General features: G+C 39.0%; 3 protein-coding genes and 1 long non-coding RNA gene across 5 annotated transcripts in view; 2 read left to right on the forward strand and 2 right to left on the reverse strand.

Moving 5' to 3' along the window:
• The first annotated feature begins 6,545 nt into the window (after positions 1-6,545).
• LOC144022300 (DEP domain-containing protein 1B-like) lies at positions 6,546-18,199 on the forward strand. 2 transcript variants are annotated; one of them, XM_077527000.1, is made up of 11 exons: positions 6,546-6,673; positions 9,169-9,434; positions 10,037-10,181; positions 11,904-12,031; positions 12,108-12,238; positions 12,323-12,370; positions 12,553-12,693; positions 12,771-12,937; positions 14,546-14,722; positions 15,422-15,607; positions 15,855-18,199. In XM_077527000.1, exons 1-11 carry the CDS (start codon positions 6,626-6,628, stop codon positions 16,017-16,019), a joined length of 1,602 nt encoding a protein of 533 aa, XP_077383126.1. In that variant the 5' UTR covers positions 6,546-6,625; the 3' UTR covers positions 16,020-18,199. The 2 variants fall into 2 exon arrangements, with proteins under 2 accessions (XP_077383126.1, XP_077383128.1); XM_077527002.1 differs by having other exon boundaries at positions 15,425-15,607.
• Positions 18,200-25,050: 6,851 nt separating this feature from the next.
• Positions 25,051-32,031, reverse strand: galr1a (galanin receptor 1a). Its single transcript, XM_077527732.1, has 3 exons — positions 31,114-32,031; positions 30,953-31,018; positions 25,051-26,082 (listed from the first exon to the last, which is right to left on the reverse strand). The coding sequence occupies exons 1-3, from the start codon at positions 31,771-31,773 to the stop codon at positions 25,762-25,764; spliced, it is 1,047 nt and encodes a 348-aa protein (XP_077383858.1). The 5' UTR covers positions 31,774-32,031; the 3' UTR covers positions 25,051-25,761.
• A 4,212-nt stretch (positions 32,032-36,243) lies between these two features.
• On the reverse strand, positions 36,244-49,367 carry LOC144022706 (uncharacterized). Its single transcript, XR_013284391.1, has 3 exons — positions 49,215-49,367; positions 37,804-37,885; positions 36,244-37,268 (listed from the first exon to the last, which is right to left on the reverse strand). It is a non-coding gene; the product is annotated as an uncharacterized LOC144022706 (long non-coding RNA).
• Positions 49,368-50,106: 739 nt separating this feature from the next.
• LOC144022400 (myelin basic protein-like) overlaps positions 50,107-72,089 on the forward strand; it is a 58,285-nt gene continuing 36,302 nt past the window's right edge. The window contains exons 1-2 of the mRNA XM_077527152.1: positions 50,107-50,344; positions 71,682-71,740. Coding sequence (XP_077383278.1) covers positions 71,696-71,740 — 45 coding nt within the window. The 5' untranslated portion in view covers positions 50,107-50,344; positions 71,682-71,695. The remainder of the gene's footprint in view (positions 50,345-71,681; positions 71,741-72,089) is intronic.

Below are 72,089 nucleotides of genomic sequence, written 5' to 3' on the forward strand. Positions count from 1 at the left end.
AAGTACATTTTATGCAGCCCTATTTTGCAATATACGTTGATATGTCTAATAGTTATTGTTTTCATAATCATTTTAGTGACGGAAGGTACCTCTCGTTGCTCACAATAACAGCAGGTAAAGTATGGGTAATAGTAATAGTAGTAGTAAGAGTAGTACCAAAATAACATTTACATACATACATTGACAAGGCGGCTCATGTACAAAATTAATCGACAAAGAAGATACAGGATATTTTTTGCGATAGTTAGTTTTAGTTAGTTAAATATAGTTTCAGTTAATTATCGTTTTTCTTTTAACACTTGTTTTTGTTACCTCATTAACATTTTTCTTTAGCTTTAGTTATTCCGTTAACTATCATAACACGCACACCAGTCCTCCCCAAACAGAACGCTCCGCCACTGCTGCTCACTAAAGTGCATTCTATCTATGTTCATGTTAAGATAAGATTTAGTAAGATTCAGTATTACTCTTATAAAGCACAATTTAAACTTAAAGAATTGATGTTTGCTCTTATTTCCATTCAAATATTTTTGACAGAGCTTCCTTGATGGCCTTTCGACATGGAAGCCTCATATCTCCTTATCTGTCAGGATCGAAGCATGCAGACTCTTGAATTACCTGCCTATACAATGTCATTTATTTGTCCCCCAAGATAGTGTAACCCAACCTTGAAATCAGAGCCACCTAAACTGAATAAATGAAACCCTAATCACAAATGCTGCTCTCCTTTGGATGGGCGTCAAAGAGGAAGGATGAGCCATCCTGATTTGATTTTCTTTCCAAACCACATGATGCATTCAGACAATTAAAATTTCAGCAAGTCTTTCGCTGATAGCCTGTGAGTGAGTGCCGCTGGGCCGAGACGTGGTTTTAGATTTCTTGCGGTTCCGCTGACACTCTGAGGGCAGGTTATTTATTTTGGCTTGCTTCCATGTCAGAGAAAACAGTGTTTCAACTAAGCATTTTTCTGGTGTCAGAGAGCAAGGTCAAATGCTTAAAGGACCAGTGAAGAGACCCAGGAACCCCTTTTGGCACCTGCGCAACATCGAATCAGGGCCAATACACAAACGAGGAAACGGGGGGAAAAGTAAGGACATTTATGTTTAATAACAATGCTTCATGACAATTCTATAGTTCAAAAGCGAGAAGTATGTGGGTTGTGGCCGTGAAAATTTTGATTTTTTTAACAATTATTAGGATTTTTGCTTGAATCTTGTTTCATGTTTGGAGAAGTATTAACCAACACGTGCACTCAGTAATGTTTTACTGACTTAGACTTGACTTTATTGATCCCTTTGGGATGGCTCCCTCTGGAAAATTTACATTTCCAGCAGCAATAAGAACAGATAATAAAATAAAAAATAATTCAATCAATCAATAACTAAAGTTATTACACCAGAGATTGAATTACTAATAATAATAATAATAATAATAATAATACTAATAATAATAATAATAATAATAATAATAATAATAATAATAATAATTACTGCCCAGAGCCAGCTGAGATAGGCGCCAGCACCCCCCGCGACCCTTGTGAGGAATAAGCGGTCAAGAAAATGGATGGATGGATAATAATAATAATAATAATAATAATAATAATAATAATAATAATAATAATAATAATAATAATAATAATTCAATCAATCAATAAATAAGATTATTAGACCGGAGATTGAATTAAATAAATTAAAATGAGTTCAAGAGTATAGTGTTCCAGCCACCGCACATTACACTGAGATTTTCATTTGACTGATTTTGACTTGTGACGTAAGCTCGGAATTTTCCATTTCAATTCTACCGCGCTATTTTCGTTTGTTTCTTACTATTTTTCTTCCTTCTAGGTCAAACCATGCAAAAAATGTCTATTTTTAAGACTACGTTAAAATTTTTCTTTTTATCTTACAGGTACTGTACAACTGATTTGTTTTGGCCTGTCCAGGACATTTCTGAGCGGAGAGTCAACGTTTTCCCTCCAGCCAAGCCGCAGCGGCATATGCAAATTTCGCTGTGCGAACCCCCGCTTCTGATTGGTGGACTGGTTCCGTCTAGGCTACTGTGTGCCGTCTTAGGGGTTTGATTTCCCTTGTCTGTATATGCAAATTTGGCCCTGCCAACCCCAACTCCTGATTGATGGACTTGTTTCACACTTGTTCCTGATTGGCTGCTGTCCTCAACTACCTGTCAGTTTTGAATGTTGTGTTTACAAACAGCAATGTAAATTGGTCAGACAGTAACTTTAAAATGGCTTACCTTAACCAGAACCTTGCGTAGCATTGTAGCCAAAGGTACAATCCTGGTGGATTAAAATGTGCCTTGGATTGTGCGAATCGACAGTTAGTTGCCTTCTACATCTGTACTCCCAGCGGAAGTTGCTTCTTTAAAAGAAGAAGAAGATGAAGAAGAAGAAACGGAAGTCATGGTAACTAACTTTCGAGCATGCTCTGCTCATATTAATTTAGGAATTCAACCTATGATCAGCAGTTCCGTAAAATTTAAAAATTTATTTATTAAGTTTGACAAGTGTTGAGAAGGGTGGAAACAATGTGAGGGGTTCTTATAGTTTTGTTTTGTTTTTGTTTTGTTTTTTAAACGATTGCTTAAAGCCACAATGTGTAAAATGTGACCACTACATGCCACTATATACCAAATCCATGCTTTTCAAAGTCGCAAAAGCACAAACAGTACGGTGGCTCAGACAGACCACATTCCACAAGCTTAACACCAATTCTTATTTTGCGCAAGCAAACAAGCATCTTGTCAAGCGACGGCAACTTGGCAGCCGGTGTGAAGCCCGGCAAGCGACACCAAAAGACAGAGTGAGCCGGATTTAACCGGAGCAGCTAACAAGAGCAGCTAGTGGGAGTTAGTCGGAGCGATAGACTGAAGTGACTAAAGAGCGGCTAGCAGGAGAAGCTAGTATGAAAAAAAAAAAAAAAAAAAACTAGTAAAAGCTTGCGAGAGCAAAGCAGAAGGTGACAAGCAAGAGGAGCCTGAATCACAGGACTCAGTGATGACCACCTGCAGGCCCCACCTATGGAGGATAAGCGGGGGTCGACCCATTGGTTATGACAATTGATACAAGCACCACCAGGGCTAACTATGTTTGCAAAGTTGTCTTTCGGGCATCCGTAGCAGGAAGATGGCGGCTAAACAACTCTTGCAAAGTGAGACTACAGCCATGTAAAATAATTAGTGATCACTAGAGCTACGATTATATAACAAATTATAAAAATTACATTTATGCGATACAACATATTTGTTGTAAGTGTACATGCATATGTGTGTGTCTGCATGTCAATGACTGCTCAAAAAGGCTTGTATGCATTCACTTGTGGAAGTTTTCACTGCCAAATGTGAAGTGGCTGTCTACAAATAAAAGAAAATAAAGTCAAATGTGATTAAAATGAAGTCATCAAGTATAATCTGCTGCACAGCAACATTGCAGTGGGGCTACTGCTGTCTTGGCCAATGGACAACCAGATAGGGAAGTGCAGCAGTCCATGACACCCTTTTACCCACAGGGGTCCATCCAGAATAAGAGTGACAACAACGATGAGGTCATCAAAATGGGCCTTGGCATGATGTGTTTGAGAGCAATGCCCAGCTGGGGGAGAATTGCCGATTTAGTGAGCAGTGAAGCCTGACAACTCCACTACAGGCACTGCATAATTCCCAGCACACAGAGAAAGGACATGAGTTGGAAAAAGTAAATGTATGGTTCCACCATAAATAATCAAACACAAATGACATTCTATACCTTCTGGCTTACTTTGCAGGGCGATTTTGTTTTTCTTATTACACTCCATTGGTTTTGTTTCTCATTGAATTTTAATCTTAGAGAAACAAAGCCCGCTCTTCAAAAGGAAGTCAACAAGAAATAACTAAATAAGCACTCCTTAAGGGTTAAAGACTCTTTAAGGAGTTTTTGCTAGCACTGTAAAAACAAAACAAACAAAAAAAACTTTATTTCTGGCAAAGTAAAAGTAATTTACTACACATACTATCTGACTGACTAGACTAGAATAAGAATATTCTACAAATGTGTTTTTAAGGTTTAGTGTATTTGTAGGTGTGTGCTGGTGTTGTGGGATTTTTTTATTTTTTTTTTAAACACTTGTTGGTTTTTGGTTAATTATGTAGTGCAGCAGAGAGTTTACAGTATTGGCATAGTGTAAGTTAAAACTGTATGACCTAACAGTTACATAATATGAAAATGATCTTTAAAAAAAAAAAAACATCCCTCACTGACCCAATTTTATGCCTCCAATTTAATTTTTGATTACTGTATGATTTTAGACTGTCATAAAATCTGAGGGTTTTCTTTTAAGCTTGCAAACTGTTCCTTTCACTCAGCAAGTCAGCAGTTCAATGAAGCCCTAAATTAAAACATGTTTCACAATCTATCTACGCACATATGCAGTTTCACTTTTTTTTTTTTTTACATTTTGCAAAAATTTTAGTCTTAAAATGTCATGAATTCTCCTTTTTAAATTCTATTTTTTTTTGTAATGTGCACCCTTATTTCAATAGATAATATAGAATAATATTTAGTAAACATTGATGAGACACTGATATATATATATATATATATATATATATATATATATATATATATATATATATATATATATATATATATATATATATATTTTTTTTTTTTTTTTTTTTCCATTTGAAAATGGACCTAAATGTAATTCCAATAGCAATGTGAGTTTGCCAGCTCAGTTATGGAACAACTTTTAGTTACAATACTGCCATCCAGTGGGTGTCTCTAGACACTACAATTTATTGAACTATCTGGAAAAACATGGTTGCTTCAAAATGAATCGTTTTTACACTTTAGGAGTGTACAGTGCGACTGTCTCAATTGTAATAAATGGGACAGTATATACTGAGATTTTAAAAAACACAAATTCTTGATTATTTACCTCTACAAGTGATTCTGAAGCTTCAACTGATGAACACAAAGTAAAATAGCTCAGGCGCGCGCGCGCTTGCATATTCGTTTGCCATTTAACCACTGAATCCCAACTTAATTTGAATGGGTTACTAATTGTACTTTTGCTGAAAAGCACATCATAGTCCAAAATATCTAGTTTGATCTTAATGCAAAATAGAGTGCACATATGTAGCGCATTATCAACACCATATATTGTCCAGTTAAAGCACTTTTACCCTTTTACGGGGCCTCATATTCACTTTTTCAATTTGTTCTTTCTTATTATTATTATTATTTTTTTTTTTTCAAATCATCTGCTGTCTGCGTTTTGTTATGTAACATTCACCAGCTGAGCCTTGATTGGTCGTTACCGGAGCCATGAGCAACTGTGATGTTCATTTTGAATTGATGACAAGTGACAAAATGGCCGCTTCTGAAATCGATAAAAATGGGTGCATTTTGTTGCTAAATTCATATTCCACTAACACAATATTAATTACAATACATGTGTTCAGACTAATGGGACTGCATAGTACACATTTAAACGATTTGTGGGGGGTTGCCTTTCTCTTTCTAATGGCATTGTTTCATGCAACTGGTAAGGATGTGTGACCAAGCGGCAGTAATGCAAGACGTTTTGACCTGGAGCAAGTAAACGCTCCGCCATTTAAGGTTTCAATTATTGTGAATAAAATATTTTCCTTCCATCACTCTTGGTTTTATTGAACAGAAATAATTGTAGTGACTGTTACGTTGCCAATTCTTTATGGAAATGACAAGCAGGGACAATTGTAAATTTGTCCTCCTTTTCTGAGAAAACTGGTAAAATACAATTTGATTTGAAGACATCAATGGCACACTTTTTTGTTTTTGTTTTTTGTTTTTACAAAATATTGTATTTGTTCTCATATATGTATTTTGCTGTATTTGGGAGAATCTACAATGTACATAGTCATGAAAATAAAGCAAATCTATTGAGAAGATGTGTCTAAACTTATCTGCTTTTGATATGTTAATTGATCATCAGGGTTGAGGAACTATTGAAAACAGCCATTTTGCCCAAAGAGCTATTTGGTGTGGGGTGTGGAAGTCACTTTTATTACAGCAGAAAAGCTGCTGTTACATTTTGTCTCGGGACAACTACAATTTACTCAAGACTAAAGTCATTACAAGCCAAAATTGACCTATTGTTGGTCGCTGAATATTATATTTAGATTTTAACCTTTGGGTTTTATCTCTACTCCTGCCCTTTGTATTCGTTTGCTTGCCGACTTCCGTGCAGGAAGCGCTTTAGTTTCAGTTCCCTCTCCGTGACGGTGTGACACTGAATCATTTTCCGCCCTAGTGTAGTGTGTATTATAATTTTTTTTAATTGTGTTTCCATACGTCATTTAGGATAGAATGCAAGCTACCATGCGACCCTGAAGTTCCTGAACAATATAAGGCTACGTACTACGTAAATACTTCTGGTTGCTTGTTGTCACAGCAACGTCGACAACGCGTCTGATGGTCACGTGCTCAGCTTTCTATCCAATCACGTTCTTCATGCTACGTGACGTAAGAGATTCAAAGTATGCAACAACGTTCCTGTCCGTAGTTTCAGGATCTGGTCGGTCTTGCTCAGTATAAAGTTATTTAACTTTCAATGTTTTTGGGCTACTGAAGATTATATATTTAACGGGGATGGAGGGAAGAGTTATCGGACCAGGGCCGTACAGGGCGACAAAGCTGGTGAGTATGTTAAGAAATCTAAACAAAAGAGATAGATTGTCTGTTTAGTTGAGTTTTAATAACTTTGGAGTAGCACGTAATTGTTTATAATATGGATTTAACCACGAGATACCGCAGTTTCTACGTAAATGTAATTTATAGATACTTTTTAGTCGCGTTAGTAGTAGGGAGCTGCTATTCGTTTTGATTGTGCTGGCCGATGAAAAGGGGCTGTAATGTGCTGTTTTCCCAAACCCAAATGTAACTAAAACTCGCTTTAATAATTACCATTTTGCCTCTCATTAGTGAGACAAACGTGTTTCCTTACAATTCCATCAGGCTGATAAATAAGGGGAAGCCTGCAAAGTTTGTTGTTTGGCAGTGGATGTTTTGCCGTGACCGGCAACTGTCCTGCTCACGCTATTTGGCCGTGAATTGACTGATTGGTCAATCACCGGAGCCAGTGATGCACTGAGCATGGTTCCTGTCTCGCATCACCCCCTTCTGTGTGTTTTCACAAAGTTTTAATTTCATTTTTTCCACCGATAGGCTGCTATCGGCATTACCAGCCTGAACCTAACCAGGGCTGGTCTGGCTATCTGGCGTACAGGGCAGATGCCCGGTGGGCTGGCGTCTTTTGCGGCTGATGCTTGGCGATTTTCTTATTTTGTGGGAGCACCCCATTAATCCATTTACAACATAGACTGTAAACTGAACCAATCAACATCAGTGGCAGAGTTACATTGTAGCCAGGAGTCATGTGGCCCAGCGGTGCATTAGTCAAAATGCCAGGGCCGATTTTTATTTTTTTTGTAATTTATTTTTTTTAAATTTCAGTCCAGCCCCGACCCTTACCATAACCATCAGAGCAACCGTTATCGGCATTACCTGCCTAACCATTACCCCCCTTTTTTTTCCTTTGCGAATTAGCAAAATGTCAACCCAAAAGGATATGAAAAGAGCATTCATTTTCATTAGAAGGTACTGACAGTCATCAACATTAACAAATTCAGCAACATCTTTAAAAAAAAAAAATCACATGTACTGTGACTGCTTTAATGATAAATAACAATTTTATGTTACAACATAAGTGTTTGTGCGTTTTAACTGCATCACAGTGTGTGTGTTGTCCTGTACCAACTTGTACATGCATGCAGGCTTGACATATTAGGTGGCTTTAGTACTAAGGCGCAGGCCACGTTGCTCCCGGTCCCTGTATAACCGGTATCAGAATTTTGTCCGTATTGCTGGCAGTAAGTCAGATTTGGTTCTAGTAAGCGTTGGACTCCGCCAACTTAGGCTGCCGTTTGTCACCAATTCTGTTCATAACATTTATGGAAAATATTTCTAGGTGCTGCCGTGGCAGTTTGGTGGCCTCAGTATTATTGTATCTCTGCTTTTTGGAGACAAGATGAGTCTTTTGGCTTCTTCAATCCGCAATCTCCAACTCTGTTGGAGATGCAGTTGGGATGAAAATCAGGACCTCTAAATCCTCGTAGGGATGTCACAATATCCAAACATCACGATACGATATTGTCACGATATGAAGGTCACGATACGATAATTATCACGATATTGTGGGGGCGTTGGCGATATTCAAAAAATATCACAATATTGTAAAAATAGAGCACATACTAAAAAAAAAAAAAAAAAAACACACACAATATTGTGCTTTTGTACATAACTGCAATGCATATAAACCACCTACAATCTCTAATAACAATATTGAGGCACTTACTAGGTAATGCAAGTACACATTGATCGCTTCACGAGCAAATTAGGTTCCCCTTCATCTGACAATTAGCATCAATTTTAAACATAGAAGGCCAAAACATCCCTAATTGCACTAATAAACTAGCCACTAGAGGGGGCTAGAACTGCACAAATGGAAATCAACCTGACTTTTTTTAACAGATGTGTTCCTTTTAAATATTGTGAACATGACGACGACAATATTGTGGCAGTTTTAATATCACGATATCACGATATTGCCCTTATCGTGACATCCCTAGTTCCTCGGTCAGAGAAGGGTGATGTGCCCTTTCCAGGTCGGGGATGAGATCCTACACCAAATGGAAGAGTTCAAGTATCTTGGGTTCTTGATCACAAGTGTGATTGGGTGGATGGAGCGAGAGTTCGACATGCGGATCGGTGCAGCATCTGCTGTGTGACTGTGATTTTGGCTTCTCACGATCTTCAAAACATTAGAATTGAAGAAAAGCGATTATTGTGTAGAATTTGCAAGTTTCCGATATTGTGAAAGTACCCTGAATGCACCATGTTGTGGGGCAGCATAGAATCTTTTATTGAATGTAAAGAGAATTTTTAACTTGAGTTCCTCTTTAATGGTAACAAGAATGGGATCTACCACACCTGAAAGACTTTCAAACTTTAGTCAGGTTCAGGTTTAGCAAGTAAGTTGGTTCATTTGCAAAATATAAAAGGTTGTGTCGTTGGGCCTTTTTGTATTTCAAATGAATAATGTCCTCTTTTGTGTGGCGCTTCCTGTTTTACAGTGGAATGAAACTATTCAACTGTTCCGTGGAGGCATGCCATTAAGAAGACACTGGATGCACTTCCGCTACTATGATTGCACTTTCTCAGGAGGCGAGGCTGCGGATTATCTTCATCAGCTTCTACGGCACAACTGCAACTTTGGGCCGGAGGTGACTCGCTACCAGACCTTACAGCTGCTCAGGAAGTTCCTCAAGGCCCATGTTATCGAAGACATTAAGGGACGCCATGGGACCGAAGACTTTGAAGATAACAGTCATTTGTACAGGTAGATTTAGTTTTTTAACTCTTTCACTCCCAGCCATTTTCACAGAAACAATCCCGTTCGCTCCCGGCTGTTTTACTGGATTTTGACTGATGTTGCAAGGCACACAGAATATTGTGTTCTATTGCTATAAAAGCATGGAACCTATCAAAAGAAAGATTAAAGTCTCTTCTTTAATCAGGAAAAAAAGTATGTTTCTATCTGTTTCCGTTTTGCAGCAATTAGCATTAGAAGAGAGCTAAGTTTCATCAGTTTTCACAAATCTATTCAAAATTGTAAGTAATTTAGCTTTTTTTCTACATGGCTCTGGTTGATCTCCTTTGCTCTGCTGCCACCTGCTGGCCGTTGTGTAATAACTACCATTTCTGCAACCGTTCTTTGCAGTTGAGAGGCTGCATCAAAGCCTTCTGTATGCTCTAGCATAAAAACAAAAAAACGTATAATTACGTCTTTGGGACGGTTAAAACATTGAAAAAAAACCCAACTTATTTACACGTTATTGGGAGCAAATAAGTTAATATAAGTGTGTGAGCATGGACTGCTTAGTGGAGAGATGCTGGTTGATACCACTTCACTGAGCTCTGTGATGTCTCTTTTTGTTTTAGATTCCCCAGTTTGTCTCCCCTTAAGTCTTTTCCATCGAGATCTCTGTCGAGAAACAGCACTGACCTGCCAAGACTCATCCGCTGGGATGACTATGAAGAATTACCACAACAGGAGAACGCGGCACCTGTGAGGTCGACTGGCATGGTGAGACACTCACAGTTGTGCATGCTCAATTTTGAATTTGTGTGATGTCCTGGAGTTCTTCCAATTTGGTTTGAAAACACTGCATTATAACACACAAAATGAGCTTAATTAAAAATTTGCCATAGCAGCTGGCTCCGAGAACTACTGTATTCAAACAGGTCCTGCTGGACCTAACTGCGATCTTTTATACTGGACTGTACTTGACCACAATATCTCAGAGCCTCGGTTATAGCACCTTGTGGTCATCAACTGGTAGTCTTTTGGATTGGTTTACTACATGGGTTGTCAACCTTTTTGAATCTGAGAGCTACTACTTCATTCTGATTAATGTTACTGTTAATATTATTGTAAATATAAAGGGCTGCTTAATACAAAGGTTTACCAGTCACTGTAGATACAGTAGTAACTGACTTCTCTTGCACCAAATTGTGTTTATTCCCGTGTTTAACCTTAAGATGGCGCCACACACACGGTCTTTGTCCGCCCGTAGGCATTATTGTGACCCGTTTTGGGCTTTTGATGGTTCTGACCAAGTCATTTCAAAATAAGATAATGCCCAGGGGTTATGCTTTCAACAAAAATGCACTAAAATGTCAAAATAATGGCTAGGACATGTAGACAGCATGATTAGACGCCAGTTTATGCGGTTTATCAGGGAAAAAAAAGTTGATTTGGTGTTGGGGCGATGGAGTCGTTCATGAGATGATGTTCTGATTCTTTTGTGACGTCGTCATTTTTCTCTTTGGGTATTTTTTGTTGGCTGACTGTTCCATGTTTTCTCCCTTTGTCCTAAAGCTTTAGGCTGACAGATGTCAATTACTTTTTTTTTCATCTGTTCTTGAACTGGATTGTGTCTTTTTGTTGGAGCTTTTTCTTTATAGATCTTTGGGCTGTCTTCCTTGTGTCTGACAGGTTCGATTGAAATGATTTCTTGATTAAAGAGGTCTGGAGCTAATCAGGCTTGGGTGTAGTCAGAGAAAATAACCTCAGCTTTCCAAAAAATGAATGTATTTTTTTCCACACAAGGCCAGTAGCTTTGAATATTTTTTTTACCTTTATAAAATTCCATCACAATTTAATAACTCCATTAATTTAATGGTTACTTGGGTTCTCTTTTTTTTTTTTTTTTTTTTTTCTGAAGGGGCACAATGGACGACGAAGGAGCACATCTGCCTCACAATTCTGAGGCCATGGGTTCACTTACCTCAAATATGTCCAGTCAGACCTTTGGTTCAGTTGTGGTGGTTTTTGTGAAAAGTGCTCCATAATTAAATTAAAACTCTTTCACTACCAGCCATTTTAGAAAATTTAAAAATTTTCAGTACCCACTCGATATTACGTTCAATAATTATATATAAGCCGAATCTACCAAATGACTAGAATAGAATAAAATACTTTTGCCCAGTCCCGTTCTTTTATAATTGACAGTAGAAAAATGTAGATTTGCCAGAATACAGCCATTTCTCCCATGGACTCTGAAACTGTGTTTATATCGTATAAAATGGGGCAATGATGTCATCTACCGGTGGTTGGGCATCAGTAAAGTTGTTTCCAAGTTTGACATTTACAGTGGAGCATAATCAGATTCTTCCCATCTATCCTCACTCTGAAAAATTATAATTGACAAGTATACTTGTCACCGGGAGTGAATGAGTTAATATCTACAGATATTTATTTTTTAAATGTTTTCATATTTTGCACCATATCTGTCCTTTTTATCAGACTTCAGATTGTTGGACCAAAAGGCACAGTGTAGCGATTGGGGATGTGCATGAATGCAAACTAATCCGCAGAAAAGATATTACTCCCAAGCAAGTGGACCACATCTGGAAGTCAATGACAGCTGCACAGTATGTACCAAATCTCTCCTATGTTGGTTACCGCCATCTTCCATGTTCTTGATGTATGATATAATTTGACTTTCAGTTTACAGCGAGTGCTCGGTTTAACGACATTGGATGGTGTGTTAAATCCAGCACACGTGAAAGGCAAATACATAGTTCACAACGTCTTCAACATCAATAAGTCGGGCATAGTTGTGTTGGATAACAATGATGGTAAGGTGACGTCAAATACTTACTTTAACTGGTTTGTCACTGATGAAATATCTGACTGGTATCACTCTGATTCTTTCCTCCCAGATGACATGCCCTACTGGGTGGTATCAGCAATGAAATGTTTGGCCAACTGTAAGTACACTATTGTATGCAAAGTTTTAAACAAAATGGCGCTACATTGACACCTGTTTTTTCCTTTTTTAAACTATATCACATACATTTGCGTGAGTGATGAAACTATATTTCACTGTATTTCGCATTGGGCTATTCAGTGTGTAGAGAACTAAAATAAATGTAATTGTCTTCTTTTTAAGGGCCTAATGGCAATGACAGCAAACAACCAGTGTACCCAGGATTTGAGAGAGATATCCTGAAAACAGTAGCCGACTACTATCAGCGACTCAAAGAACCCCTGCTGACTTTCCATCTTTATGAAGTCTTTGTCAACATTCTCAGTGAGCTTTTCTCAACCTGAGTCATTTTTATTATGTGTACCTTCATGATTGAAAACGTTAGTACATTTCATCTGCAGGTCTGCTGCAGGTGCAAGACTTGGCCACTGAGGCTCTCCAAGTCAGCACTCTTTTGCTGCCACCGCCCAATCGCAGGCATCTTCAGCTACTGCTGAGACTTATGGCACGCGTCTCCAGCAACTCCCACCTGCTATCACTCAATGACACAATTGCCACCCGCACACTGGTATGGATTCCTAACAGTTATTTGCTTCACGTGTTTGAATCATCAGTATGTACTAGAGTTGTGCCGATAACGATACCAGTACTGGGAGGGGCACCGATACTGCATAATAATGCTGGCTTCATTATTGGTGGGAAGCCAAACAGTGGTATCGGAACAACACTAGTATATACATTAGAGATGCACCAAAAAGAAAATTATTGGCCGAAACCAAACATGAGGAAACAAATGCAGAAAAACGCAACACTGAAGGAAATGATAATACATTTTACACTCTGTCAGATTCATCAAAGGCTATGTTCATACTGCAGCATCGATTCCAATTTTTTTGACCATTGTGTTTTGTATCTACTGTAATTTTTTACATGTGAACAGTTGAATTCCGATTTTTTTTTTCCTTCATTTTATTTATTTAATTTTTGAAATCCGATCCAGTCCTCATGTACCAGCTGGATCGCAAATGGCACTGCTATTAATGCAAAATCATTATATAGTAGTATATTTAGATTCAAAGACTGTTCTAATATTTTCTTTGATCCTACAATACAATTCTTCTGTAAAATACAAACTGTTGAAAAAAGCAATCAAAACTGACTCAGCTTGACAGGTGTATTTCATATACTTTATTGTTCTCATAGAAACAGTTCTCTCCCTTTAAACTTCACGCTGACAGGTTTAGTTACCCGCCCACACGCACCACACTCCAGCAGCTTTCATTTGCGAGGCCCCATGGAGGTAACTTGAGGATATTTTTCTCTGCAATGAGACACCAAAGACATACAACAAATATGGTATTTGAATTGGTTTTGCAAAGTGCGCAGATTACTTTCTCCAACAAGCGCCAAGCGAGTAAAAGTTAAAATAAAACTATCGATGGTCCATGTTTGTCCATCTTCATGCCAGTCACTCTCTAATTTTGGTTGCACACGTAAACAGATCGAGGTTATAGGCCACCACAGGAAGTAAATAAATTGGTGTTGACTGGTTTTTATTATTTTTTTTATGCTGTAAATAATTTAAATTAATTTAATTTACGCTTTAACTTTGACAGCCCTATGTTATGTATGTGCACACCTACTGTATAGTGAATCCTCACAATTTGCTGGGGGTTATGTTGTATATACTTTAAAACCTGAATATATCACAAACTATGATCCCAAAATACTTCATTATAATTACCCTTAAAAATAAAGTGCTTAGAGATTATGTTCCATGTTAACGGCACATTTAAAAAAATAAAAATAAAATTCTACTTTCCTATTAGCCAATGTATTCAATTTTTGAATGTGGCGGATGTGACGTTATGTGCGCATTGTGTATGTGAAGAAGTGTGTGTGCGCGGAGTGGAACCGTCACTTGCCTTCGGTACCGGTTGGTGTGGGTTCACTTCTCCGCCTGGGAGACCATGTGTGGCTTACATGAAGTAAGCTTGTGTGAGTGTGTAAGTGGGTGATTTTAAAAAAAAAAAAAAACTGTGCAGTTTCATTTTTCATCAACAGGTGGCAGTAGTGATTCAAAATTAATTTCTGCTCCAGTGCCATCATAGATGCAATGCGAGCACTCAGTGCAGCTGGCAACTGTAGTTTATTTCCTGTGCTCGCCCCTGTTTAGATGGTGCAAATGTTCTCCCCCTGTGTTTTGGTCTCCTCGGATGAGATGGACTTGGACGAGCTGCTTGCCTCAAAACTGGTCACTTTCATGATGGAGCACCACAACACCATCTTCCAAGTGCCTGACAAGCTGCGGCGCCAAGTTGAGGAGCACCTTTCCCACTTCCGAAGAGTTCAGGTCTGTGCCAACGAGAAGTATCAGAAAAAGAATGGCTCCTATGTGTTGCATATCTGCAGTTGGTCTCTAATTGTTAGCATGTGGCCTATTTTCCCAGCACAGGTGAGCACAAAAGTAAAGAATGAGTTATTGTTATGGACTGGCATGATCTATCTGACTCTCCCATAGCAAGCACGCTAACAAGCTTACACACCTCTGAGCATGGTATTGACTTGGCGGATATGATTTCATGCTAATCATAAGCAGGAGGCTCTGCTTATCTGAGACTGCACAAAGACATTTCACACTGAGCAGACCCAGTGACATGCTTTTCTTTCTCATGTATCTGCTTTCGTAATGGGATTGCTCAAACACTGTCGTGAAGCACACTTTATTTTACCATAACCTTGATGTTATTTCAATTATAGGGTCGCTGCTACGTGAAAAATGTCCATTTTTGTGTGTTTGTTTTTTAGATGAAACTGAATGCAGAGTTGCAGACATCTCCAAAATGTAAAAAATAAAATAATAATAATAATAATAATAATAATAATAATAATAATAATAATAATAATAATAACAAGACATAAGTGTTTGTCACATAGCAGCGACGATATATATTTTTTATTTTATTTTATTTTTTAATGACATGCTCGCATGCAATTTCTGAGCTGGAGTGCTAAAGGCAAACGTTTCTTTGGTGATTTTGTTTTCCCCCAGCAGATTAAATATGCAGGTTCTGATACAGACTTCAGCACATCTCCAGCATTTTATAAACAGATTAGCAGGGTGGGGTCAGAGGAGCCAAAAGTGATTGGCACTCAGACACCTCTGCAGGAGCTACTGGAAGGCTTGATCTCTGACAAAGAACTTCCCGCCAAGGACAAAAGGAAAAGACTAAAACAGGTATGCCTTCATGTGAACAAGCATATAATATCAACGCCTTCTTAAAATAATCGCCTTAGTCATTTTTTCATGTTTTTCAGGAAACACAAAATTTGAACCATTTGCATCATGACGAGATTTAAAAAAAAAAAAAAAAAAAAAAAAAGACTTAGGCAATTATTTTTAAGAGGGCGACGATATGCCAGTTTAGATAATGCAACATCCTTCCTTTTGACTTTGCTAAGTAATACACATATTTTTGTTTCAGTTCCAAAAGTCTTATCCCGAAATCTACCGCAATCGATTCCCCTCTGAGGAAAGTAGAGCCGCTGTCATACCAGAGAAGAACCCTCGCGTCAAAGCTCACCTCATGTTTTTCAACATCAAGAAACCATCTAACCCTTTTCAGAGGAGCTGGAGTTTTAGAGCATAAACTACCAACACGGACTCTGAGTTAGTTAAGCTTGGAACGTATGTCAAATTCCTGACACATCAGAATGTTTGATAAACAAAATAGTTACAAACTTTCAGAGAAAGGTTGACAAAAAGGTTGGAAAGATGGACACTGCAAAAAAAAAAGTGTTTGTTGATATGTCAATTAAATTAATTATGGGCCAGTAAGATTAACAAATAAGCAAAAGAATCAAAGATGTTACGCTAGCTCGACTAGCAGCTTGTTGCATACTTGAAAAATTACATCAGTATTAAGTCATAATGTCCCAAGATACTGTTCAAACAACTCTTTTACTGCCAAACGTTATCCAAAAATACAACCCCATCAGTGCCAGCCGATTTCGAGCATTTTCACTCATTTTTCAAGACAAACAGAATATTGTGTGCTATGACTACGTAAACATGGTGGATACCGTACGAAAGATTGGATTCCATTCTCTCATTAGAAAAAAATGTATGATTCTACCTTGTTCCGTTCTTTAGTAATCACCATTTGAAAATGAATAATTTGAGTGACACCAAGCTATAATAGAAAAAAAAAAAAGAGAAAAAGAAGCTTTATGTGAAAAGATATATTTTCTGCATAACAGTAATATTTTTTCATTAGTGACACTCTGTGAATTAGATTTAATGTGACAAACGCTTTCCTCATCCACGTCATCCTCGAAAACGTATTTCCTAAGATCCGCCATATTGTCATGTCATTTCAATTGTGTTGATCCACGGGATCCAATTGAAAAGACAATGCTGCCATCTGCTGGCCAAAGTTAGTGGGTGTTTTTTTTTTTTTTTTTTTTTCAATTTTTCACCTTATTCATGACACCAGAGCTGCCCATTGAGGGAAAAAGAAAAAAAAAAAAAGTTGACGATGACGTCATTTAACGTTGATAGCCGTAATCATTGGGATTTCCATTAACGTTAATTAATGTTGACGGCAGGAAAATAGTTCAAAATTAAATACAAAAAAAAAAAAAAGCCAGATGAAACCACTAACAATACTGAAAATTGCAAATAAGAAATTGTTTACAGTTGACTAGCACTAAAAACCACTGCTGTTTGTTGCAATGAATTCAAATGGTTTCAATACTTGTTAAGATGTACTGTAATGCAAATTAAAATTGTACTCATTCACTCAAGTGAAATATGTGCATTTCAAAAAATATGGAAGTGTTACTGGGTCTAAACATCGCATGTCAAAATCAAAATGTTTATGATAAATAACTGCTGCATTCAGTAAGTGAACTATATTTGTACTATACACATTTTTGTACAAAATTGGTTGGCTTTTTTTGTTTCTTCTTTTATTTTTTGTCATTTTATGTAATGCAGTTAGTTTTATGAGTATCAGCATTTTCCTGGTAAGGTTGTCTCTAAGCTGATAAATGTAAATAGTACAAATAATGACAGTTTCACTTTTTATAAATTATAGTTAAATATCAGCAATTGACACCCTTTCTGCTTAGACAAACTTGAGATCTTATTTAATGTGCACACTAAAAACGTGTTTTTTACGGGCCACACTGTATTTTTAACACTGCTGTATTGTCACTATTGTCCTAAGAGATGTTTTATTTTTATAGATGCTAATATTGTTGAGCAATCAGTAGACTCAAATCAATGTAATAATAATACTGGAGCAACTGTTACACTTGAACTTGACTATGCTGGAAAGTGACACATTCAATTTTTATTTGATGTTGATTCATTCTATAAATCTTAAATGTATTTTGGTTTTGTCCTCTTCTGATATCCCAGATTTGAGATTGAGGCATTATTTCCCACTGGAACATAAATGCAGAATGATGATCTAATTTCTTTAAAAATATAATGGTACTGCAAGATAAACATAAATACTGTCATAAATGCTGTGTATATATTTGTACCTTGTTTGGATTATATTAAGAAGAGAGAATATTAAGAATAGAAAATATTTTTCTGTCAAACATACTGAAGGCATTGCGTCGAAGTGTTTAACCCCTCCTCAAGGTTTCTTATCTCCCCCCCGCCCCCTTATGTTTTTTTGTTTTTGTTGTTTGTTAGTTTCTCCTTGCCCTCTTGTTGTTAGATCAGGGGATGTTGTTAATATTTGCCAACTGTGGATGTTTGATGCCCTTTGAGACTCTTTTGTGATTAAGAGCTAAATAAATAAACTTGACTTGACTTGTATTGGTTTGCCTTCTATGTATGAGCTCTGGCACGAAAATGTTAACAGTGGACACTTCCTTCACATTAAGTTCCAAGCAAAACCCCCCCTTTTTTATTTATTTTTTTATTTTTTGTGTTTTTATTTATTATTATTATTATTTTTTTTTTTTAATTAATTAATTTATGTATTTTTGTACTTGTTTGTTCCTAGGTATGTTGCTTTTGTAAAAACATTACATTTACCTCACTTGCTAGAAAAGCTATATATTCCTAAACAATATTTTATTGATAGACCAGTAGGGAATTCATTCAGATTGTTGTATGCAAATTTAATAGTAATGATGATATTAATTCATTCAATTTATAGGCACCTTTTGAAGACACTCAACGTCACTTTACAATGTAATAAATTAGAAAAGAAAATGTGATTATAATGCTGTAATTAGGTTGTGTGTTTTTCTGCGTGACACAAGGTTATTATAGTTAACTAAAACTAACGAAAAAACTAAAATAAAAATAAAAAAAATTAGTTAACTAAATAAAATAACCCCGCGGCCCTTGTGAGGAATAGGAGGTCAAGTAAATTGATGGATAGATAAATAAAACAAACAGAAAATGCTTTAAAAAAAAAGAAAAAAAAAAAAAAAGAACTACATTTTATGTTTACAAAACTAACTAAAACCAGTGATTGGCTGGCAACAGGTCCATGGTGTACCCCGCCCTACTGCCCAAAGACAGCTGAGATAGGCTCCAGCACCCCCGCGATCCTTTGTGAGGAATAAGCGGTCAAGGAAATGAATGGGTGGATGGAAACTAACGAAAACTATAATTATAGCAAAAATGTCCTTTGTTTTAGTCTCTGATAATTAATTTAATGCATGAGCCTTTGGGACGATTTTAAATTTGATTTTTAAGCAGATTAATTTTGATATTAACCGGAATAAGGTTTTTTTTTTTTTTTTTTTTTTTAATCACTCATTCACACACAAGCTCACTTCATGTAAGCCACATGGGTCTCCCAGGCGGAGGAGCGAACCCATGCCAACCGGCACCAAAGGCAAGTGACGGTCCCACTCCTCCACCCGGAGCCCAACCGGAATAAGGATGTTTGAAGTGAGTCACACAGACGTGATGTCATCTAGCAGCAGCCAATAGAAAAGCACCTTCAGACGACGTCGCGCCCATGTTTTTTTTAAATATTGCGCACAAGTAATTACACGTTTAAAAAAATAAAAAAAACTAATTCTGAAACTAACTAAAACTAAGCATTTATTAAATGACTTAAAATAATAAAAACTAACAGAGCCTTAAAACTAACTACATTAAATAAATAAATAATAAAAAAATAAAAAATAAAAATAAAAAACTCAAAATAAAAAAAATAAAAAAATAAAAAAATAAAATGAAATGAAATGAAAAATTCCAACACTATAATAGCCCTGGTGTGAAGAGCCAGTCCGGGCCCTCCAGACAGGCCGCAGGAAAGTTGATTGGAGATGGAAGAAGAGGCTTCATGACTCAGCTTTGTCAGATTGGAAGAAGACTTTATTTCTGGCTGTGAAGGTTTCTCTAAAAAGGGTGGGGGTGGGGAGATGGCGAGATGCCCTGCTCTCTGATTTGTAGGGGCTTTTATATTTTTCCAGAGGAATGCCCCCGAAGAAATGACCACCTACTGATTAAGGGGTCCTTCGGGACAGTGGGGGTTTGGTTAGCACAGTTTGAAGAATAGTCTCTCCAGCGTGTCCTGGGTCGTCCCCGGGGCCTCCCGCCGGTGGGACATGCCCGGAACACCTCTCCAGCGAGGCGTCCAGGAGGCATCCGAACCAGATGCCCGAGCCACTTAAATTGGCTCCTATCAACGCGGAGGAGTAGCGGCTTGACCCTGAGTCCCTCCCGGTTGACCGAGCTACTTACCTTATCTCTAAGGGAGAGCCCGGACACCCTGCGAGGAAACTCATTTCGGCGGCTTGTATCCGGGATCTCGTTTTTTTCGGTCACGACCCACAGCTCGTGACCATAGGTTAGGGTGGGAATGTAGATCGACTGGTAAATCGAGAGCTTCGCCTTTTGGCTCAGCTCTTTCTTCACCACGACGGACCGATACAGGAGTCCGCATTACTGAAGACGCTACAATCGATCTCCCGCTCCATCCTGCCCTCACTCGTGAACAAGACCCCACGATACTTGAACTCCTCAGGATCTCATCCCCAACCCGGAAAGGGACGCATTATGCAACTTTAAACGAGTTAAACGCCATTATTTCCAACACTGTTTATGAATAACCTACTTTTGGAGGAAGTAGTCTTTCCTTTTTATATTTTCTGTAGGTTAAGTGGACATTTGACCTGAATCCCAATAGTATTTGTAATGTGTCTGTCTGTGTTGAGTACTTCTTTAATACAGCAATCCAACATGTGAGTTGCCATCTGTTTTTCTGTTTTTGGTACAATTTTTCACACAATTAAATCTAATAGACCTCGCATAATATTTCTTGGGATCAAGTCAAGACCTCATATTTCTATGATTTCAGCAAATGCCCTCCGCTGGTGTGTGATCAACAAAACAAACTCTTGGTGGAACCCCACTGATGGGAACCTTCTCTGTTATTTTCCTTCAACTCATTGTGGGAGTAAAGGAAGTCTAAATCATCAGATGGTGCTTTCACTGGGAATGAAGACAACGCTCCTTTTATGGAGATAAAGATACAATGGAATGAGCAAACAAAATTTCGATTCAAAGTAAACATAAGGGAATTTTAAACATGAAAACCACAGATTGAAATTGTAATAACAAAATATGTATTTGTGGAAATGCCACAGAGTTTAATACATACACTGCATAAAGACGCAATTAATCGTGGATATTACTTTACTACAACAACATCAGATTTATACCACTGCAGAGAATTGCGCTTCTCTCTCTCGCAACACAGACAGCAGCAAAAGACAAGAATGTCTTCTTTTTTTTCCTCATCGATACTGACAGTAGCAAAGAACATTACACAAATTGCATATACATTAACTCTTAAGACACATACAGCTATAGTAAAACTAAATCAAACATAAACTCTACCACAGCACCTTTATTTTGTGTCCTAAAATCAGCAGTATGCTTTTGTATATTCTCAGCAAGGGCCAACATATTTTCTCTATTTACATTTGGTAGTGTTTACAGAATAGGGGCATTTACAATCACAAAAAAAGCCAAATGTGTACATGAACTTTTCATGTCTTTCAAGATAAGAATATATTAACATACAATCAATTTTGCAATCATGATTGAGGAAAAAGAGCCACACAGAAGGCTTCTGAGCAGTTATCTGAGGCTTTACATTTCCAAGAGCTTCTTAACTCAGTGGTTCAAACTAACATGAGGCTTTCATACAGATTATACGAACATATTCATCAGTCTTTACTATTTACAGTAGCCCCTATTGAACCCCTTCGGACCCATAGATGATTGCAGTGGACATGACATATTCGCTTGTCTAAACCATCAAGTAAAACATTAGATAACCCCCCCCCCCCCCCCCCCCCCCCCCCCAATGTTCTTATGTAGGAAAAGAGTCCAAATCAATAAAAAAATAAAAATATAAAAAATTGCAAAGCAGAAAAAAATGGGTATGAATGGGTTAAAAGTCAAACATTTTCTACAGAACAGATGCAGTCAGAAAAAGACAAAATGAAGCGTGCTCCAATTTTCTATACATTTTTTTATATACATATCTATAAATCACTACACACTCAAACCTTGCTGTAAACATCTCACAAGACTTAAGCAGGAAATAGCACATAACGTTAAGCAATACAGTATACCGCATTCCAGTGCTCATTCTGATGGAATATGCATGCTACAGCAGCAAATTTTTCTGTGGCAGCCGCCCATACACAAATATTTTGTTTTCATGAAATTCAAACAATTCTAAAAAGACATCTCATATACCAAAAAAAATTAGCCGAATCTCAAATCTTACAGAACACTATTCTGGATGATAGTGGTAGAGCATTCCTTTAAAAAAAAAAAAAAAAAACTATTCTATAGCTGAATTTAATAGATAAGTCCCTCAGGATTCTGAAATATGAAGCACTAGTGCTACTAGTCACTGAGGTGAGAATATTTTTCCTTATTTGTTTGTCAATGTCAGGTGTTCAGCGTATGACAATACAAGTATATGGAGAATGACAATTTTATCTATCCGCCTATGTATTTTCCATACAGTTTGTCCCCAACCTGACCTGGTTGCCAGTAGGGATGTAACGATATCCAAACATCACGATACGATATTATCACGATATGAAGGTTACAATACGATAATTATCACGATATTGGAGGGAGGTTGGCGATACAAAAAAAAAAAAGGTCAATAATGGTGCCATCTGCTGGCCTTAGTGGGTGTTTTTGATTCCACAACCCATTGACCTGGCAGCGCTCCATTAGACATTGCACTGCCCATTGATTAAGAAAAACAAAAAACAAACAAACAAACAAACAAACAAACAAAACATAGTTGACGTCAATTAACGTTTATGGCGGCATACATCGTGATTTTACTAAACATTATTAAATGTTTTTGGCGGTTAAAGAGTTAAATCGAGGCACTTATTTGCTCGTTTCAAAAGCATATTCCGTTCCCCTTCATCTGATCATTAGTGTGGATTTTTAAACATAGAAGGGCCAAAACATGCCTCGTGAAAATTAAACTGCACTAAAAACAAAACAAAAAAAGCCACGAGAGGGTGCTACAACTGCACAAATGGAAATCAACCTGACTTTTTTTTTTTTTTAACAGATGTGCTGCTTTTAATATCGTGACATGACGACGACGATATATTTTGGCAGTTTTAATATCGCGATATCGCCATTATCGTTACATCCCTAGCCAATCGCATATCTCGACAAACATCATTCACAATCACATTAACACCAATGGGTAAATTAGGTGTGTGGGTCAGCAATAGCATGCCTACCTGGGCGTCCCAGTTGACCACATGATCTACCCAAGGGACTGTTCTAAAAATAGCTCAGCAGTCATGGATCACTGTGATTTCCTTGGAATGTTGTAGAAATGATAAGTATGTGTAGCCACAGTTAAACCCTTCAATCATTTTCTTTGATATTCTAAAATATATACATTATTTTCTCAGCTAAGTGTTTCATTTTGACATTATCTGTAACCTTCAGAAGTGTGTATCAAACTGATGGCCTTTTGCATTAATTAGTACCCAAGAAGCAGCTCTCAGTTTGAAGAAGGTTGTTGCCCCCTGATTTTGAGTCTTCAATAAAACTAACTTGCATGTTTTTAGAATATCCTCCTGACTACCAGCAATTCAAATTTGTCCTCTGAAGTGGACATTTTTAAACCTGATTATCTCCCACCCAGTGCATACGATTGAATTAACTAATTTTGTGCTCTATAGAGGACATTCAGAGCTTTCCAATGATACCAAATGTGTAGGGCTTTGCTCCCTTTGATTGCATCACAAAAGAAAATGGCTTCCCTCAGTGCAAGCACTTTTAGGGAAGAGGAAAAGTAAGTGTTTAACACTTTTTATTGAACAAATTTAGACTCTAAATGTTGTTAGCATGTGTTCTATAAGACTCTTAAGAACACATTAAAGTATTTTTTTTTAATTATTTTAACTCTATTTGAGCCTAGCATTTAAGTTTAAAAAAATGTCCTCTGTAGTGGACACAACTTAAAAATAAAACTTTTTTTAATTATTATTATTTCTTTGCAGTATTCCAGTTACTTCACAAAGATTGGGGAATATCAAAATAAACATGATTGGACAATATTTTTTTTTTCCTGGTAGTCAGGAGGATATGGGAAAACCCTTGAACCTTAGAACTGTGAGGCATATGTTCACCACAAGTCCACCGTGCTGCTTTTATGATTTTTAATGTTACCAAAAAACAAAAAAACAAAAAAACAAAAAAAAAAACAAAAAAAACGAACGTTTTGAACGGGGGAAAAAGGACATTTGCCACTGGACAGTTTAGTCACCTGATCTAAAGCTAATAGAGCATGATTTTCACTTACTGAAGTGAAGAAGCAAGACCCACAAACAAGCAGCAAGTGATGGTGGCTCCAGTACATCCAAAATTTGTACCAAAAGGTTAAAGGGATCGTTCAGATTTTTTAACATGTATCTCAATTTCATCCTCACCTCCAGTGTGTACGATCAGCACTGACTTACCCCTGACAGCGTTCTGTGACACGAGTTCTGGTCCGGTGTTGGACGAGAGGAAAATAGTCCAGCAAGCTGGCTGGGGTCTCGGAAACAAAGCGTTTTTCTTCTAAAAACTATCTGTGTTCAAAAGCGTGATACATTTCCATCACAATACTCCTTTTCCGAAAAAAGTCAGACGCCATTACCGCCAGACACTACTTTTCTGTTAGTTCGTATCACTGCGCGTCGCCCTGTAGAGCGCTAATTGACACACTGCAGCCAGCTGATCCTTCCTCTAGAAGTTGTTTGTCTTTTCGAAGGCGGAAGGATCAGCTAGCTGGCTGGCAGTGCAGAGCGTCGATTAGCAGTCTACAGGGCGACGCGCAGTGATACGAACAAACAGAAAAGTAGTGTCTGGCGGTAATGGCGTCTGACTTTTTTCGGAAAAGGAGTATTGTGATGGAAATGTATCACGCTTTTGAACACAAATAGTTTTTAGAAGAAAAATGCTTTATTTCCGAGACCCCAGCCAGCTTGCTGGACTATTTTCCTCTCGTCCAACACCGGACCAGAACTCGTGTCACAGAACGCTGTCAGGGGTACGTAAGTGCTGATCGCACATACTGGAGGTGAGGATGAAATTGAGATTCATGTTAAAAAATCCAAACGATCCCTTTAAAGCGGCATTGTGGAGTTTAAAATGTTAATGTTAAAGGGTTTTTTTTACATCACGCATGCTCCACCAGATGAGTACAAAGAGACCTGACTTTTTAACTGCGACTGAGCCTATCAGCTTGTTTCTTCTCTTCAGTGTGCAATGTGCAATGTTCAGGGCGAATGCTCCACAGGTTTTGGAGGCTGACGTCATTCATGCTCGTCGCCCCGACGACATTTAGGTCAGCGTAGGACAAAATTGGAATTGAAAATGGAAAAACAAGAGGACGGCTTCTAGCACAGCCCAAAGTCCAACTCAGATTCCAAGAAAACTGAAAAAAAATTAAGCGTTAATCAAGCGCACGTACTCGCATGCGCACCATGCAGGAGCTTGACACAGAGGCTGCAGTTACGCTTTAGGCCAGAGGTGGTAGTCACGAGTAAAACATTGACAAACTCCACAATGCACATTTACATAACCTCAATACGCAATTAGTTCTTAATAGAGAAAAACATTGTTCATGTTGCTTAGCTATGGTAACATTTTGATTTGTAAGGGTGCATACATCAAGTTAAGCAAAAATAGATTACATTTAAATGCATTATGTATTAAATTGACAAGATATGTGCAAATAAATTAAACCTTACAGCGCTTATGTGGAACAGTCGTGGCAACAGCCACAGAATATATTCAATTTTGGCCTGTCACTGTATCCTTCAATTCACGTTTCATTGTGTGCACACCTTCTCAAATCAAACATTGGTGCAGTTCGTTGAAGGCGGTGCATCTGCCTTGCTGCGGATCTCCTTGATCTCATTAAACGGCACATCTTCTGTGCCGATCTGGCATTTGAACACCTGCTTATAAGCCTTCCTGAAGTTTTCTGATAGGAAGGCATAAATGACTGGGTTGACAGATGAGTTGCTGTACGCCAGGCAGTGGGCGGCAATCCGCAGCAAAAAGGAAGCCTGGTTCAGCGGGAAGGTCCCGAACTCTACCCAGAGGTGAATCACGTGATGAGGGAGCCATGACAGACAGAACACCACCACCACAACCAGCACTGTCTGAGCTGTCTGAGAGCCGCCACATGAGGAGAAAAGAACACACAGTATTGTTAGTGCATCGTACGGTTTAAAGCTAACAGAGGAGTGAGGCAAATTTGCTTGCTAAATTGAGATTTTCATTTAATGTTTTCTCTCTTCATCAAAATTGTGTATTTAGCATTTGTGTAGTGGAGAATCGCTTCAGATCAGTTTCAATCAATTTGTATCTGACTGAGGCACTTGAATACTAAGAACTATAGAATGATATTGTTACGGTACGTGGAGAATGGATGGACCCAAAGGCGGAGAAACCAGGCAGGGAGAAAGGCAGGAAGAACAATGTTAAGAACTTTATTGCCATGAAACAGGTAAGGTAAGTGAATTAAGATGGGACGGAACATGAGCGGATTGGTTGCCATGACTGGACTGAACGTGGACAGACTGGGCATGATGTGGACAGACTTGGGTTGACGCGGGGAATTGACCTTTCGCAAACTCCGCCCCCCAAACGAGCATTGACCAATCACACATTTAGCAACCGTTGCTATGTAAGCATCGTCCGTCACGCTTTACTCAGCTCTCGATGACGTCCATAGTCTGATTGATTTTATTTGATGGCTTACAAGACTGCTAACCACCATAAAACTTTACGGAATAAGAGTGACAACCATTAACAAGCTCCGGACCTCCAAAATGATGAGGCGGTGTGCCTTCGGAGTATGTAAATCGGACTGTGCTAAGGTAAGACTAGGCTAACTCTATCGGGCTAACTAGCTAGCTGTAGTGTAGTTTGCTTTCGGGGTAATAACAAAACGATATCAAAGAAAAGAACATGTGCTACAGCTGTCCCGCTATAAATGCTTGATCCGGGGTCCACAGTGAAATAAAGGCATATCGGTGACCCAAGTCGGGCGTGCCATCCATCCCATAAAATCGACTTTGTTGACATATTCTGTAATTGGGATGGCACCCTCAGCAAAAAATATGTTATTCAAAGTTCAGAAATGTCATCCCAGGCTTGGTAAAATTCAGAGGGAATGTCAAAGGTGTATAAGAGGAGAAGAGTAAGGTTACATGTGTTGCCTTGCAGTCGGCTCCCAATTACCTTTTATCTGAAAAGGTTTGGCTAAAGTTAAGAACTGGTTAAAACGAGGTTAAAATATGAAAGTGGGCAGAGTAAACCATCAATGTCACAGAGAATAACATCATACTGGGCCCATCAAAGATATTTGTGGTTGCAGTATTTCAAAGCAAAGTGTCTAATGACAATTGAACAGTAAAGAGATGAATGCATTTTTTAGTCAGGCAGCTGGATTGTGTCAGCAATTGAAAAAACAAACATATAATAATAATAATTACATGCATTCTCATCTGAAGCAGCCACTAGTCTTATTTCAGAACTAATTAGTCTCCATTGTGGCAAACAGAACATGGTTAAAGAGCTGGAAAAAGGTGGCACTTTTCCTTCGGTTTTGTTCAAGAGAAGATATGAATGGCTGCCAAATCACATCCAAAAAGGAATTCAAATGAATCAATAGTTTATGCTACGTCTTTGGTCTGAAACAGTACACACTAAGTGGACAAAAGTAGTAGTACACCAGGCAATTATGTCTCCAAAAATGAATAGGGAAGGAAATATAACATGTATTTGGTTCAAGTTCATGCCATGGGGTTAAGGTCAAGCCTTTAAATTCTTTTCCAAATTCCGTCCAAACATGCTCCATGAACGTTTGTGCACTTGGGGCAGACTGCCTTAACCTAGTTAGAAGCATACAATAGAATTTACTAACATTTATAACCCTACCCCAGATTAAGTACATAGTTAAGAGGTGTGTCCAAAAACAGATTTCCAGATTGTGTTGAGACACTGAGTCAATATTGTCCTAAGGTTCTTCTCAAGCCTCATCACACAAACACATCAGCTATGGTTCCCACACTTTTGAGAAGTTGCATGCAGTGCTTTGTTTAGGTAGCCTCCATAAAATTTTCACAGCTTGACCATCCCTAACAAATAACCACAGACACGTCTCATCTCTTCTCACCTGTTATTGTCTGACTACAATTTGTCGTAAGCAACTTGAGTGGGCAAATGCTCGCATTTGATGGCGTTTGACATTTTGGAGAGGTGTTCTATTCACGGATGAATTCCGAGATGGCAGACAGCATGTATGGCGCTGTTTGGGTGGTCTTCAAAGCAGCACATACCGTCCAGTTGTTAATTATTATTATTATTATTATTATTTAAAAAATAATAATTGTTAAAAAATAGTGACGACCCCGGCTCGACCACCCTGTCTCTGGCCTTATACTAACTCCCTACGAGCTGTATATGTCTCATCCGTAGGTATACCGTATAGTTTATAAACAGTAGACTGCTCGCAAGATGGGAGTAACAAGATGGCCGCCCTGTGACTTCAACGACTTGCACTGGCGTGTACGTGCTATCGGCTAACCAGTCATATACACAGGTCACTGGGTTATACACTCAACAAAAATATAAACGCAACATTTCTGTTTTTGTTCCCATTTTTTTACGAGATGAACTCAGAACTACTGACTGGTTTTCTGGGTTCCCAGACTCCCCAAAAATAAAACAAAACAGCACCTTTCAGAGTTGCCTTTTATTGTGGGCAGTAAGATTCACCTGTGCACTAATCGTGTTGAATTAGCATCTTGATATGGCACACCTGTGAAGTGGGATGGGTTATCTCGGCAAAGAGAAGTGCTCACTATCACAGATTTAGACTGCTTCGTGAAAAATATTTGAGAGATATGTTGATATTGTGTATGTGGTAAAAGTTTTAGACGTTTGAGTTCATCTTATACAAAATGGGAGCAAAAACAAAAGTGTTGCGTTTATATTTTTGTTCAGTGTAGTTTGGTCAGGCATTTGTAATGAGCAGTGAACACAGGTGCATTTGATTGATGGCATTTTGAATGCTGACAAACTGTGAGAAGATCCTGTTGTATGACACTAAATTGAGTCTCATAGGGGTAGAAAATGATCTTTGCAGCATTCACTGCTTCTGTTCTGTTTACAGAATTTTTAAGAATGTGGCCACACACTCAATTTTATCATTTTCTCTGTGCAACTCATCTGAATGCCAAGAATTCATTTAAAAACATTATTGCTTGCCAAGCAAAAGAAGGGAATACCAATTAGCCAGTGACCTTAACAAATCTTTACAAAAAAAAAAAACATTTTTTTTCATAACTAGTATAGATTAAAATAATTGTCATATTACAAAACAAGATTAAAGAAATGTTTCTTTTGTGTTTGATTAGACTTTTGAGAGCACTTGATATTCCACTAAGCGCGTTTGTATGCTCCATGAATTCGCTAAGCAAACAGCCTTTCGTAACAACAGTGGGAGTCACCTTGCGCTATCCTGCTGTTACTACCAAGTCAACAAAAGCATATTTAAGAGTTATCTGAGTGTAAGGTTTGGCGCATGCAAACATCATTAAAACAACAAAACTATTGGTCATATTCAAAAGTCTTACTACTTTTGAGAATGAAATTGTCAATTATTTACTTATAACATCACTTACACCATTTTAGCTTAAATATATTTCACAGTTCACAATATAAGGAGCCTTGGAGTTTGAAATCTACTGATTTCTTCTCTTCTTAATTGCTACCACTACCACAGGCACAATTGGGGTTTGTTGATGCCCAAACTCTGAATATGTAAGCCAGGGGTCTCGAACAGTCCGCGGGCACCAGGTTGTCTCAAAGGACCACATTATTAGCCAGGCCCTCTTCTAAAAATAGTTCACCAATGATGGGGCATTGTGATTTTCTCAGGATGTTGTAGAAGTGATCACTGGAAAATGTCACCATTACAGACAATTAAGGATAGAATGAAAGTGTTGCATGTGGTTGCATGTGTTTGCTTTGAAATGTGGTTGTTGCTCACACCTCTGTTTTTTTTTTATCGCAAAGTAGCTATCAGATTGTGCTGCTGAACTGACCAAAGGACACAAGCAGACAACACACAGACACACTATATCTCTGTGTCATTTCATGGAATACTTATTTTCTTGTGTGGTATGTGTAAATTGGATTCTGATTTAATACAGCTTGCCATATGAAAATGACAAATATTATCATTTTATTTGACCTCCTTCTCAGGGGGCGGACATTTTGTCACTTGCTGTTGACTGACATCACAGTTGTTCAGGGCTTTACAAACATCACGACCAAACTCGGAAAAAAAGGTGAGATGGATGAAAATGGGTGGATTTTGCTGCTTAATTTATATCCCACAATCGCAATATTAATCAGAAAGCCGTTTTTAGACTAGAGTTTAGGGTTGACATTCCTTTTAACTCATTTACTCCTAAAAACGTATAAATACGTTCTATTTGAAATATTATCATGCTCCCAAAGACGTATTTATACTTTTATTTTTATTTATGCTAGAACATACAGAAGGCTTTGATGCAGCCTCTGAACCGAGAAGAATGGTAATGGCAATGGTGGTTATAACAAAAACGGGCAGCAGGTGGCAGCAGATTATAAGAGATCAACCAGGGCCATGTTGCAAAAAACTCTTTTCTATTCTCATGCTAATTGCTGCCAAGCAGAAACAGATAGAAATATCTGTACATATACAGACAGACCGCCCCAATGAAAGAAGAGACTCTAATCTTTCTTTTGGTATGTTCCATGTTTTTATAGCAATAGAACACAATATTCTGTGGACCTTGCAAAATCAGTCAAAATCCAGTAAAACAGCCAGGAGCAAAGGGAGTTGCTTCAGTCAAAATGGCTGGGAGTGAATGAGTTCAATGTGCATGAGTATATAATCTTATTATTTTAAATAAAATATACTGTATGCTTGACAATAAAATGTTGATCTAGTGAGAGGGAATTGTAAATGCCTCTTAAACATACCTTTCTCTTTGATGCCTCAGACTTTTTGGACATATTTCTCAGCTTTTTGTGCAAATGTTTTAAAACCTGCAAACAATGATATACAGGTAAACAGAGGTAAGATGAATTGTTCAGTAATGCCCATAATGCGCAAATGGTCAATCAATCATCAAATTGCTTACCTTTGAATAGCAAAAAGAGATGAGCAGTAGGGGCAAAACGTAGCCAAAAACAAATGTACAAACCACATAGACCTTTTTCTGGTTTTGGTCTGGCCACACTTCCCAGCAAAATGTTAGATTTTCTCCCCCGTGAAAGATATTCTGGTAATACATAATTGGCGCTGCCATGGCCAGAGAGAGAATCCAAATGACCACCACGCCGATGAAGGCATGTTTGGCCACCCTGATGGCGGAGGACTTTCTGGAGTGTACGATGGCCACGTATCTGTCCACTGACATGGCTGAGAGAGTGAAGATGCTGACCAGCATGGACACCGTGAAGAAATAGTGGATGAATTTACAAATGAATGCGCCCAGGACCCAAGTGGGCATCATGTAGATGGTAGACTGGAAGGGAACGCAAAAGAGCAGGTAGGACAGGTCCGCGATGCTCAGGTTGAGGATGAAGATGTTGGTGGTGCTGCGCGGTTTCCCCGGCTTGCTCCGAGCCAGGACGGTGATGACCAGAGTGTTACCCAGCACACCGAGCACGAAGATGAGGCAAAAAACCACCAGCGTGATGAGATTATCTGTGCCGATCCCGAATAAAAGTTTCTCTTCCTCTGTTCGGTTAAGGCTCCACGGCTCTTCCATGAGCCACGGCGACTCTGTAAGATTCATGATTTACTTCTGGACTTGCAAGGTTGTCAGACGAAGCGATGTGATGTGAGCTCTTTCTGCGCCTCTGCTCCTCCGTGCTTCGTTTCGTGCGTCACCGCACGAACACACAGGAGTCGTGACAATTGATTAGCTTTTAGGAATCCCGCGGTGTACTCCTTTAGTTGCATCACAATATGCATTACATTTAAACATTTGGAGCGTTAATCAGCCGTTTAAATGTGAGTCTCCAAGCGCACACTTGATGTTTGCGCACCAAACGCGCGCACGCACTCTGGTTTTTCTTTTTAGCGCCTGCACTTTTCCCACCCTCAGATTATTTCATGGGCTGGTCTTTGCAATAACGTCATCAATTAGGCATTTCGGAGTTCTTTACGTGTTGACGTGTTCATTTAGAAATGTAAGGAAAAAAAAAAAAGAAAGAAAAGAAAAAAACGATATTGTCTTATTTAATTCTGTCTGTTAAAATGAACCATCTGACTGGATTAATAATAATAATAATAATAATCATAATCATAATAATAATAATGGATTTAATTTATAGTGCACCTTACATGCATCCGCATCTCAAAGGGCTACAAGGAAAGAAGTAATTTAAAATAATAATAATAATAATAATAATAATAATAATAATAATCATAATCATAATAATAATAATGGATTTAATTTATAGTGCACCTTACATGCATCCGCATCTCAAAGGGCTACAAGGAAAGAAGTAATTTAAAATAATAATAATAATAATAATAATAATAATAATAATAATAATAATAATAAAATCAGTAAAATAAGACACAAAGGCATGTAGGTCATTGTGATTATGGAAAAGCTTGACTGAAAAGATGGGTTTTGAGTCCTTTCTTAAATGCTTCAACGGATTGTGATAATCTTAAGTGAACTGGTAGAGCATTCCAAACTTCTGGGGCGACAGAGCAAAAAGCTCGGTCTCCCATACTATGTAATTTAGTTCTTGCCGGCTTGAGAAGACAGGTATTTGTGGATTAGAGTTCGTTATTTTCAATTAATAAAAGATTAGTCATTTAACAAAGTATTAATTGTAAAATTAAACATTTTTACTATTAATTTCTCAATAAATGTAAATGATTTTTCACTCTTTTTTTTAATTTTAAAGTTGCATTTTACAGTTTACTGTATTCCCTTAATAATTTGTGAAATTAAGTTTCATTTGCGAACGTATATTTTAACTATAAATATATTGCTAATGTTTTTGTTTAGAATGTATGATATAGAACATAAATATTGTGTTTTCTGTTGTCCAAGTTAAAGCCTTATCTCACTGATTAGTCACAAAAAATATCACAATCATGTATTAACGCAGATTAATCACACATTAATTTTGAGCACAGATGATTCTTCAGCGGATGTTTACGTTAAAGGTAGAACAGGTTGTGTTTGAGTAACAAACATGTATTAAAATAAAGCAATCAATAATAAATGTTTGCGTATGACAATTAAAATATTTGCTCTAATCAAAATATTGGGGTAATCTTTAAACATTAAATAAACATTAAATATAGAAGCAATCAACAACAGGTGCTCTTCAAATTTGGCTGTCAAAAATGTTGATAGTGGGCGGCACGGTGGGTGACTGGTTAGCACGTCGCCTCCCAGTTCTGAGGACTCGGGTTCGAGTCCAGGCTCCGGCCTTCCTGGGTGGAGTTTGCATGTTCTCCCCATGCCTGCGTGGGTCTTCTCCGGGTACTCCGGTCTCCTCCCACATTCCAAAGACATGCATGGCAGGTTAATTGGGCGCTCCGAATTGTCCCTAGGTGTGCTTGTGAGTGTGGATGGTTGTTCGTCTCTGTGTGCCCTGCAATTGGCTGGCAACCAGTCCAGGGTGTCCCCCGCCTACTGCCCAGAGCCAGCTGAGATAGGCGCCAGCACCCCCGGCGTCCCTTGTGAGGAATAAGCGGTCAAGAAAATGGATGGATGGATGGATGGAAAATGGTGATAGTGATTAATCATGACTAATCAAAATTCTAGGATGTGATTAATCTGATTAAAAAATGTAATTGTTTGCCAGCTCGAGTGTTTTCACAGTTAGTGATTTCATGTTATTTACCATTTGAGTCTATTTTTGTAAATTAAATATTTTAAAAATACAAGGGGGAAAATGTCAAATCCATACATCCATCCAAAATTTTGTTATACTACAAATGTTTTTATTACGGTGTACGCTGGGAAAAAGTTGCTTTGGAACGATGACAAGTAATGGTTGTATAGCATTTCCACTGCAGCCACTGGTTGCCATGACAGAAATGTGTTTTTCTACTCTTCAATTTTCAGTCTTTTTACAGGGTAGGGTTTCATTGGACTATTGTGTATAAGGAAACGAAACAGGAGCATATCCTTTGTGCTCTCCCAACAGTGATTGCACAGGAGCTGAAGAGAGAAGGCGAAATAATTCAATATTTTTCTGCTTGGTGTAAATCTTGACACAACTCCTTCTTTCTGTATCCCCCAGCAAACAGGAATGATCTTGTAAAGAGCAGGCAGAATAAGAACAACAGACATCCATCTGGTGGAACATGATTACATTAAATACTAATTGGTCACCAAATTATTATTTAAAGGTCAGACACTGAACAAAAACGATGCAAGGGAAGCTGATATTTAATTACAAATTCTTTTGTATAAAAGTGCATTAAGTCAGGACCCCTGCCCCCTTTTTTTTTCTTCCCCTGTGTGTGTTTGTGTGAGTACTGCTTGGCAAGGTGGAGGACACTCAGCTGGAGCAGGAACCAGGTGCAGGCAATCACAATCACCAGCCTACAAAAGCCAGCCATGGACTGCACCTCGGCGCGAGATCGTCGTTTCCTGTCTCACAGTCAGTTGCATCTAGCCTGACTGGAACGTCTTTTTTTCTTTTTCTTTTTTCAAAAATGTTCTGATCTGCCTTTTGATACCTGTCTTGATTTCCAGCACCAGCGAAGTCTGCACTCTCGTCCTTCCAAATCCTCGTAACTGTGGACCGTGTGTTCCCTGCCTAGTTCAGGGTTTATCAATCTATTAATCTTCTTCAGTTTATCCATGGATGGGTTAGAGGGGAAACAGCTGATGCCCAGATGTCCCCATATTCGTCCAGCATTTCCAGCAAACAGGGTTTGGGCCGATGTGGCGTGAACACAGCTGACTAGCTTCAACACCATTAGAAGCAACTCCTCTCTTTCCCTTTAAATCCGGCTTATTTTGAAAAGTTCATCTGATGCTGAATGCTAACATGCGTTTAATCATTTCAGTGAAATTCTAATCCTTTTCCTGATATGATAGTCAGTTGGTATGGAACCATTGAATGTACTAAAATGTGGTCTAAACGGGGTTTGAACCAAGGCACCCCGTGCTAACCACTGAGCTAAATTGACTTGTTCAAAATCATGGCTAATGGAGTATTCATATTCATATTATTATTATTATTATTATTATATTTTTTTTGTACAAACCGGAATGCTGTCAACACAAGCTGAATGCTAATATCTGAATGCATGTGGAATGTTTATGAAGTAAATTGAAAGATAAATTATGTGAAAATTACTCATTATTAATTGTAGTTGAAAGATAAATGAAAAAAGAAAAGTTGAGCTGCAATCAGTCTAAGGCAGGATTCAGATTCAGGCTAGTCAGTTGGTATGGAACCAGTGAATGTACTAAAATGTGGCCCAAGCGGGGTTTGAACCAAGGTACTCTGTGATGGCAGGCAATTGCTCTAAGCACTGAGCTAAGTAAATTGCTGCAGCTCATGGTGTATTTATATTTAAAAGTTTTGTACAAAGCTGAAAGCTATAAATGCCAAATGGGGACACATGTTTAATCATTTCAGTGCAACTGATATGATAGTGAGTTGATATACACATATTAGTGTTGTTCCGATACCGATACTGGTATCAGCAGAAGTGCCGATACTGCATTAAAACAGAGGTATCGGTGACTACTCACAAGTAACATGCCGATACCAATTATTCCAACGCTAATATAGGATTTTGGATGCAGCATCTTGTGTTTTGCTCATGCATGACATTCACTGGTATGTGACATGCTCACTGCCTGCCGATATAAGATATCCTATACCAATGGCAGGACAGCTTTTTCATGTTGAGGAAAAAAAAACTTAAGTATCGGTATGGTATCGGTATCGGCCGATACTGCAAAGCTGGGTATCGGTATCGGGAGCCAAAAAACGGTATCGGAACAACACTAACACATATAGCCTATCACTTAGCATAATACCCATGGATATGTTTTCAATGTACAAGCGGAGGTGGGATTCAAACCCACTACCTCCTGGTTACTGGACAATGCACTTTACCAACTGCACCACTGAGCAGTATCAGAGAGCTGGTAATGATAAATTGTATATATGGAAGTGGCCGTGGAAAGTGGGACTGTGTCAGTCCCATTGAAAATGAATGGGGAAAAGTTGATATTTAATGTGAAATTGTGCGAATACTCTAAGTAATGTGGAATCAGACGATATATACCCAGTATGGCGTGAATTTTTGAAACAAGTTGAAATTTGAACAGTGTATCGGATGTTATGTGGGAGTTTTTGCACTGTAAACAAGTGAGAATAAAATGCTATAATAATCGTATTGAAATAAGGCGAGAAACATGCTTCCAGCATTCCCACAATAATGTTTTCCATGAAGTGATTTCTACAGTTATTCAGATAGTTTGATCCACGCCATTGTCATAATTATTAATGAAATACAAAGCCATCAATTACAGACATCCACAGAGCTCAGCAGATGTCTGCATGCTCCTCAATCAAATTGTGGTGCACTTGTTGCCGGGATAGAGAGGCATTTCTTGGCCAGGTTAGCAAGGTGGGAAAAGTTGTATTCATGACTGTTTCACCACTCAAGTGGATCAGTGTCAGGGTTTGCTCCTGGCAATAGCAGAAAGATTGATAGTTCAGTCTCTATGGTATCTGCCTCTGACTAATCAGAGGTTTGTGCATGATTCCTCTTTAAGAAGGTTGCTAAAGTCTTTTTCATCTTGGGGTCAGGTTGTTCGTCTCCCACCTGCTCAACTGGACCAGACTTTGGTAAGCTTTTGTCAGTGGAGACAGACATTAATTCACAACTCTTCTTTTGACTTGTTCCACCTTGCTCGGGTCAATGCAGGTTGTCTGGAATCTTGGGTCCACCACAGAGGTCATGTTCAAGAGTTCATCCTTTACAGGGTCACCGTATTTTCCTTTGAGGTATCCCAAGACCTCAATTTCTTGCCAAGAAGGCACAAGATGGCGACTTTTCACATCTGACCCCAGAAGACAAGTTATAGGCTTATCCTGTTGGAGGAATCGCTCAATCATTCCCCAGCTCGTTGGGGACTCAGTTATTAGGTGATGAGGAGGCAAGCCGAGCTCTGACTTGCGCTTCACCCAACTCTTTTCTTTTTTACCAGCTGTAGGAAAAAGCAGCGACAACCTTCTTGCAAATCCCGATGGCACGATCGATGTGGGGATCCTTAACAGCATTCTCCATATGGTGAGAGGAATAAAACACACAAATTACTGTTGGGATAGTAATACATTTAAAACATATTAGTGTACATGCCCATTCCCCCCCCGCCCCCCCCCCCCTTTTTCATCCATTTCAAAACTTTAACTCTGACCCAAATATCTACAGGTACAGACGAACACTTATGTGTACAGAAACAGTGCATTTTGTTAATTAGCTATGTGTATCGCTGGTGTTAAGTCCTTGCATCTCCAAAATCATCACTTTTCAGGGGACTCCAAAAACGGCACGTTTGCTCAACAATATAAATTGCATCGCCAAAGAGAGCAAGCCATTTTCACCTCTTTAGATTGTTCAACAGTTCATAAAACTGGACTGAGTCGACCAATAGTATAGATTGAAAAATTAAAAAAAAAATCAAATTCCAAAATGTAAATTAAGTGTTGGCCTGATGCCAGTGATATGTACATTTTGTAACGTAATAATAATTATAATAATCCTCAAATAGTCATAATATTTAGACTTTACCTTAGATTTCGATCACATTTCTTACCTCTCACAGGAATTGTAAATCATGCCGACCTTGGTAACTGAGACTCTCTTTTCAAAAATGCGTTGAATCCATTTTGATTATTCTGGGAAGAAAAAAAAGAACACATTCACACACCCACACCTGCAAATTTGCCATCCGTCCTTTTTCCTATATTCTGTTCAACATCACGGGGGTAGCTGGAGTTTATCAATTTTGGGTAAAAGACGCAATACACAAGGGGCTGATCACCATTAAAGCATATTCAGCATACTGTAGACAAACAACCACTCACATATTCATCTCGACACTGAGTGGTAAGTGAATACATCCTGTTTGTATTTCCTCGTTAGGAAAATGAACCACAACAGCAGCCGGTGATACATTGAATATTTTACAAGCAATAGTCAATAATCCCAAAAATCCCAAATAGTCAGTCTGAACATGTTCAACAGACGTTATTATACACACTGAAAGGTATGACAAGGGCAATTATTTTTATATTTGGCTTTTATGTTGTTTTGAAAAAAAAAAGAAAAAAAAAAGAGCTCTTTATGGTGATCTTAGCATCTTTTCGAAATGTTATCCATCCATACAACTATCCTTCCATTTTCAATGCCATTTATCTTGTTCAGGGTCACTGATAACTATCCTTTAACTCTCCCATTTCCAAAATATAACAACATAGCCTCATTTGATGGAAAGTGGCTGTGGCTTTGTTCTGCCTTCTAGATGTTATCGTTATCTCCTTTCCATGTGATGAAACTGAACAAGAGGAAACAAAAAAAGTGTTTAATACCCATAAGCTTACCAGGTCATTTACGAATTGTGTACAGATAAGGTAACTGCTTGTAAAATGTCCTGAGATGAACTGTGCAGTACATAAAGTAGGGTTAGGTTATGTTTATTATTCCGCATAAGCTTTAGGGGACAAATCTAAAAGAAAAGAAAGATTACATTTCAGAATTATAGTAATCTTACGAGAATGTATAACATGTTTCTTTTTTTTACTCTTTCTCTTATACAGTTGGCTGAGGTTTAATTTTTTCAATAATGATTCTGGTGAGTGAGGTCCTGGATATTTTCCGTTTTATTTATTTATTTTTTTAATCAGATTTTGTTTGTTGACCTTAATGTTTGGTCTTATGTTGGGACCTGAGCCGTTTGGGACTTAAATTGATGTTATTTTGAGTGTATTTCAGCAGTCTTACCTAATGTAAATAGTCTGGTGAGTTTATTTCATTCTAAGACATTTTTAGCTAACCGATTCTGACTTCTATAGGACATATTCACACGAACCAATTGAAGATTCCAATGAGAGAGAGAGAGAAAAAGAAAGATAAAATCCATCCATCCATCCATTTTTAACCGCTTATTCCTCACAAGGGTCACGGGGGTGCTGGAGCCTATCCCAGACGGCTTCGGGCCGTAGGCGGGGTACACCCTGAGCTGGTTGCCAACCAATTGCAGGACACACCATACTGAGGACGCAAGTTCGAGTCCAGGCTTCAGCCTTCCTGGGTGGAGTTTGCATGCGCTTCATGTGCCTGCTTAGGTCTTCTCCGGGTACTCCCACCTTCCAAAGACATGCTTGGCAGGTTAATTGAACACTCCTAATTTTCCCCATTGTGAGTGCAATAAATGCTTAATCAGATTTAAATAACACGATTATGTCAACTGGTCCCAAATAACTATTTCATTTAAGTTGGATTAATGTTGGTTGACCAAAATTTAGCTAATGTTCTTAACTTAATACTGCATTATACAGTTGTGTTCAACTTACACAATGGTGTTATGTTGAATTTACACAATGCTGTTATGTTGAATTTACTCAACATTATCATGTTGTATAATTTACCTGATATTGTTGAATAAAAATGATCATTCCTCATGATGTTTCATTTATTTAACACCATTATTTAGAATTTTTTGACACTATTTTTCTTGAGTTACTAAAATGGTAGCACTTTTCCAACTATTAAAGCAAACTCAAGGCATCTTAAGGTTTACTTCACACATACTTCTCAATCGCTTACTGATGGAGGAGCATCAAGAGCAACTCGCTGCTCAGTACCTGAGCTCAGGGACACGTCATCATGGTCCCTCCAGAATCCGGTATCGAACCCACAACCACCAGTTTGGGAGACGAGCACAATACCATTGATCCATGCTGTCTTACTGCAAGCGTCTGTGTTAAATATACTTAACACAAATGTGTTTAGAGAGCAAATGTGTGCCAAACACTGGCCTAAAATACTTGATGTGTTTATCTGTTTGTGCTTGTCCGACTTAGTCCATCTGCAGCAAGTGGCCATATACATATATAATGGACTAGGAATTTTTATGCAAAAACAAAGCTGTTTTTACATTCAATTAACATGCAAAAACAACATGTACATGCAAAAAGAAACCCAGTATACTAGGAGGCGTGCTAACCAGTCAGCCACCGTGCCGCAAAAAAAAAAAAGATATAATGAACATTAAAAATATTTTCTCGATCATGTCTCCCTATTTTCTTTCACTCACTACTGTTTGATGGGAAGGATGAGCATCTCATCCTGGCTGTAGTGGAACCACTCTTCAAATTGGCACAGGGTCATACCTGGCGGCTCATGCAGTTTGCAGGTGCATCTCCCATTAACACAGTTTGTTTTTGTACAAGAGCAATGTAGCAGCTGTAGTATTTCCTCTGGAGTGATTCTGTCCACTTCTAAGGTATCATCTGCCACCTTCTAACCATGATTTTGTCTGTGGACTGCAGCCTGGTAGTCAGCAAGCTGGATGGGCTTGTGCTAGGGATCTTTTATTTGGAGGCAGGTCTTTCTTTCTCAGAACACTTTCCTGACTTGAACAACGAAACTATTGCTTTGTTAACATCCATATACTCAAGATTATATAGGTCACACCTGAACGCTTCCACTGTTTTGAAGACCTCTGGTGATGTATCTGAGAAACGGTTTTTTGTAAGCTTTGGTTTTCCCCACTGATGGATAGCACTTACAGTGTCACATCCAGAGAATGGATGCAAACCAAAAAGGGCATTCGTCGGCCATGAAGCCGATTGATGTCAATAATGTGTGTATTTCAGCCCATGACTATGTCAAAGTACAATTTTGCTTCTGAACCCGAGAGCCAGCACAAATGTTGTACATCAGTGTCTGGTCTCTTGATTACCAGGTCTTTCTGCATTTGTGCTGTAACCTACTATTGAAGAAGAAAAACAAACTGCATACCTAACTACCTAATTATACCTACATACGTAATTACATATGTTCTGTGCTGGAATCTTAATCATCACCTGATCGTATTAGATGCTTGCCAACACATTTGGCTAGTCTAATTTTTATGGCTAGTTTTGAACAGAAGTCAAGGAAAAAAATGATAGCAATCTTTAGCATCACAAATTGTCATGGAAGGCTGATCTGGCCCACGGAGCTTGAGTTTGACACCAGCCAAATGTTTGATAAATGATATTCTTCCTTGAACAAATTGACCACCAGCAGTCCTAGAAATGTACATCTGACTGATTGTAATGCATTCACCATTGAACAATTCACAACTAAGAATTGGTCATGTACTGTAAATGATGTGCTGCCTGTAACCACCTCTTTACTATCTGACTTTTAGATAACAGAAAATCCCTTTGTCTTTTAATATGAATGAGGACTTTCAATCAGTCTAATTACATCTAAGGCAAACATGGATGAGCGGAAAATGTTTTGAGGGTTTTTTTTCCCCCTAGCTAGTAATCAACTAAATTATCCACTAGTCATACATTTAAACATGAAAACAGTAAGGTGTCTCTTTTTCGCCTCGTTTTATAATTCCCCATCTGCCCATCAATATAGTTGTAGAAAATTTGCTCCTCGTGAGGATAACAGTGATAGCTATTTGAAAATATGATGGCTAGTTACTCGTGACAAAAATTCACACTGTTGATGACAAGCAACTCTTTTGTTGTGATGTGTGATGGATAAGCCATTACCTCAACCATCGTCTGGCTATTACCAAGGGAACAAGTTCACATATCTCTGTTGAAATCTGTCCAGGCTCTAAGTTAATGAGGTTTTTTTATTTTTTTTTTTTTTTTTATTTTTTTTTTTTTTTTTTTTACTGACAATGACAAGTCATTCTCTCTGCAAGGGGCTGAGCTCTCCAAAAAATTGTTGGATTGTGTCAGCATTGTTTTCCTTTCACAAAGTCCCATTAGGAGTGACAAATGCAACCAGGACCTTAGAGTCAGGAGCACTTGGACCCCGTTTATCATGTCTGGCGCCAGGGTTAAGTTTGAGTTCATGACCTGTTAAGTTGGGTTCAAGTGTCTGTTATATACTGATGTAACAAGTGTCTGTTTTGAACTGATGTAACTAGCATCTAGTTTCAACTGGTTTTAGGCTATGTGATGTTATGTGAAGTCAAGGGCTTTGTGATGTCAAGAATCTTTAAAGTCCCTTTACCTGGTCAAACAGCCAATCAGATAATTCCATGTCAGTCCAGTTACCCATATGTCTAGCCACAACCCATCAGATCGATTCCTTGTCTATATAAGCCTCCTGAGAAGTGTCGGATTATTACTTGTTACCACCGTCTTTCTGTGCAACTCTCTTTGTTTCTCGTCTAGTCAAGTTTGTTCCATGCCTCTCGATGTGAATAAATAGTTAAAATCTTATTTGTGTCTGCGCTTTGGGATCCAACCTTCAGCACATGACACATGTAACTTTACAGTTTACTGTAACTGCCTACGATGCCATTTCACTTGTCACCATGCAGCATCAGTGTAGTAAACTAAGAATTTGTTCTTGTTTTGGCTACAGATTATAGTTTGGTCACAACAAATATTTTATGTTTGGCATGTTAATTTATCAAGTTTTTATTAACATTTGATCACAAAACAGTTTTGTCTTAGTATTTCTGCCCTTGCCAGAACACTCTTCCGTGTAGAAATGATAGTGTTTACTGTATCAGGTGCAGGGGGTTTATTTCCATGGCACCCTGCATTTCTAGATAGCCTCCCACTCCAGGGGTCCATTTCACAGAGCAGGTTTAGTGAGAACCCTGAGTCAATAAATCCTAAAATGTGGGAAACTGTGTTTTACATTTCAGAAAGGGAGATAACTGAACCAGAGAAAAAGAGGTAACTCTACCCCATTTCATAAAAAGATAGCTCTCGGTCAGTTAGCGCAGTAACTGAGTCGATGAACCTAACCTGGTCAGTAGCAGGTTTATCACAATGAACCTTGAGGTTTTCTCTGTCCCCGCCTCCTTTCTGCCACACACATTTGATTTCCTCAGTCAGTCAGTCCGCTGTAGTGAGTTTTTGCGTAAATACGCCTATAGTCTATAGCGTAAAGTCCACTTTTGTCACAAACATAGCATGTCCTTTTGATAATGACGCTACTGATGAAGGTGCCGCATTATTGCGCGGGGAATTAAATATTCCTTATAAGATTGTTATCAGACCGCACATAGATATGCTGGCATTTCAGGACAGATATCTTTTTGAGTGTTCCCATTTCACATCACAGTCCATCATCTACATACACAACTTAATCCGTCCATACATTTGCAACACTACTAGCCGTAGTTATATGCGCTCACATCGCAGCAAATATGTTTTGTGTTCCGTTTATTTCCTTTACCCCTTTGAATGTTTTGATATTTCATCTTAAGCCAAGTGCGCTTCACACCTGCAGGATTGCACCTAAATAAATTAATGAGCTATCATTCAACAGGTTTCCCCTGTAATATTATTGTGATTGCAAAGGACTACATTTAAATTTACGCATTGACCCGAGCAGCAATGTTCTACCTCACCGCCTTCCTATGAGGAGCTGCTGTGGTGTTACACTGTTTTTTTTGTTTGTTTTTAGACATTTTCAAATTCGCCACATGATTGCATTAAGATTTTCAGTTGAAAATCAGGGGTAAAAAAAAAAAGGGAAAAAAAAGTCATCAATAGAGTCATTGTCAAAAGGACATTCCATGTTCGTGACAAAAGTGGACTTTACACTCTATTGCAGGGGTGTCAAACATACGGCCCGCGGGCCGAATCAGGTCCGCAAAGGGGTTTAATCGGGGTTTAATCCAGCCCGCGAGACAACTTTGTAAAGTTAAAAAAAAAAAAAAAAAAAAAAAAAAAAAAAAAAAAAAAACAATTAATGTCGGACCAATTACTCAGCCAGCTACAATCAAATATATACATTTGTAATTTCACAAGCAGTCCTCAGATGAGTAACGTAACTTGTACACGGAACCGCCATGGAGGTCATTATTTTACACACAATCTAAAGTTATGGTTTGTTTAAAAAAAAAAAAAAAATGTTTTGTTTTTTTTTAATCATAGACCAACATAAATGTCTCAAAGACGACATAAATTAAATTACTGGTAACACAAATACATATGACAGGGATTAACGTCCTTATAACTTCATTAACTGGGAACTATATATGCAAAACAGGTCGATTAAACAGGTCCGGAATTAATACAGGCAAAGTGTTGCCGCGTTTCATTTACATTTGTGTTATTTATTTAAACAACAGATTAGAGTTGAGCTCCGTAATTCAGGGCTGGCCCAAAAATCGCAAAAATCTGCGTATATTTGGCGGGAATTGTTTTTAAGTTATTTACCATTATTTTACCGATTCGGCCCAGTGAGTAATGTATTTTCCTCCATGCGTCCCCTGAGCTAATATGAGTTTGACACCCCTGCTCTATTGTATTGGCGTATTTATGCAAAAACTTGCCGCAGCAGACAGAATGAATGAGGACATGAAATGTAGTGTGTGGCAGAAAGGAGGCGGGGACAGAGAAAACCTCGATGTTCATTGTGAAAAACCTGCTACTGACCAGGTTAGGTTCATGGACACAGTTACTAGTAACTGACAGAGTGCTTAAATTAGCATGTGCCTGTTTTTAAACAGGCTAGATTTACCTCTCTTCCTCTGGCTTCAGTTACCTCCATTTCTGAAACGGAAAACACAGAATTTCCCACTTTTCAGGGTTTCTTGACCCAGATTTCTCACTAAACCTGCTTTGTGAAATAGACCCCTGATCTCTGAGGACCTCTCCTGGTCAGATAACATCAAGAAGGTTCATCAGCGTCTCCACTTCCTGAGAGTCTTCAAGGAAAGTAATCTGGACACAAAGTTCAAGCTGGCCTTCTACCGCTCATCAAAAGTAGGCTTCAGAGGACAGTTAAAGCGGCACAGAAGATTGTTGGCTGCCCTCTCTTCTCCTTGGCTGACATCTACTCCTCCCAGAGCTCTGAACATTATCAAGGAATACTACACACCACGGTTTTCATTCAATCTACAGTGTAACCAAGACATGCATGACATCCTAAATACAAAAAAAAAATGAAAATTCATCTTTTTTTTCTTTTTTTTAATTCAAACAAAAATACATTTAGCTTAGATGGAGGGATTGAGAGGCAAAATCCCACACTACCATTACACAAAGTAACACAGTACATTATATCAAGCACCATCAGTGCTTGGCAATATTAATCAGAATACCATGTTTAGAGTGTTTAAACTAGTGGTTAGCAGAGAACATGTAAATGGAATGTTTGACTTGACTTCCTCTTTACATCACGTTTAAGCGCCCCCTTGCGGTGGAGGGCAGGGCGTCAATGTGAGTGAATTAAGCCCAATTCACACTGGCTGCGGAACGGACGTGGTGCGTTCTCCGTACAGTGGCCGTACGGACGACGCAAGTATAGAACGCATTCAAGTCTACGTGTCAATTCACACCTGCTACGCTGCGTCTGCGGTGCGGAACGATTGTTGATGCGGAAGGTTTCCGCAAGCGTTCTATTTCTTCCGGACGCCATATGCGGAATTCCGTGAAGCTGAAGAAATTACACGAGCCGGACAGGAAGTCGGGCGTCTCACATCAAGGTAAATCCGGTATGTTTCAAAATAAAACCGTTTGAGAACTCGTTTTTTTGGGGGAGGGAAGCTAGCTAGCTAAATAGCATGACACGAGTCGGACATTTAAGACAAAAAATGAGCTCAGAATAAATTAAACATGACAAAATAACACTATTTAAACACAAAACGTACTTACCCATGGTAGAACAGCCATGGTAGAAGTCCCAGAAATAATGTCCAAAAATCATATCAATGTGACAACAGACAAGTGTGGCTATTGTTTACAAATATATATACACGGTTGTTATTGGGTGAACTCAACTCTCCAGCATGAACCCCACGTGATCTTGTGGTCTGTCGGGAGCAGATTTCCGGACACACAACGCGCGCGATGTGAATTGCAGTCCTTGCGGAAGCCGTACAGAAGACACAACCCTTCATTCCCGCAGTCAGTGTGAATTGGGCTTTAGAAAACAATCTGTGTGACATAGAACAATTTCTAAATTTGCGACAAATACAATGGTTAACTTCTGCGCGGCCTACAGTTGCTCTAATCGGGGAAACGGGGATAGAAAATCATTCTTTCGGCTATTGGCAGTCATTTTAAACCGGGGGAAAAGATGAAGGAATTGAGTGAGAGAAGACGGAGGCTAGCTAACCTTCAACATGACTGCTTTGCACCCTCAAAACAAACAAGAATATTTTCAGATTACTTTGTATCAGGTAGTTTTCTCTTTTTCAAAGTGGGTCATGACGTTAACATTTGCTGTAAATTCCAGGCAGATGTGACAAATGTGCCATATGTTTGAAGTTTGAAGAAAAAAATTTAAAAAAAAAAAGACAAAAAAAAGGGAAAACTCTGGGGCATGTGATTTTCAGCAATCAGACACACAACACATGTACCCAATGTTTGCATATTCAACATTTATTTATAATTACAAATTTCTCACATTTATTTAATATAATAGAACATTTTTCATAGGCCTTGCGAACATTTTCACATGCTAATCATAACACTTTAACAAAGTTTACTTGGCAACTTTGGGTTGTGAAAAATCGTGATGTTACTTTTTTTTATCTGGTGTAGCGAGTAGTGACGGGAGTCGGAGGCGGAGTGTTGAAGTCCAGAGCCAAAGACTGGCGTTTTATTGACATCATCAACAACAACTCACTCTGCGCGAGGCTCACAGACCTACCAACATTTTGTTCTTTTATCCTTTCATCCTTTTATCCTTTCATCCCATCCAACTCCTCCTTCGTCCGTTCCGTGGGTGAATTATGTTCTCATCACCACACAAGCCCCCCCAGAATTCACCCATAATCAAACTCCGGATGACGGGGCGGCAAAACTGCCCGACCCCTGCGGGTAACGTACCCAGGAAGCGCGGGCGGGAGGGGCACAGCCGGAACATCAGAACAGTCCCGCGCACCCACTGGCGGGAATGCAGGAACAACTGGAATGGACCCCGCCCGGTCTCCCAGGTAGCCTAGGGGGGCGGCCGCGGCGGGGGGCGCGGGGCAAGTCCAAGGGTCCGGCCAGGTCCGCGTTTTTAAGGCCGAATGGCATCCTGAGAAACTCGAACAGTCCGAAAGGTGTTATCACAGCAGCCTTAGGCACATCGGCGGGGTGAACCGGAACTTGGTGATAGCCCCGTACCAAGTCCACCTTGGAAAACACCTTCGCACCTGCCAGGTGGGCAGAGAAGTCCTGTATGTGCGGGACGGGATAGCGATCGTGCGTCGTGGCATCATTGAGGCGGCCATAGTCTCCACACGGTCGTCAGCCGCCGTCCGACTTCGGAACCATGTGGAGAGGCGAGGCCCACGGGCTGTCCAAACGACGAATTATGCCAAGGCGTTCCATGTTGGCGAATTCGGACTTAGCTGTGGCCAATCTATCAGGGTTGAGGCGTCGGGCCTTAGCGTGAACCGGCGGGCCCACGGTCTCGATGTGGTGCTCGACCCCATGCTTGGTAGAAGTGGCTGCAAATGTAGGCGTGGTCAGGCTGGGGAATTCTCCAAGAAGCCGCGTAAACACGTCGTCATCTGAGAGTGGGCTGGCAAGGCCCTCAAACGTCTCCACATCACACCCACAAGCAACAGTGGAAAACGTCACAGCATCCAACAGGCGGCCATTTTTAACATCCACCAGTAGACTGTGGGCACACAAAAAGTCCACGCCAAGAAGGGGAAAAGAAATGTCCGCAGTGATAAAGTCCCAAGTGAACCGGCGCTCCCCAAAACATACATCCACTGTCTTAGTGCCGTAGGTCCGGATAGGTGCATCGTTGGCCGCTGACAGGTGCGGGCCGTGAGTGCCCCCGGCAGCATCTTCAGCCGAGGCAGGCAACACGCTTCTGCGGGCGCCGGAGTCACAAAGGAATTTGAGTCTGGAGAGGGTGTCCATGATAAACAGCAGCCGGCACTCTGCGCCCCCACTCACAGCTGCAACTGAGTGGAGGCGTTGCCGTTTTCCGACGCAACAAAGGAGCAAGGGGCGCGGCACCTCTTCGCCTTGGTTCCAAAACGTGCGTGAAAATAGCATAAGCCAGGGGCTGATCGGCCATCCACGGCAGCGCGTACCTTATGAGGTGCCGTTGCGGCCGCCGGGACTGGGAAGGCGCGTGCAGAAGCCAAGACCTCGTGGTTGTGACGCTGGGTGGCCAGGAAAAAACGGTCAGCTTCCTACGCCAGAGCACGTGGCTCGGAGATGGTAGTGTTCGCTAGCGCTGTCTGGACATGAGGAGGCATGTGTCGCAGAAACAGTTCAATAAACAAAAAGTTCGGCTCCTCCGCGCCAAGCAGGTTCAGCATTTTTTCCATTAGCTCGGACGGCTTACTGTCCCCCAGGCCCTGGATGGCGAAAAGGCGGCGAGCCCTTTCCGATCGTGACAGCTCGAAGGTCATAAGGAGGTACGCTTTGAGCCCCGCGTACATATCCCGTGCCGGGGGAGAGGTGATAAAACTCACGGCTCTGGCCGCCGTGGAGCTCCCGAGCGCGGACACAACGTGGTAGTAGCGCGTGGAATCGTCCGTAATTCCCCGGATGGCAAACTGAGCTTCAGCTTGTACAAACCACGTCGCCGCGGCCGACTCCCAAAACTCCGGTAACTTGAGACCAGCGGAGTTCGCCATGTCGCTCAATTCGATCAAATTCTCAGCCTCGGAAACGTCAACGAGGCGGATGTCGGGGTCACCAATGTAGCGAGTAGTGACGGGAGTCGGAGGCGGAGTGTTGAAGTCCAGAGCCAAAGACTGGCGTTTTATTGACATCATCAACAACAACTCACTCTGCGCGAGGCTCACAGACCTACCAACATTTTGTTCTTTTATCCTTTCATCCTTTTATCCTTTCATCCCATCCAACTCCTCCTTCGTCCCAACGTTCCGTGGGTGAATTATGTTCTCATCACCACACAGGCGTGTTTGTTTGCAGTTAGCAAGCTAAGATAGCTTGTAAGGCTTTGACGTACAGCAAGACTAGTTTATCCGGACACAAACGATATAATGAATGACGTTTTACACCAGTAACCCGTGTCAACCAAAAGATAAACAGAACATACCTTTTCTGCCACGAGACAAACATTGTCGTGTTGAACACAGCTGACATCCTTCACCCATCCAGACACAAAGTAGTTGTCAGACTCCAAGCTCTTAATAGCGTCAAAGTCCTCCCATGTGTAGCGCTCTTTTTCACAAATAAATAATTTAAAATGTTGTGATAGCTTACTTGGGGGAACCTTGTAGCTTCCTTTGACCAGGCCTATGGCGAAAGTCGATATTGGTCTTACCCTCCAACACAACTCCAACGTTTGGCGAAACTGGTTCAGAGCGGCTGGTTCCAATGTGTCGCAGTAACTATAGACGTTTGGTTTTTTTTTTGCCACATTTGTCATATTTAAACGAATCGCTTACTGAAAACAATGCTCTCTCCGTGTCTTTCTGTTAATTATTTGCCCTCGGGAGGGTAGGCGGTAGCTAAGCATTATGGGTAAAGTGACGTCAGTTGGAAGGGTCGACACTGATGGCGGCGCTCTCGTCTGGTTGCTACGCACCTGCTTCTCAGGTATGGCAAGAGGAAGCGGGCACGGGGCGTGGCTTCCACAAGCAAGTAGGAAGTAGAGTAGTCGGGGAAGCATGAGGCAATGTACCACGTAGCTGGTGACACATGAACAAACGTCTGGTTTTGCGCTACACATGACCTACAATGAGTCATGCGAGTTCAAACAAAAGCACTTTATTTACTTAAAATTAACAGTATACTGTCGTGATACACACATCTTTCCAATTTTTCAGGTAAATGTTTAAGAGATAATTTAGGTACAAAGCAGACGAAGTATGCATGCTGTCAGTCATTTGATTTGACTCCCAACTATTTACAACGACCTATTTTCACGCAAAAAAAACAAAAAAAAAAAAAAACATGCAGGGACGTGTTTTAGCTTTACCCAAGCCGCATTCCGCCCCACCCCTTGCAAACACATCATCACTACCAGCGTACCTAAATCAGGAAGCGCTGACACGCGCCGTTGTTTTATTTTCTGCCTTGTATTTTGGTACACATTTTGATGAGAGCAGCGCGTCGAGGAAAAAAAAGAGTTGAAGGGTTGACATTTCGATGTTGACGACCACTGACAGGACTGACGGCGAGGCTCAGCTGTGGATGCAGTTGACGGTGTAACCGGAGAGAAGGGTACGTGCACGCCAGCCCTGCTCTTAGCCACAATAACAACTGTGATACGGAGAGTAAAGTGGGGACACTCAACGATAACATGATTATGTTTAGATGTGGTTGTGTTTGCACGCTTCGACTGCAACAGCACTGCGCGAGTACGTTTGTGGACGACAAACACGTCATCCACATTGGCGTTCGGCGTGTTTCGCAACAAATCATGTTTTATAAATTCCGTGTTCAGATTTGCCCCTTGTCTCACAATTATATTCATATTTTTTTTTCAACTTTACTACGACAATTACGCTTCCGACTGACAAAACCAGTCACGTCAACAATCTTACAATTTAACCCTGCTGGCAACTCCACTATAAATACACTAGAAGAAAAGTACCCAAAGTGATATTTCAGTTTTCTTTTTCTTTTTTTTTCTTTTTTTTTTGTGTTATTATAGGATTTGCATTAAGTCAGCTTACATGTAGCCTTATTAACTCACTTATTTTCGAGTATCACATAGTTCACACATTGACTATTTTTTTTCCCGTATAAGCTAAGTAGGCTACTAATTGTGTAGTCACTACACTGTTGACGTTTTAAAATATAGTACTCTACACGTTTAATGTCCCGATTGATTATGTTGACATCTAACACGTGTTACCTAATTTATTATATCCCCAAACCCATTATGTTTTGTATGAAGTATTTTATGTACTACTGTTAGGGGAAGACAGGGAGTTGCGAAATGTAAAAAATATCACTTTTGACCCCACCACTTACTGTATATGCCACAAATGGGAAATACTCTTTTTTTTTTTCTGGCCCCTATCTGTCTTGGGCCCTCGTCTCATCTCTCCTTCTGCCCGGTATAATAAATTTCCTTAATATTATCAATGCTTTCTTCAATCAATGTTCTAAAAACAAAGTCAATCCACCAATTCTCTTTACAATATGTTGTGTGGGCCCACACTAGTCTAAACATGGTATTGTGATTGAAATTGCACTTGTTGAGTTAAGCAGCAAAATCCACCCGTTTTTCTTCTGTAACCGTGATGTCATTTTCAGTCTACATCTGGTGGTAAAATGGTTGCCCCCCTGAGCCTGAGATGGAGAAAAACAGGTATATTTTGCTGTTTAAGTCATATTCCACAAATGAAATCTTAAACTTACTTAGTCTAGTGGGGCTGATCAAACAGAATATTGTAAATAATAATAATAATAATAATTATTATTGTTATTATTATTGTTATTATTTTATTTTTTGACTGACTTCCCCTTTAAATGAATGCTGTTGATGTATGCTAGTGAATGTACATATGGGTGGGACTAAAGATTTTGAATTGATTAATGCATACCAGCAATCAATTAATAAATAACCTAATACTGACAAAATGAAAAAGTTGCAATGAATGTAGTTCAAGTGAAGTACAATATAGGTACATCGTGGCGGCCGTCACTAGCATAATAGCATCATGAATGAATGCATATTTAAGTCCGTCAGTCGCATCATGTGACATAATACTCAAACCAGCTAAACTGGAAAATATTAATCTCAGGTTTGTTATTCTGAGGCTCTGGGCAAGGAACACCCGTCACATCAATGACGTAATATTACAGTGTGATCACTCTTTGCTGTTTATGTTAGATGTGTGTAAATTCATTTGTGTGTGATAGGACATGTAGCCTAATTTAAACATTTACCACTATAGCATAACATTTTAAATGTATACATCTTCTATTTTGTTTAAATAATAGATACTGGAAGTATATTGAGCTGTAGTTTATTTTAGTAATGGAAATAGTGGTCATTATTAATACTGTATATCAAGTAGTAATCGTCACGTAAGAATGAATGAATGCTGTACATTAAACAATGCATCTATTGGTGATGCAATGGATAAACTGTAGTAGACTAAAATCATAGCCTGCAACCGACTTGGTGAGAAGTTCCCATCCCTAACACATGAAATGTATATTATCCAGCTATGCATCCATTTTCTGTACCACTTATGATTCATGTCGCAAAAAAAACAAACAAAAAAAAACAAGTTGATGTTTCATCACAAGTACATGTGAAAGAATCTCTGTGAGGTGTGATATCTCACAATCTGGAGTGAAATATCGAAATACACTGTTGTTTTGGTCCAATACAAAGTGGGTGAAAGAAATTATGTTCTTTATTACATGGGATAATGAAAGTAAATCTGTATTTCAATTTAAAGCACCTGTGGCGTCAACCAGTTTCCTTAAATGAGCATGGATGGAATGAAGAACTTTCTGAGGGATGGCGTCTGGCGTCTCACTTAGTGCGTTTCCATTACCCTGAAAATCTCCTCAATCCCTGTGTCGAAGTATCCAATGTGCAAGGCTTTGTCTTGTACAGAAATCTCCATTATTGTTATCTTTGTTTTCATAATTGGAACGAGTGATACTAAAAGCAAATTCTAAAGCCGATTCACCAACCCTCTACAGTACCCTAATTGACCACAACACATGGTATCCTGGCCAGTGTAAAGTCAGCAAGTAAAAGATCCATATCAAAATTGTGTGATGACAAATACTCTATTTCTATTGACAGAATCAGACATAAATTATAACGGAACAATATATTCATTTTTGTGGTTTGGCGTTAATCTTGAGCATATTCTTAAGGTAAATTAATACCCTGCTGCCATGGCCAATCAGTATTGAACAGTTTAAGATGCAGTGCATAGACAATTCTGATATTTAAAAAAAAAAAATAAAAATAAAAATAACATAAACCAACATAAATGATATGCTATGTGTAAAGGGCACAGTGCAGTGTTTATCAAATCTTGGTAGAATTTAAACATAATTGCAGCTACAGTATGGCGAGTGCGCTATGTTACAAGTCTGATGGTAGCTGACAACTCCTGTACCACACTTCTGACACATTGAGGTTGAATGAAACATACTGATTATACAAAGAGACCTGCCTGTCACTCTGCATTAGGTGGAGGTCACAATAAAAAGCACCACATTTTCCTGTTGGTGAGTCAGTTGTGATTTCTCATGAACTTTGGCATGAATGTACTGTCGTCTTGGCCAGGGTTCAGGAAATAACCTTCTCTTTCTTATGCATTTTTAAATCAAATTAGGCACCATTAATATCGAATTTAACGTAGCATCACTTGGAAGTACTGGTCACCAGCAATTTGCAATGACATGTAACAGAAGCCATGCAGGCTCTGCTGGCTGAGCGAGTTGAGGTTTGTTTACCATTAAAAGTAGGAATTGTAGCTACTTCCTGGTCACACATTTCATTCATACTGTTGTTGTTTTTTTGTGTTTTTTATTAGGGGTGTGAATTGCCTAGTACCTGGCGATTTAATCCGTATCACGATTCAGAGGTCACGATTCGATTCGATACCAATTAATCCTGGTATGAATTTATAAGTCAATTGTTGCAATTTTTTATTTATTTTTTACTCAAATTGAGAAAATACTATTCGGTAAACTTGTACATGTACACTGTAAGATTTGTATGAAATGTATTATTTATTTATCTGAAACTTGAGGGTTAACTGTGAGCCACTGTATTTATTAAACAGGTGGCAATCTGTTTAATGTTTGAACAGCATTGAAATAAAATATTAAGGCTTAATGTTCCATTAATATAGCATTCTTCCATGCTTAAGGTGTGAATCCAAACACTAAGTAAGACGTTTTGTTGAATATTTTTTCATCAAAAATGGGTGTTTAAAAATCGATTCGCTGCCTATTGAATCGAGTCAAGAATTGCAATCTGTAATATCGTGATATATTGCTGAATCGATTTTTTTTAACACCCCTAGTTTTTATTCTTCTTTACAATTTGAGAAACACTGTTATTCAACACAGTGAAAACTTAAAAAAAATAAAAAAATAAAATTATAAATCAATATTTGTTATAGTGACAGTACATAATCTTTAGCGCCATCTAGTGGTGAACTAATAATTCAATTAAAAAACCCACTATTGGAAAAAAAAAACATGTTCTATCACATCAACATAACTTTTTTTATACTGTATATATACAAGGCAATCACTAATTATATTACATACGGCTGGAGCCTCACCTTACAAGAGGCTGCCATGATTCGCCGCCATCTTCCTGCTATGGATGCCCAAAGGACAACCTTTTGTGAATGTAGTTCGCCGTGATATTGTTTATTGTTTCTATTTGTGGATTAAAGTTTAAATTTGCTACTTTTGATGCCAAATTATTGTAACTCTGTGACACCCTTAGTAACAAAGGCAGGCAGTCAGTGCTATATATAATGGCCTGTAAGGATCATTGTAGTTGCAGTTGATTCACAATGAGACAGTCAACATAACATGATGTGGATACTCTTTATTTACGGGCTGATTATGTGTGGGCTGCTGCCTGTATGATTTGGAAACTATGTTTGTGCTCCTTCCTGCCGATATGCGGCCCAAAACATAGGACAGCCCACCGGGAATTGTCCTGCCACTCCAGATGGCCCAGTCTGGGCCTGGCGACATCTATTGGTCAACTATTACACACTGTCACTAAATAGTCCTAAAGAGTAACATTCAGTGAAGTTATCACGTATGTAATTGTTACTATTTTCACAAGTAGAACATTCAATGCTACATCTTATTTGTCAACACAAAAACTGTTAACATTAGGGGTGGGAACCTCTGGATACCTTACGATACGATATGCGATATGAGGCTCACAATCACGATTATCTTACGATATGATGATACCGCGATTATCGATATATAGGTCAGGAAACTAGTCCACGATAATTTACGATAAAACTACTCAAGACATAAACTGGTGTTTTTTCAATGATAAAATTGTGTAGTTTGTACCATCACTGAAACAAAAGTAATTTTGTGTTTGTGTGTATGTGTTTTTTTAACAAATACAAATGTCTTCTTAACAGAGACAACTTTCTGTTGATAAGTTTGTGTCTTTCTTAAACACTGTTGTCATGCAACATGTCAGACAGTCACATAGGCATTTGGTTCATTTTATCCATCCATCCAGCCATTGTCTTGACCGCTTATTCCTCACAAGGGTCGCGGGGGGTGCTGGAGCCTATCTCAGCTGGCTTTGGGTAGTAGACAGGGGACACCCTGGACTGGTTCATTTGATACATTTTGAATTACATTTAAAATTAAATAAATTTTTTAAATATTCAAACCAATTGAACCAATATTAATATTCCTCAGAAATTGTATGCTTCAAAAAGTCAAAACACAAGATATGTTTTTAAAACTTTAAAGCAGCTATGGAAGATTTGAAATCGCTACTGCCATCTGTGGCGAAAAACAAACTGCACGCTCGTACACGCTGCGCGCACTCGTACGTGCACGACTTCATTACTGAAGACCGGGCTCTTCATATCCAATTAAACTATGTTTTCAGAGGTAAGAAGTTTTATAATGTTATACAAAGCTGGCCACTTAATGGAATGATACTCTCGATCCCCACTAAACAATTGATGTCCACGGGCCGTGCAGATCATATTGCTTTAGTCGGTTGAAATCCAGTTCTGTGATGTACTCCAAAACGATGTGCAAATTACGTCAATTAATTGGACCTCATTCCGACGTCATTATGCAGGTACATATTGTAGTCACCCCGCTCGACGGACGTCAACCTGATTCTAGTCATTATTAGTGTATGTCGCCCCCAGGCTAGCGTCATTGTGCATTAGCCGAAAGGTGGGCTGTCATTTATGGGAATTGACGATTGTGAAAAACATATAGACCCATTCACTACTTAGTGTGATATGGCCGTGAATGTTATCGCCATTCAGTAGTACCGTTCACATTCCGTTAGCATAATGTAGCTACAATAGGTTGTTTTCACGGAGGAATATAAGGCAACATTTAGCCTGATTGAAACGCCGCGAAATGGAACGTCTGTTCTTCATAAAGTCATTCTGTTCTATTTCATTCAATCTTGCCACCCCTTTCACGCTAAATGTTGCCGTCCACCTCACTTTCACCCCAATAGTTACGACCGAGAAAGGATCGATCTTGAGGTTACTGCCATTTGAAATCACCACATTTTTTTCTAAATGTCAAGTTACTCGCTTCTTACCTTTTGGAGTAGAAAGAAAGCCAGCTGTGAATTACTTTTCTAATCCATGTCCGAGCTCAACTCTCTCCACCGCTGAAATGTCAAACCCATGTTCACTCTCGTTCTTACCCGGCGTCGGTCAATATCATGTTTAGATTTTTTTTTTTCGTGGCACTTGGCATTGTTTTCATTTTTCATTTTTTATTTTTATTTTTTTTAAGCAGCCATCCGCGTAGTAACAGCGGGTGTCTGGGGCAGCAAAAAACTGAACTAGTTCCGTCTTCGCAACAACAGGAAACAATGGACGAGAACTCGCATGACGTCACATCCCGCAGACAGGGCGGGAAATTCGAAGGACTCAGACCGGCCACTTCCTCAAAAATATTGGCCAGAGGCTTGTAGAAGTACTCATTGTGAACAGCTAAGATGTTGATCTACTAATTAGAATATGTTTTAGTCATAAATGGTCAAATAAAAAGGCTACTGTTAAGAAAAAAAAGAAAAGTAAAAGAGCAGCACGTATGTTTTGAGTTCCCAATCACTGATAAAATTCGTGGACTTGGTAATAAATGATAGATGTCCGTCTGTCGCTGGTAGGAACTATCCGTTTTGATAACTAGAGTGCATTAGTTTAGCCCTGGTCTCCTCTTATAAAGTTGGAATTCTTTTACTCAGTGAAATGTTTTCGAACGGTTATGTTACCCAGTTGTCTTCAGTTGTTTAGGATGGACCACTAACAATGTCGGCAATTATTTAGAGTAACAGTGTTGCTCATATTTAACTTGAATTTAATCCCACTTCAAACATAAAGCATAAAAAACGGTAAACTGTGAAGATGGTAATAACTGAGCCACGGGTCAGTTGATTAGTGACATCAGTTAATGACCTGACATCTTTAGTTTCGGTCTCAGGGAAATTATTTCCAACGAGAGACGATCATCTCATTTCTGTGCATGCATGTCACTTCACAGAAACATTCCATTCACATTAGAAATCACATTTCTTTTTGTAATGTGAGCTAATACATTAAAGGATGGGCTGAACAAAAAATTCCAAAAGGGCATCATGCCCTGCAGTATGAAGGTAGCGTAAGTGCGAGCTCTCTGGTTCTCTTCTTTCATGCTCATGCTTTAACGGCCGCTGGAGAGAGAGTCTTCAGTGGCCTGGTAGTCTTCTCCAGGCAGCATGGCGGCAGAAATTGGGCTCTGGGTTCATCTTGTGTTGAAGCAGTATATTTGCTTGTTCAGCAGGTCGTTGGTGCACAGCATTTTGGTTCGTCCGTGCTGTTTGAGTGACAAGACTTTTTGGACAGAATCCAAAATGTACGTTTGGGCACTTTATGGCCGAAAAGCATAGGTTGGATGAATTTTTGGTGCATTCCTAATTACAAGGAAATGAAACTTATTGCTTGATGTGAATTTTTGATTGCTTATTTGCATATATTGGTCGTTGTTGTTGTTCCAATGCATGTTCTAAAAATAATTATTTCACATCCGGGTGGCTGTGACCCAGAAATTCCTGCAACCTGAGAATGCAGAGTAGAAGCTTGGCCTTGATAGAACCTTATGCACATGATGTAATCCTCACCTTTTTAGTCGATGAGGGATTTTATGTTCTCAAAGCATCAAATTCCAGGTTGCATGAAACCTGATGAAAACATTCACAGCATTTTTTTGCTGGCCTTTCTACAAATAGATTTTGTGTAATTGGATTGGATTACTGGCATACAAGAAAGAATGCCAGTTGAAGCTTAACCTTCACAATTCACATAGTTTAAGACTACGGCTCTGTTTGCCTGTGACTACTTGGCTGGGAAAGCCGCAGGAATGCATGCCTCTGCGTCCCTCTGAATTTCATTGGATTTTCTTTAGTCGGGACAGAATATAATATTTGCGTAACTTTCCCTTGAAAAACAGGCACATTCATACCAGTTAATAGTAAATTGTATCCAAGCTAATAAAATGTTTGTGTGTGTGAGCAGCATTGAGCAAATTTACAAGTGTTGGAGGTGACACAGTATATTGAAATGAGTCAACTTCCGTCCTGTCTTCCTCCCCCGTCTGTATCTCGTCTCTCAGTCAACAGGTTTAGTCACATTACATACAGTATGAACAGCCCCAGAGCTACAATACAGTTTTGTTTTTTTTGTTTTTTTTTGGGGGGGGGGGTTGTTGTTTGACAATATTGGCAGGTTGCTGCCAGTTAGGGCTGGGTATTGCCGCCAACCTCACGATATGATACGTATCACGATACAGGGGCCACGATACGATACGTAATGCGATACATATGTATCCCAAATAAGACACATTTTATTTTTTTTTAAACAAAATATAGGAAAATTGGTACACTGAGACGCGTGCCATGTCAAGTTTATCAATAAATAAATGTTGACATTCTTCCTCTGCTTTCATTTTTATTAGCAAGACACAGTGTCCAATCACCGGTGAGCTATTTTTGCATTAATTGAAGGCAATTAACTTCAAAGACGCTGCTGGTTTTTATTTTTTAGGTACAATGCAAGCCGCAAAGGCAAACGTGAACTGCCGATTTAAAGTTAACGAGCAATATCGATTCTGACACCTGCGTATCGATACGTGTATTGTGATGAGGCCCGCAACGATATATTGCCGTATTGATTTTTTGAGCACACCCCTACTGCCAGTCAGCATGAGGCAGTAAACCAGTTTCTCTTAACCCTGTTGGAAGTACTGAACACCACCATTTTCTATGCACATTCACTGAACCCTTTATTTTTTATTGAAAAATAAAATGATTTATTTTTCTTTTTTTTTAATTCAAGACATATGTAAATGAACAGGGATAGCAGCCTTTTCATCGGATCTGGCTCTCTTCACCTTCTTCAGTTTTGCTATAGGTATCTGTAGTTATGCTGGACTAGAATTGCTCAACTTGCAATTGCAAATCATTCAGTTCAGATGCTGAAATTGCTTCCATCACTTAACTCTATATTTATAGTGCAACCACCGTTGTTTTTTTTTAAGGTGGAACCCAGGGGCAGCAGAAACATTCAAAACAGCAGAGGCCCCAGAATTGAACCCTGTGGAACATCATACATTCCATTATACATGTGAATTCATATTACACATATATATATATATTTTTTTTTTTTGCTCGACATAATTTGTATGAAGGGATTAAAATAAATAAATCACACGACGTACCTTCACAACAGTTAGACTACTGAGCATACTAAATTCTATCATCACAAATCATATGACTCGGGTGTGTGCCTTGTCTTCCACTAAAACCCCTGATATTGATTCCCCAAAACCCTACAGTTCGATAAAACCCAGGTTAAGAACCACTGCATTAAACTGATGGCATAACCTGCCGTCTGCAGCTGGAGCTCAGCTTGCATTGTTTTAACAGTTCAATATTTTCACTACAAATCCATATAGCAAGGTTGTAACTTGGCGTCTTAGACAGCAAACCTGATACGACTTTGATTCTCCATTTAGGTTTGTAAACATTATTCTTATTCCTCACGCACGAGGATGTACCGCAAGGACTTCACTGGGGGGAATGAGAGGTGCGCATGCATAATGAATCAAAACAAACAAATGCTTGAATTAACAGCACATAATTTATGCACAGTACATGTGCCATGTATCAGTCTCACAACAGCCATCTTTATGGCTCGAAATCTGTAATTGCCACTATATCATTTTCCAACATGTTCCCAGCAATACATTCTTTCGACTATCTCAGGGCATTTGAAATTAACCTTTTTAAACATTAAAAGTTGTATTTTAGTATCAATTTCTGAGTAGTAATTACAGCTCAGTGGACTAGTGGTAAAGTGTCCACCCTGAGACTGGGAGGTCATGGTTCAATCCCCAGCCGGGTCATACCAAAGACTATAAAAATGGGACCCATTTGCCTCCCTGCTTGACACTCAGCATTACGGGTTGAAATTGGGGGTTGAGATCAACAAATGATCCCTGAGCGCAAGCCCCTGCTGCTGCTCACCGCTCTATCGGGGGATGGGTCAAATGTGGAGAACAAATTACACTTAATAACATGACAATGAGTGGTACTTTTAAAACTTTAGGCTCCATCTTAATTGATACATAGTTGTTAGTGGCGTAAGCATTTTCTTTTGTTTTTTCATTTTTTTGTGTGTGTTTGGTGATGGGTCAATCTGTTGATTTTGTAGCAGTAGCTAACAGCCCCCGATAGAAAGTGTAGCACTCTTAAGTTATGCCACAGTTTAACCTTATACCATGTTCATGAACAGTGGTACAACCATTGATTTATTACTAGAATCAGAGCTGGGCCTACCGTCAGTACTGACATAAGGTCTGTCAGTCCCTCACTGATGGATGGCCGTTTTGCCAATGAATGATGGGAAACTTAAAGGGACAGTAACGTGAAAAATCAACTTTTTGGAGCTTTTAGCCATGTTAAAATGCCAATTCTTTACCGAAAACATCACCACTAAAAACACGCCCACTTGCTCTGACACCTCCATGCTCGCAGGATAGTGATAAAAGTAGCCTATCAGTAAACATTCTGTCCAAATGAATTCAAAGCAATCAATTACCCTTCACATTTGCAATGCCAAAGTGCAATTCGAATTGGCCGTCTTAAAATCCCAGAAAGGTTGTAGCTGACACTTGTACTTAAAGGAATAGTTCAGATTGTTTTACATGAATCTCTATTTCATCCTCACCTCCAGTGTGTGCGATCAGCACTGACTTCCCCCTGACAGCGTTCTGTGACACCAGTTCTGGTCCGGTGTTGGACGAGAGGAAAATAGTCCAGCAATCTGGCTGGGTTCACGGAAGCGTTTTTCTTCTAAAAACAATTTGCGTTCAAAAGAGTGATACATTTACATCACAATACTCCTTTTCTTAAAAAAAAAAAAAAAGTCAGACGCCATTACCGCCGGCACTACTTTTCTGTTTGTTCGTATCACTGCGCGGCGCCGCGCATGCAGCTGATAGGCCTGCATTAATCTACAAGTTCTTTGTCTTTTCGAAGGCGGAAGGATCAGCTGTCTGCAGCGCGTCGATTCGCTGTCTACAGGGCGACGCGCAGTGATGCGAACGAACAGAAAAGTAGTGCCGGTGGTAATGGCGTCTGACCTTTTCAGAAAGGAGTATTGTGATGGAAATGTATCACTCTTTTGAACAGTAATTGTTTTTAGAAGAAAAACGCTTTATTTCTGTGACCCCAGCCAGCTTGCTGGACTATTTTCCTCTCGTCCAACACCGGACCAGAACTCGTGGCACAGAACGCTGTCAGGGGTAAGTCAGTGCTGATCGCACACACTGGAGGTGAGGATGAAATAGAGATTCATGTCAAAAAATCCGAACTAACCCTTTAAAAATAAAATGTTTGCGCTGCTGAACCGAAGTGAACAAATTGTGTAGTCAGCGCACTTACCTTGTAAGCGGCAGGTCCCCAGTTTGCGTCCCACTAAGGATTTTTTTTCTTCTTCCCCCTCTTCTCCTTCCTCCACTATGATTTCTTGCGGCAAATAAGCCATTTTGTTTCAAATGTTTATTGAAACATCCATCCAATTTCCACATTGAAAGAAGACAGTTATACTGCAAGGGCTGGACATGTGAAAAAGAAGAAACACTCAAATACCAAAATAACATACACGCCTGTTGACAGTGACGTACAGTCAATCAGTAGTGAGGAGGGATGGTGGGAAATCCAAAATCAAACAATTATGGTGCAACCAAAAGTGTGTGCTTGTGCCGTCTCCACTCCTTTGACAGTCTTTTCTTTGAGAACGTTATTTTCTGTTTTGCTAAAAACAAACCACAAACTGTTGTCATTGGTCCACTATGTTTATTTACTCAGAAGTCATGTTTAACCTCAAAATTTTGTTATATGTTTTGTTATATTCATGAATGAAATGGGTTCATGGGTGATGTGTTTATTGTGCCATGACTGCACGCCACATGCTCTATACATTCAAAATCGTTATACCCATTACAGTGGAACCTCTACTTACGAACGTCTCTTCATACGAAATTTTCGAGTTACGAAACGCCTCAACGGGAAAATATTGCCTCTAGATGCGAAAGGTAAAAATACATTACCGTTCGCAAAATACTTTCGGCTATGGCCATTTCCTACCATAGGTACCTTTGAGCGTAAATACTAGATCGGTGTTTCTGCATCGTTCTGGCATCCCATTGGCTAAGAGGAACCTCTACCATAGGTATGAGCGTATACTAGATCGGTGTTTGTGCATGTTTCCGGCATCCCATTGGCTGTGAAACCTTTACCATAGGTATCTATGAGCCTAGATACTAGATCGGTGTCTATACAGCGTCCTCATCATTCATCCCGCGGCCCATGAGGTGTTCCGATAGTTTTTCGTAAATGTATGAACTAACGGCCAACGAATTTGTGCAAAAATTCAAACAATTGGTGATTGATGAAGGCACAGTAAGTTTTTAATTACGACGAGACGGGCCTTTTTTTGGGGGGTGGGGGGGGGGGGGGGGCGATGCCTCGCCATACCGGAAGTTTCCATGACGTTTCAGAATTTGTTTAAAAGAATCGGCCAGAAAAAGTGTTCACCAGTCGGGTGTTTGCTCACTAAGATGATGTTTGCCTTGGACATTTACGAAGCATTGTTTGAAAACAAAAAAACAACAACAACAAAAAACATCCTTGGATCAGTTCTTTGCAAAACACCAGGCAGAAAAAAACACTTCTGAGAGAGAACATGAACCAAAGAGGGCAAAAAACGATGAGGACAGCGGTTAAAAAGGTAAATTCCTATTCTTTGTTTTTTACTTTACGCAGAACTCTCATTTATTGTGCAATAATCTAATTGTAACATGTATTTGTTACATGTTTTGATGCATTTTTATGCTTTATAAAACAATTATGTCTGAATTTTGGGAGGCTCGGAACGGATTAGGGCATTTACATTGAAAATGCGTCTCTACTTACAAAATTTTCTACTTAAGAACTTTCTTCCGGAACCAATTAATTTCGTAAGTAGAGGTACCACTGTATTTTTTTTTCTCTAGTCATGTGTGGTGTTTCTCCGTGTTTGGAAGTCTACTGACGTCCGACTAACAGCTACTCAACTCTTGTTGCAACATAAAATGTTGTCATTAAAACATAATATAGTGAACACTGAACAGGCTGTAGTGTAATTCAAGTCATCTTTATTTATATAGCTCTTTCAAACAGCCTTAGCTGTCACAAATTCTTCCATTCCCTCATACGCTTTGATGTTTTAAGTAGTTCTAGATGAAAAAGGACAGAATCAGTCTCCTTTCAGCAGTTGATCAGAGATGTGACCTCAACATGCATGACGACACACACGTTTGCTACAAGCTACCGGTAAGTTTGCTTACAAGCTAGCTCATAAAAAAACAGCCTTAACTTGGTCACTACGTTATGTTAGATACATTATAATTTACTGTATATTAGTATGTTGACAGTCTTCAAAACTACAGTCAAAATATATATTTGGCATATGTTGTATATAGGGGTGTGAATTGCCTAGTACCTGACGATTCGATTCGTATCACGATTCACAGGTCACGATTCGATTCGATACCGATTAATCCCGATACGAATTTATAAGTCGATTGTTGCGATTTTTTTTCTTTCAAATTTAGAAAATACTAATCAGTAAGCTTGTCGAGTGTAAGATTTATATGAAAATGTATTATTTATTTATCTGAAATTTCAGTCTTATAGAGGTTGTAATCTGTTTCATGTTTGAACAGCATTAAAATAAAATATTAAGGCTTACTGTTCCGTTCATATAGCATTCTTCCATGCTCAAGGTGTGAATCCTAACCCGAAGTCAGACGTTTTGTTGAATATTTTTCCATTAAAAATGGAAGTTTAAAAATCGATTCACACACACAAAAAAAAAGAAAAAAAAAAAAAGGCAATGATGATAAGACGTTGAATCGGTAAGACTACCGAATGAACAATTCTGAGTTCTTAAAAAAACAAAAAAAACAAAAAACAAAAAAAAAAAAACGATTTTTTTTTTAATTGAATCGATTCGAGAATCGTGCGATGTCGTATCGCGATATATCGCCGAATCGATTTTTTTTTAACACCCCTAGTTGTATATCTACTATAGGGATGATCACACTTTTTTTGGACCCGATTCCGAGTCACCTCATTTTTTAAATCGTCCGATTCCGAGTTCTGATCCGATACCTCTGTATTTTATTAAGGAGATTTTTTTTTCTCATGTTAAAAAAAAAAATAAAATAAAAAAATAAAAAATTTACAAAACTACCCCAACATTATATATATGGTGAGTGGACAGTGAACCTACTGTAGCCATATATAAAGCATGCTACTTAACACAAATTGATAGGCTAACCTAATGTTTTACTTTAGGAAGAAAAAATACAGTAGATATGTGTAAGCCAACTTCACAACAAACAAAAAGGCTGTATTTGAAGAGAAAGAAAGCAAAATGTATTTCATCTTACTAGGGGTGTGAATTGGCTATTACCTGATGATTCGATACGTATCACGATTCATAGGTCACGATTCGATTCGATACCGATTAATCCCGATATGAATTTACAAGTCGATTGTTGCGATTTTTTTTTTTTTTTACTCAAATTTAGAAAATACCAGTAAACTTGTACATGTATACTGTAAGATTTGTATGAAAATGTATTATTTATTGATCTGAAACTTCAGTTTTATAACTGTGAGCCACTGTATTTAACAAACAGGTTGTAACCTTTTTCATGTTAGAACAGCATTGAAATAAAATATTAAGGCTTAATGTTCCATTAATATAACATTCTTCCATGCTTAAGGTATGAAAGTTAGACGTTTTGTTGAATATTTTTCCATCAAAAATGGATGTTAAAAAATCGATTCGGCTGCCTACTAAATCGATTTGAGAATTGCGTGCTTTAGTATCGCGATATATTGCCGAATTGATTTTTTTTTTAACACCCCTACATCTTACCATAATCATGACTTTGGGTCTTGACTCGTACCAGTCTCTAGACTACCGGCCCGGGCGGGTTTTGGCGACGCCTAGGATGTCTGAACCTCCGAGTTTGCGTTAAAATCGGATAAAGCTAGGCTCGGCTAGGCTAGGCACCGGGCTCCCTTCGAAAGGCGTCCAGACTCCATTTTCGCCGGCACAGGCACCGCAACTGGATTCGCCTGGAGGAAATGAAGCGTGCTCGCAGTTGCATCCGCTGGGATGGAACAAAGCACGTCCAAGTCGCCAGTGCCCAAAGCGAAGCCGGGCTCCTGGGCCGGATCTCCCGAGAGTGGGGTAGCCGATTTTGCGGCCCTGTATCTCCGGCCTGGAGGGTCGTGGAGGGCCGGCACTGACACCGTTGGAAAGCCAAGGTCGGTTCCGGGGATGTGCTCATTTTCCCCATAAGACCTATGGTTCAACCAGTGGGGTGGGGGTGTAAATCCCCCAAGCTGTATCCGAAAAATGTGCATCGTTAGGCGGGTTAGCAACCCTGAGGTGCACCCCCTGTATCCGGGGAAGGGAAGGTCGGAACGACACGGGCATACATCGTTGTAAAGTTGAGGTCGAGAGGGCTAACTTTAGTATCTCCACTTCCAAATACCTCGGTGCCATTTCCTTGTTTAGCCCCGTCGCATGCACTGTGACACAGTGACTGTGTGGAAAAATGAGGTGTCACTCTGTGGCACCGCCCAACTCCAGATTTAATTTAAAAAGTTAATAATAATGACCTCATATATTTATCCGAGTCCTGATCGGGAGACAACGTCCGATACCGATCGAGTCAGCAACCACATGATCGAGCCCGATTTCCGATCATTTGATCGGATCGGGACATCCCTACTTTGTAGTGTAATGATCTCATAAAAATCTCACCACAGAACTACTCCTGGGCTACCACTTTGTCGGCTAAGTCCAGTGGACTCCATAATGAAGTGTTTCAGTCAATCTCCTGTATTATTTCCGTACACAGATAATGAAGACTGCAGTGCACATTTGAACAGCACCATATTATTGGCGACTGCATCCGTTATTTATTTTTAAACACCAGATGAGAAGCTGCAGTGGGAAATCATATGCTCAAATAAAGAGATCAAGTGAGTGAGTGAGTGCGTGCTGGATTTTAAGCTATGCTCATTGCAGGCAAATAGTGTCACTTGAGGACCTTTGCCCTCAAATCCTTTAGTATAGAGCTTTACTACTTTGTCCTTTCATCACACTCGTTTGGCCTTCTTCCAGTGGCACGCACACACACATACTGTATATATTACATATGGCTCATACTAAAGGACAATATGTTGGAGGAAAAAATAAAACAAAACGAAACAATACGTTTTACGTTCTTGGTACTGTATTTAAAAACTCATTCACTGCCAGTCATTATAGAAAATTTTTACATTTCCAATACTCACGTGATATTACATTCAATAATTATATATAAACCGAATCTACCAAATAACAGAATAGACTCCCTACTTTTTGTCCCGTCCCGTTCTTTTATAATTGACAGCAGAAAAATGTAGGTTTGCCAAAATACAGCCATTTCTCCCATGGACTCTGAAACTGTGTTTATTTCCTATAAAATGGGGCAATGATGTCATCTACCGGTGGTTGGGCATCAGTAAAGTTGTTTCCAAGTTTGATATTTACAGTGGAGCATGCTCAGATTCGCCCCCATTTAGCACCGCTCTAAAAAATACAATTGACAAGTATACTTGTCAAAGGCAGTGAATGAGTTAATTAAGATGCATCTAAATCCTGCCGAGCTTAGTGCTGAATCTGAATTTTAATATGGGTGGTGTTGTTTTGGAACAAATGTTAAATATGTTTATCATTTATTTATACAAATAGGGATGATATGATACATGTAATAGGAACAAAGCCTCAACATGGGCAATTATCAGTTTTATTAGCTCGGGTGTGACATATTGTCTTAAAGACATTGTGTAGTAGACATTTAAAGTTCCCACAAGTGCACTTCCTGGTCCCCATCGCCATTCACCCGTGCGAGGAGGAAGTGGTTTCTCCGAATGTGAAAGCAGGTTGCACATATATGCTGGATTGGTCTCTTCATGTGTGAGGAGTGGTTGTAGACCTGCTCCATCAGTAAAGTGCTTAGGGACAACTTATGTTGTTGTTTGGTGAATTGAATTTATTCAAATTAAATTTAGACTTGTCTGTATATGAACCTGTATCTGTATATGAACCACCCAAAAAACAAAAACTTAAGTCAGTTAAAGTTGAACTGTGATATAGTGGAAGTTCACTGTAAGCAGTTGGACTGAGAAAAAGCTTTTTTCCCGCTGCATGTTTTTAACACTTCCCATATGGCTTTCGAAATTGCAGGACACTGAGTGGGAGAGGAAATGCCGGCACATTGCGTTTGCGTGTGTGTTTTCTCATTTGAAAAATAATTGTAATTGTAGGCTTTTATCACACCCACCCCTCAGTCATTTAAAAAAAAAAAAAAAAAAAAAAAAAAAAAAAAAAAAAACGCTTTTTCGGCCTTTTCTCACTATATTATGCAACAGTCTTTTCTTGTTAGTCCTTGCAGGATCACAGCTCTGATTGTGTAACATTCTAGAATGAAAGTGTCTCTTTCTATGACCAAAACATTTTGGTTTGCTGTAAGTTTTGAGTACAGTGCTAAACTGAATACTCAGACTTTGGCAGTTGTAATTTTCTCTCCTTGAATAAGTTAGGCCTTATATTTTGTACAGATAAATACCGACACATTTTATACCAATTTTGTTTTATAGGATCCATACTAAAGTCTCTGTACTATTATTTTACCAATTGTCCATTAACCAAGAAACCACCCATTGATTTACCCATTAAAAAAAGGCTTTTTTTTTTTTTCAATCCTTAGTCCCTCAATTGTTGATAGAATTTATTTTACACTTTAAAGTTTAGGCTTTCCATTAGTTGCCTGACCAATATACATTTATTTGAGGCCGAAGCTGATTCTGATATTTGGCATAATAAAATTCTGATAACCAATTGTTTTTTTTGTGGCAGCCATTGTTTCAATCAGCTAGACAGCTGTTGGTATTGTGTGTGGGTGTCTACATTTATACAAGTAGTAATGACAATAATAAAGCAGTGTATTCAGGGCTTGACATTAACAGCCAGTAATTTCCCAAATGCAGTGAATTTCAGCTGTGGCTAGCATAACACCAACCACTCCAGCTCGCCACTTTGGTGGGTGCAATGGATCATCGTTGATCCGTGACCCATATGGATTACTCTCCATGCATGGTTGGGCACGCACGTGGTCCGCGGATTGATTGTCGAAAAGGGGAAAAAAAGAAAAGTTGTGCATGTTCACGGGAAGGCAACATGCTTAATCTGGGGCTGCAGTGCCCCCTCAATTCATACCAGCACAAGTCAAGATTCCTCAAATTCCATCTGCTTTGACCTGTCTCCTGTCTGCAATGATATGGTAAATAAAGGCAACAAAGTAATATAAAGATGTTTGACAAGGCTATCTACGGTACATGGCGATGGTCAAGTTACTATCAGTTCGTGGTGCAATTTTGAGCTCCGTTCCCTTGTATGCATTAAGGCAAGGCAATTAAGGCAAGTTTATTTCGATAGCACATTTCACACACAAGGGAACTCAATGTTCTTTACACAAGCAAAGACTCACACTGACAAGCATCAACAAAATAAGTTAATAACATTCAGAAGCGAAGTAGAGAAAACAAAGTAGATTTAAAAAAAAATACTAAAAACATTCATTGACAATGTTAAAACACAAATTTTAAAAACTTTGAAAGTAAAGAAATGAGAAGTTTTCCTAAAATAGTTAAAATGGAAAAAACGATTTACAAAAGTTTAATAGAAACATTTAACAATGTTTAAAAGACCTCTTGGCCGTATAGGGAAAAAAAGCAAAGTTTTTAACCTGGATTTAAAATCATTTACACTTGGGGGAAACTTTTCTTCTGTTGGCAGCTTATTCCATTTGTGTGCAGCATAACAGCTAAATGCAGCTTCACCATGTTTACTTTAAACTCTGGGTTCCACTAATTGAGTGATATATAGACCAGTAGCAAAATTTTGAAATCTATTCTACAGCTGACTGGGATCCAGTGTAAAAGAATTAAAGACTGGAGTGATATGTTCTGATCTCTTTGTTTTGGTCAGAACCCAAGCTGCAGTGTTCTGAATGAGCTGCAATTGTCTGATGTTCTTTTGAGAGAGTCAAGTCAGAAGACCGATAGAGTAATCGAGTCTGCTGGAGATAAAAGCATGGATAAGCTTCTCTTGGTCCACTTGGAGCATGCAGTCATTCAGCCTGGATATGTTTTTCAGCTGGTAAAAGGCTCTTTGAGTGATTCATTTGATATGATTGCTGAAAGTCAGCCCTAAGTATCAGCACCCCAAGATTTCGAACTTTGGTTTCTAAATACAGTGGAGATGTTTTCACACAGCAATCCTCTTTTCTTTATTGCCGAAAATAATGTCCATTTTGTTTTGGTTTAATTGAAGGAAATTTTGGTTCATCCAGTTATTAATTTGCTCTAGACAGTGACACAATACGTTAGTTGAACTGCTCTCGTTTGGGGACATTAATAAATACAGTTGTGTGTCATCTGCATTACGGATTCGCGATAATATCGGTGGCCAATAATTATCGGCAATTGTCAAACAATTTGACGTCAAACAGATAAACCCGATAATGAAGAAATCCACCGATAATAATAGACATGCCACTTTGGGCCATCTGTTGTGTTTGTGACTCAAGTTGTGCTCAACTCCTCAACCCCTCCCCTCTCTTATACAAGTGTCGAATATTTGTGATGTGATAATCTTCATGATCTCATGTCCACAGAAAATGCGTCATGGCGACATCACATGACAGTCGCCACTGTGGGCTTTTTTTTTTTTTTACTGTGTCTCTTCAAAATGTTAACGTAACAGGGTTTTTTTTTTTTTTTTTTTTTTTCATTTTTAAAACATGACTGTTTTGTTTTGGCAAACTCAAAATGAGTTAGTGATTGTCTGTGAAGCATTTATGTCAATTCAGCTTCATGGTGCTTTACACAATGTTTCAATTTATTTGTACGGTACTTGTTAGCCTTATAGTAGGACTCGAAAGTATATTTGTATTCAAGACAGTTAATTTTGCAAAACAAATATCGGCTTGTTTTGCGATTATCGGCATCGGCACTTTCTAAATTATAGGTTCATCGGTATCGGTTGAAAATAGTATTATCATGCATCCCTAATCTGCATAACTATGATAATCAGCATTGGCGTTCTGAAGCATTTGACCCAAAGGCAACGTATAGAGACTAAACAACAGGGGTCCAAGGACTGACTCTTGAGGGACCCCACCTGGAATGGGCCATTCGATCAGATTCAAAATTTCTAATGGTCACAATGAAGTCAGCCCCGAGTGTAAATGCATTTAAATCTAGGTTGAAAACTTTGCTTTTTTTCCTCATACCTTTGATTAAGGACTTTTAAACAGCTTTAAAAATGTTAACGTAATGCTTTGTACATGTATTTTTTTTCCCCATGCTCCACCCATGGCTCACTCCACAGTTTCTTGAGTTAAGTACTCATATTGGTATCGGTCTGAGTAAAAGTGTCATTAAACATCTGAATTATTTCCCATAAGCAAACACAAAAATACATTGTGAAGGACACATCTCTAGATTTGTATTTGCCAAGTTGATTTTGTGACACCAACACTCTGATGAAGGTAAATGTCAATCAACAATTTACTCCCCTAACACAGACAATGAAAGAGCTCAAGTAAGAAAGAGGCCACTTCATAGGTGTGCAAATTCCCATTTTCATTAAAGCTTAATTTTAAAATGCATATTGTCTTATAATTTCAATTTGAAGGCACTATAGTCTCACCAGGAATCCATTTTGTGTGTTTGTGTTTTGTTTTTTATTTAGTACAACTTGTACAACTTATCCGAACCCAACGTACAACAGCGCTAGAGCACAGCAGAGTAAAACTGCTATTGAAACAGGCAGGGGACTTGATTAGAAGCTGTCGATGTTACTGGCAAAAGTGCTACTCATTTGTTTTCCGTGTTTTACAGCACATTACATAGATACAAAGAGAGATTACATCCATTCCTAGGATGAAATCACAAAGAAAATTGTTTTTCATCAGAGTATTATCCTCACTAGTGGATAACCTTGTGGGTATATCTACTTGTGTTGCATGTTGCATGTATATATTTTACTCATAATCACTCTTCTGCTTATATACAGTAAAACTACACTGCAACTTTTTTTTTATTATAAACCCCTGTATTTTGTTGGTCTTTTATTGTTTTGTTTTTTTCTCCCCGCAGCCTCTTTCAGCAGCATGGGGCAGCGTCTAGGAAAGAGAGAGTCACCGACAGAACACAAGGTACAAATCCCTCGTGCCTGTGTGTCAGTGTGAACATTAGCTTTTATTAGTCGGTCAAGCAGTCATGCTCCTTTATTCCCAGTAATTTACTAACTGTGGTCGACTTCTCAAATCCCCTCAAATAACAGAGCAGAGTACAATATATGTATGTGACCCGCTCTGGCAAAAGGGTCCGCATGTCGGCAGCATTAGATTTGTGCTAGACTCAAAAATGTTGATTTTGCGATTTCTCTACAAATAGTGCTATCAAAGGGGAAAAAAAGAATGAATCTTGGGGAAAAAAATGACCACCCCCCCCAAAAAAAAGTACATTTGAAAAAAAAAAAAGTACTAACCCAATCTTCTCAAT

Source organism: Festucalex cinctus, chromosome 7 (genome assembly GCF_051991245.1).
Source record: "Festucalex cinctus isolate MCC-2025b chromosome 7, RoL_Fcin_1.0, whole genome shotgun sequence".
In the NCBI taxonomy this organism is placed as follows: Eukaryota; Metazoa; Chordata; class Actinopteri; order Syngnathiformes; family Syngnathidae; genus Festucalex; species Festucalex cinctus.

Excerpts from the sequence above, each read along its gene's own strand:
- LOC144022300 (XM_077527000.1), top strand. The coding sequence starts at position 6,626 with ATGGAGGGAAGAGTTATCGGACCAGGGCCGTACAGGGCGACAAAGCTG. Across the intron at positions 12,032-12,107 it reads AAGTCAATGACAGCTGCACA|TTTACAGCGAGTGCTCGGTT; the intron begins GTATGTACCAAA and ends TTTGACTTTCAG. Across the intron at positions 12,938-14,545 it reads CAATTGCCACCCGCACACTG|ATGGTGCAAATGTTCTCCCC; the intron begins GTATGGATTCCT and ends GCCCCTGTTTAG.
- galr1a (XM_077527732.1), bottom strand. The coding sequence starts at position 31,773 with ATGAATCTTACAGAGTCGCCGTGGCTCATGGAAGAGCCGTGGAGCCTT. Across the intron at positions 31,019-31,113 it reads TCTCTTTTTGCTATTCAAAG|GTTTTAAAACATTTGCACAA; the intron begins GTAAGCAATTTG and ends CATTGTTTGCAG. Across the intron at positions 26,083-30,952 it reads CTGAGGCATCAAAGAGAAAG|ACAGCTCAGACAGTGCTGGT; the intron begins GTATGTTTAAGA and ends GGCGGCTCTCAG.